The sequence below is a fragment of the Gallinula chloropus genome, assembly GCF_964237585.1.
Source record: "Gallinula chloropus genome assembly, chromosome: 3".
Taxonomy (NCBI): domain Eukaryota; kingdom Metazoa; phylum Chordata; class Aves; order Gruiformes; family Rallidae; genus Gallinula; species Gallinula chloropus.
In genome coordinates, this window is record NC_140087.1 from 97,836,292 (window position 1) to 97,907,684 (window position 71,393).

The 71,393-nt window shown below is 44.7% G+C and overlaps 1 protein-coding gene across 1 annotated transcript; it reads left to right on the forward strand.

The window, feature by feature from the left end:
* Positions 1-695: 695 nt before the first annotated feature.
* Positions 696-34,268, forward strand: GCLC (glutamate-cysteine ligase catalytic subunit). The gene is made up of 16 exons (XM_084261283.1): positions 696-899; positions 13,980-14,092; positions 15,397-15,579; positions 18,179-18,292; positions 19,046-19,104; positions 19,191-19,327; positions 22,395-22,469; positions 23,432-23,548; positions 24,370-24,508; positions 25,014-25,126; positions 25,781-25,873; positions 26,619-26,723; positions 29,493-29,574; positions 29,669-29,772; positions 29,874-29,994; positions 33,699-34,268. The coding sequence occupies exons 1-16, from the start codon at positions 750-752 to the stop codon at positions 33,902-33,904; spliced, it is 1,911 nt and encodes a 636-aa protein (XP_084117409.1). The 5' UTR covers positions 696-749; the 3' UTR covers positions 33,905-34,268.
* The last annotated feature ends 37,125 nt before the right edge of the window (positions 34,269-71,393 follow it).

Consider the following 71,393-nt stretch of genomic DNA (forward strand, 5'->3'; position numbering starts at 1 on the left):
TGAGGTCTATCTCTCTGGAGCCCCCCTCCACCCACCCAAACCACCTATATGCACCCAGTTTGTACTTTTCTGGAGGGGTATAAGTACACGCCAGCTCTCAGTCCGCTGTCCGCGTTCTAGGACCTTTATCTAGGCGCTTTCAGTCGCGCTTCTGTCACCCGAGGGCCCCCTTCCACCATGAACTCGCTCACACCAGCGAGCGGGGCGCCAGCGGGCGCCCCCTCCTGCCCGGTCGCTCCCAGCGCCGCGCCCCCAGCCCACCCCTCCGCTCCCACATCCGAGGGCGCGGCCAGGGCTGGACTCGGGACCGAGGAGGGCATTTTCCCGCCGCCGCTTCAGCAGGCCTTCCGCAGGAAGGGGAGACGCCGCCTCCCCGCTGTGCTCGCCTCCCGCCGGCAGCCGAGCGAGGCAGCGGCGCTCACACACGCGCGCGCCGGCGGGGGCCGCGCTCTCCCAGCGGTGCTTCCTTCCCCGCCAGATCCCGGCGCCGCGGAGAGGAAGCGGCCGCCACAGGCCGCCCCGCCGCCGGGCAGCGCCTCGGCACACCCCGCTCGGTGAGGAGGAGGAGGAGGAGCCTGCGGGCGGAAAGTGCTGAGTCACGGCCTGACGCGCCGGCGCCGTCACGTGTAGCGGCGGGTCGGCTCCCGCCGCCGCCGCGGCGCACAGCGTATCTAGCGCCGCGCAGGCTCCGCTCTCTTCTCCTCTCTTCTCCTCCCCTTCCCGCCGCCGCCGCTCCGTAGCGGGCCGGCATGGGGCTGCTGTCGCAGGGCTCGCCGCTGAGCTGGGAGGAGACGCGGCGGTACGCGGAGCACGTCCGGAAACACGGCATCCTCCAGTTCCTCCACATCTACCGCGCCCTGTGCGACCGCCACAAGGACGTTCTCAAGTGGGGCGACGAGGTGAGACCACCCACCCCACCCTCCCCCCCCCAGCCGCGGCCTCCACGACCCGGGCGCAGGTGCCGCGGCGGCGCGGACGCAGCGCCTCCCCGGTGCGACCCGGGCCCTGCCCGCCGCCGGGCCCCGCAGCGGGCTCGGCCGCGGTTGTTCGCCGTGAGGGGAAGTTCAGGCTGCCGGCGGGACTGTGTTTCCCACGCCCTCGCTCGCTCCTCGCCTCCGGTGGCGCGGCGCGGCTGCCCCGGTGTTACCTCGCGGGGGGGTGTTTCAAGCGCTGGAACAACTTTTAAGCGGTCCCGGCAGGCAGCCCCTGGGGAGGTGTGTTCCGGGGGGCTTGCCCGGTTCCCGGAGTTGTTTATTTTCTCTGGAGTGAGGCCTAATTAAGCCGCGTGTATGTCTGAGGTGCGGGGTAGGGGCCAGTCCAGGCCCGGAGTGTGTTCCAAGGGACCAGGGGCAGGAGGTGGGCTTGGTAGGCCTCGCACCACATCCCCCCGTGGTCCTGGCTTGCTGCCTCTGGGGAAGGGGACTCGCCGAGCCCCAGAGCCTTGGAGGTGTGCAGTATCCCGCCTTTCAAACGAGGGTGAGGATGGTCGCTCAGGCGGTGACTTGAATTTTGTTACAGGTGCTTTGTGCTGCAGAGCTCTATCTTTATCTGGTCTCATGTGTGTTGCCATGCAAACCCAAGCTGAGCTGTGTCCCAGCCTGACAGCAGTCTGCAAGGAGCAGTCTCCTGTGTTGATCAGTAGGCTTTCCTGAGGGTCCCGGCTCTCTCTGGAGACGGGGAGTAGCTTAGCATGTGCTGCTCGAGAAGCCATCCTTAATCATGAGGATGATGTTTGTCACTTGGAGGTGTCTGTGATGTGGTAGCAGGGAAGTTGAAGAGTGGAGTAGCAAGGGGGCACTGTGGGGACTTGACCGCTGCATCTCCATCCCGTGATCTGTTTCCGTTCTGAACAGCGAAGGCATTTGTGAGAATACTTTGTCCAGGTGGTAACAGTGGCTGTTTACAGATGTTTTTTGACAGAGAAAAATGCTGTTCCCCTTATGCAACTTGAGAGACCTTGTCTCTTAAAATCTGTCATTTTTTTAAAGGGATTGCTGTCACATTTCATGTAAGGCAAGCATCACAGCACAGGAGCTGCTTTCAGAAGGAGTGGGGGCTTGGCAACTAAGACGTGTCTAGTGAAGGGAATGATGCTGCCATCGTGTCTAGTCTGGAGTGCAGGGTTCTGCAGCCAGAGTGGTGTGGACTCAGGAAATCCCTTTAATACACTTATATCTATCCCTATATTATGTCTCTCTGTTCCTACATCTCTTGTATGAGTAGAATTACCCTGACAGAAGAGCCTCACAGACAGTTCTGCATTCAAGAATACAGACTGAGCAGTCTCTCCTTGTTGCTCTGAGGCTTAGTTTGAGGGTTTTCTCATTAATCTTTAAGATGGGGTACTCATTTTTCAATGGGTGTTACGTTTAAGTTGTCCTTGCTTTGTCAGGGTGAGATTTCACAAGTTAGCCAGGCTTGATCTGCTAGCAAGCTGGGTCAGCTTCCCTCTCCTTGCTTCAAGCTGGTGTTTCTTCTGCCTCCCTTGTGTTGTTACAGGTTGCATGAGTTCAAGAAGTTAAACCAGCAGAAAACTCTTCTCCCATTCAGTGTTCTAGGGTGGTTCATTTTCAGCCGTTTCACTGTGAGAGAGATCCAACAAGATCTGCTTAACGTGAGGAAAGTAGCAGGGAGGTGTGGAGGGGCAAGCAAGCAGAGCCATCCCCTGCAGCGCTCGTGGCCAGTGACTGTACGGTGAGAACCGTGCCTCAGGGGCCTTGCTCCTCCTTTGGCTGAGGACCTTACTGAAGAAAGTATTTATGCTTGGTAAATGATGGTGTGCTATGTTTAATGAGATTTGCAATTTGCTATTGTCATGCCCAGTGTGGCAAGAGGTAAAATTTTAAGAGCTGTATGATTACTGCTGTGTTTCTGATCAGCAGATAAAAAGCTGTATTTGAAATGCCTGTGAATGTTCACAGGTCAGGTAACTCAGCCCATCATCTACCTCTGATTTTAGCAAATAGTAGTTAACTCAGGTGTTGCAACTTTATTCTACTGTATTATGCAATTATTTTTTTTTTTTTGACTAACACAACATTTAGGAGTGTGTTAATGTAGCAGATACTTGTTGCCATTTTGCTCCTGCTGTGTAAACAGAAAAACACACCTGTCTATAACTTGTTTCAGCTGTGCTGTAGATAGCGTAATGGGGAAAGCAATTAATTTCTGGTCTGTTTTTCCTCTCAAATACTTAGTTACTAGAAAGTGGTGCCATGTGTAGTTGCAGCTTAGATGAATCAACTGACTAGCTGGACAGTTTTCATCAAAAGCCTTTTGTGTACTTTGACCTTCATATATAAAGTCATAGCCTGATGGTGTTTTATTGTCTTAAAAACCTTTTGAAGATAGAAATCAAGAATGATGATGACAGCCCTCACATAATAGCAGAGATTAAATCATAATAAACAACATTACTTTTGTGTTTGAGAGAAGTTTCTGAGGCTGGGCTTGGCAAAAAATGTAACTTTCTTGTTTTACTTCACTTTTAAGGAATGCTTATGAGGAAGAAACAGCTGTCTTAGTCTTTCAGGACAGATGTGAATGCTTCAAAGATTGTCCCCATCTAGCTGCTGCTATTGTGAAAAAGGAGTCCTGTGTTTACTCATGAGAACCAGCCTTTGCTTTTGGATCGGTTTTCAGCAAGAATCCACTTTGCAGTGTGTGTTGTAAGGCTCACTGTAAGAGCTGTGGGAGTCCTTTGGGGTGCTTGTAACCTCCCTATTCTCCCAGGGAATGAAACTGTGGGGAATCACCACGTGCTTTCTGTTTCTTGGGTGCCAGAGCAGAGTGTTGAGAAGTGCTGATGGAGCAGGATAGTGGCATTTGTTTTGAAAGAAGCGAGGCAGCATCACAACTTGTGCTGCAGGGTAGTGTTCCCTAGTGCTCCCATCCTCCCCTGAGTGAAGAGCTGGAAAAGTCACAACACTGGTTCTGCTACCTCTTGAAAAATCAGCTGTCGTCTTTCTTGCAGAGTTCATAGGGTTTGCTGGCAGCTGTTGCCTCTTTTGAGGGCAGTTCTTTTTTTATTGTTTTTCACAACCATGAAGTCTCTGCAATGGTACAAAAAAAAAACCCTGCAAATGTGAATGTAACAAAGACTAAGACTTGCTTAAAAATCTAAGGTCTCTTTGAACCTGCATTTGTTGGTAAAGGTCCTTTGCCTCTTAATCGTCCTTCTGCCTCATTTTAAACTAACAGTTGGCCTCCCTCTTCATGCCTGGCTTCTCCTGACCGTGGTAAATACAAAACACTGAACTATCTCATTATCCCTCATCAAATCCCTCCTTATTATCCTGCTTTAGTGCCCACAAAAGTTGGTCAACAATTAGATCTGCTGAGGAGACCCTGTTGTGCTAACTGGTCTTGTGGTCTCCTGGTGTTAGCCGGTACTATGCAAGACAATTAGTTGTGCAGCTTGGCTTTGCTGTACCAAAAGAGTTTCAAGGGATTTTGAGGGTATGGCAGAGTTGATTTTGCTGCTTCCCAGCTTTTCTCCCAAAAAGCTATCTCTGTCCCAGCACATTACCAGTATCCTGTGCTGTTCAGTGCCTCTTGTCTGCTGACTGCATTCCTCTAGCTGATGGATGTTGCTTAAATTTCACTTGCAACTTAATGCAGATGCTCAGATCAGACAAGTGGAATGGTGGGCCCTTGACTGGGCTCACTGCTTTGTGCTGAGTGGGCACACAAGCGTGCAAATCCTGGCACTTCATGCATACCTACATACACAGTTGTATTCATACGTGGATGCATACATAAATACTTGATTTACTTTTTCTGTGGTTGGTTTTGATGCGAAATGGGTTGTTGTCCAGGCTGAAAGCCAATGTTGACTTGAAAGAAGCAAGAAGAGTTGGAAAAGGATAACTGGTGGGGACAAAGGGCTAATAAAGAATAATAAGGAAGAGTTGCTTCAGCATATGAAAGAATCCAGAAGGGTGTGCTGGAGGGAGCTCAGCTCAGAAGGAAAAATGTAGAAAGTAAGCATGAGCCAAACATCGTTGTCTTATTTGAAAGTATATGTGAATGAAATGGCAATATGAATTGCCCAGCCTTGTTCAGTGAAATTGGACATAATGACCCTTTTGTTGTGTCTTGTTACTGTCCGTGTCGGGACATGGCACACAATAAGCATCTTCAGCTTTCAGAAAGTTGTTTTCTTCATGGAAACTTGAAGTGAAATTTGGAGGTCTTTAGAACAGATTTGATAATGAATTGGGCAGCATGAAAAATGTGCCACCACACTGCTTGCATGTTGAAATCTTCTTGACTTAGTTATGGTCAGGATTTGTTTTCCCTGTCTGTTATCTCTTTCTCAGTATTTTTTAATCACCTTTTTGTGTTTCTTCCCTACTTTTTATTCATTCCCCTCCATACCCATTAGTTTTTTAATACCTAGTAAATAACTTAAGAACCAAAATGTAACGTTTGCTGCTCAGCACTTTGTTATGTAAGACAGGAAACAGCCCTTCTCAAGTGCTCTGAGAGGCCAGACATTTCTTACCAGGATGTCCCAAAGGTGTTGCTTCTAATTAGAAGATGCGTGACTCTCTTCAAAGCTTGCTGATTTGTCCCAGTGAAAGGCTGAGCTGTGAAGAGAGCTCCTTGTCCTTTTGAATGATTCCTCCCAGGGACCTAGCTATTGCATTCATGTCTTGCTGCAGTTTATAGCCTGGTTGGTTTTGTGTGTTGGTTTTATTTTTCAGGGCAGCAGCAACATGTGAGTGATACAATTGGTGATGTGGCATTGCAGTCTGCAGAACTTAAATAATGGCTAAAATAATGGCTACATCTTTTGGATGTAGCACTTGGAAATGGATTTGGGTTCAGATGCACACAGATTGAGGCTCCTGTTTCTGTCACTCATTTAAAACCAGGAACAAAGTCTAGGGTGTTTTTTTAACAGTGGTGAATCTAGTTCACTAGCTGCATAAATAGGTTCAGCTACTGTCCCTGAAATACTCAGATGAAATTTTGGTCATCTCTTCTCTAAAAGCAGCAGTTAGACTTGGGGAGAGAGACGTGCACCTGTGCACAAATGTTCAAATAGAGATAAGGAAGGACTGTGATAAAAGAAATAGGTTCAGAGGGCCTCACTGTGTACAGGAAAGGGGGCATTCTTTTTTCATTTTACAAGAAGTTTGGCTATCCTATTGGAACAGAAAAGCAGCAGATGTCCTTTAAAGATAATTGCTTTACAAAGTCTAGATATCCTGTGGAACAAAATGCCACATGATAGCTTTGAAGCCAAGATAGACACTTCCACGAGCAACAAGAATAGGTAGTTTATTATGGCTTCTTTAAATTTCACGAGCTGCAACATCTATGTCCCTCTACCCAAACCACTTAGATAATTGCTTAGTGACTCGTGAGGTTTCTTTAACGTTCATCTGAAACTTCCTAACTCGTTTTTTACTGGTGTGTTATAAACAAAAGAGAATCCCAAAAAATAGGTTTGTTTTCCTGAATGGCAATAATAGTTCATCTTTAAAAAAAATAAACCAGCAAAGTCATGATACCACCAATATTATGGTCATCTCACATTCTCCTAATGTTTGCCCAAAGTTTTGCAAAATTGTGGCTTACATCTGAGCTCTTGTCATTTCAAGGCGACTGGTTTTAGTTTCCCCTTCCCCCAGGAAAATTCCCCAAACAGAATGCATTTTTTTTAAATGTCTTTCATGCAGAAATTCCTCACGGTGGCCCCCTGCCAAGTCCAGCATGTGTGGGTGGATCTGAATGGGAGCTGTTTTAATCGATGTGCTCGCCTGCTCCACAGGAGGGGGTGGAAAGCAGCACTGGTGAATGATTTGGTTATCTGTCACGGGTCTGCTTGATCATCCATTCTCTCTGAGCTCTATTTGGCTAAATAAAGGGCTGGTGGCATTGTTTGTTTACGAGTCAGTGTAGTGCTTCCTTGATACACTTTGCAGCTGCACCTGTATTTATCACAGTGGCGTTTCTGGGGCAGGGTCAGAAGGTACGATGTCCCTGTGTCAGCTCACGCTGCTCCACAGCCTTGTGTGTGTATATGCAGCCTGTACAATCACTGCACTAATGCATGCAAACGTAACTGTAAATCTGGACTTGAACAAGAGAGCTGCCCTTGAAGAATCTCCGTGTTTATTCCTTCCCTGGCAGCTTTGGCTGATGCTCACAAAACTACATACTCCGACTGGCTTTAATCCTTGTATCGGGGAAAGGCCTGAACTGAGACACGTCTAAACCCTCCAGCTCACAGTGGGTATGGTGTGTAACCCTCCCCGATGACTGCAGCTCCCTCCTGCTCAGCTCTTCCCTGGCTGAGTGATAAGCGTGGGGTTGTCATGCAGCATCACTGACCTACCTGTGAACTTTGTCGCTGGACATGTCCTGCATCTGACCATGCAGACCTCTGTAGCTTATGATGAGGTGCTTTTGAAAAAGCTGATTTTGCAGTTCATGGAAGCTAGTTTGGAAGGCTCTTTTGCTATTTTTTTTACCCTAAACAAGCTGCAGTTTGTCAGAAATAGTGACCATCCCCAATCCTAGCTTTTAATAGGAGAAGCTTAAATTACCTGCTGGTTCTATATTTCAATAAAGAAACATTCTCTTCGCAGTAAACCTCCTTCTGTGGATGTCAAGTGAATTGCGGTGGTCTTGTCATGGGATGGTTTTCTGTTGTAATTCCTCTTTTGCCACAGGACTTCCTCTTCTTGCTGTGCAGATGCCTTCAGTTAACTGTATGAGAGAGGATGAGGAGTGCAGGAAAGATTTTATTGTTGATGTTGCTTCTTTGTTTGGGTTTTTTTTATTCTTGCTTTCTGATGCATGAGAAAACACAAAAGCTTAGAGCATCTTGTTTCACCATTGAATAAGTGGTCTTTTACTAGCACGTGAAAACATCTAGCCTGTATGGAGTAGAAAATACAGCTGTGCCAAAAAATACTACTTTTCTGGTTTAAATCTAAAAAATAAGTGAATGCCTTAAAGTTGTCTTTGCTGCAGAAACCTAAAATTGACGTTTTCCCAGTCATCTGGTTTTTTAATAGCATTAACAGGTGTTTCATAGTACAGCATATAAAGAAGAGACACTTTGTTCTTCAGTGCACCACATCTTGTTTTTTAGAAGCATGAAATGTTTATAACATCTAGATTTTGGTTTTCAATAACAAGGTTTCTGGGTTTGTGGTATGTGCAGCACAGGACATCCTCAACTCACGTCCTATCATGTGTAGAAGAAAAAAATCTGCAGCCCTGATGTCAGCAAGCAGGAGGAAGAACAGACAGAAGGGAGCACTTAGCTACGGGCTGGCTGTGTTGACTGACGTGGGATCCCCTGCATCCTCTTTGCTTTCTTTACCTATGGTCATCGTTGATAAGCAAAACAAGGAATAGCTTGTCAGTCTGATATAAAACATCAGCTGTGTTTTGGTGTTAGACTTGGTTTCTGCAGGTGGGTTTTGTATAGCACTGGAGGAGATGCTTTTTTGGATCAGCCGCTTCCAATCTGTTTGATCAAAATGAAGCATTTTGGCAAATAGCACTTGTATCTTGGGTTTGCTGCTTGTGACAGATTTTTGATATTATTTCTGTGGCAGAGAACATTGCTGGTGCTTTTGAGAGCATGGAAGAGCTCTGCCCCGTGTCAGCGTTTGGTTTGGGGGCTTGCTGGCTAGAAAAAGGGTAACCAGCCTCTGTCACACTTCCAGACTTTTCTCCAGAATCTGCTCCCTTGGGACTTAGGCTCGCCTTTGTGGGTCAGCAAACCTTTCATTAAAGATGTTAACAGTTGGTAATTACTGTGGCTCCATGTTTTATCACAGCAGTGGTGAGAGAATAGCAGCATTAAAAAAAATACCTTGAGTATTATGCTGTACATCCATCAGAAGTATGTGCACCTACAGAAATCTGCTTTTTCCATCTTAACACTGAAAACTCGTGGCAGAAGTTTTAATGAACAGTCAGATAATTAAAACTTTGTTCTCTTGTAGGCTCATTTTAATAGTATGTGGTGTTTTAATAATGGATTAACTGACCAATAAACTCATGGAGGGCTACACTTTTTTTCTCATAATGGAGCTTAATAGCTAGTGAAATGAGTGTTGTTTCTTTGATGCTCTTCAGAAGAAAGTTTTACTTCATTATATTTTCTAATTTACACGTAAGTGAGGCACACTGCATGAAAATATTTATATTAAACGTTGTAGTGGCTTTTGGTAACAGTAAACAAAAGCTGCAAGGCCTCATTGGGTGTTCAGGAAAATTTCCAATTTCTCTTAAAGCTCTAGGCTTGAGGGAAGGTACGTATGAGGAGATGGCTAACAATTGCTCCAAGTATATGTGGCAGTAGTTGCCTGGTAGAAGGAGAAAGAAATCATCAATGATAAGATGTTCCTTGAGGAACTGTGATGGTCCATGAGTCACCTGTGATCAAGTCTTTTTTTTAGAATCACAGAATGCTCTGGGTTGGAAGGGACCTTAAAGATCATCCAGTTCCAAGCCCCTGCCATGGGCAGTGACACTGTCCACTAGACCAGGTTGCCCAAATCCCCATCCAACCTGGTCCTGACACTGCCAGGGAGGGGGCAGCCACAGCTGAGATGGATGATCAGGACAGTGGTAAAAGGTGAAAGCGGGGATCTGTTTTCCAAAAGAAAAGAGTGTACAGGCTTGCATTGTTTTCCTCTCAAAAAAGCTTCTCTTTAGATCACTGTTCTTATACTATTTTCCTCTATTCTGTAACTTTCTCAGTACCTTATTTGTGAGCTTACCAAAGTCCAGACTGTATGTGTACCTGTGTTTTCATATGCAGAAAAGCCTTCTGCCAACACTTTGAACTTTAAAAGGATTTTAATATTGACTCTGGAGCAGAGGCTTTGTGCTCAACTATTAGGTAGGTTTTATTCACAATGTACTTAGCATGATAGTGTTTAAATTTAATGGCGAAGAAATTTCCTACAGTGAGGGTGGTGAGTCACTGGCACAAGCTGGCCAGAGAAGTTGTGGTTGCCCCATCCCATGGCGGGGGAGTTGGAACTAGGTGATCTTTGAAGTCCCTTCCAACACAAACCATTCTGTAATTGCATGTAATTATGTGTATGGGAGGGGGTTTTGATGGTGGAAAGCAGACCACTACCTAGACATGTATTTGGACAGGGATACCATGCGGGACATGCAGCAACCTCAGTACTCCTTGCTCCTTAGAATTGCTACTAAAGAGTCACTTGACTGATATTTCTTCCTTTAAGTAGTGTGCTTTATGCAGAAATAATAGATGTAATTATGGTCAAACAGCTCTGGCATTCAAACACAATTTCAGGCATGTTTACTCATTTCCAGAAAACAATCATCTTTCGGGTTGCCACTGGGCAAATCCAGTGCAACTGTGTGCCTTCATGTAGGGAGAGTGGTTTGGCTTCTCCTGGGTTAAGCATCTCAAGCTCTCACTTGTGGTCCTGTTTACAGGAGCAACATCAAAGAATTTTCAAAAACCTGAAATTTCTTTGTAGCCAACTGTGAGAAGTAATTGTGACAAGTGAAGTAACCTGTTCTGGGTGCTGTCCTGCTCGCAAGCTGACAGTAGGTGCTCCTTCCCTGAAAGATATGGTGGTAGGGCAGAGTACTCTGTAGATACAATGGGTTCTAAATCAGTAACTGAGAGGAAGGCAGCTGGTAAAGAGTAGTTTTTGTTGGCTCATGGGTAGATCTGTTATGCTCCTACTACTTGCTTTAACCAAAAATTTATTCACTTTTTAAATGCATTTGATTTTGAATTATTTTTTTAGGATTGCTCTCTGTGTGCGTGCACGTGCATGTGTGGATTTACAGCTTTTGCTTTTCAACCTTACTGGCCAAGCTACTGTTCCTTGTCCTGGTAAGGGCTGCAGCACTTCTTCCACCAGCCAATGCCTGTCTGGCGTGCAGAGGTTTGTCCACTGAAGCAGTGCTGAGCGTGCCTGTCTGCTGAAAGGAGCTGGGAGGCCACCTCTTGTCCTCAGCATGTGCTCAGCCAGAGAATAGAGATGTGTTGTAGCATTTGCTGCAGGGTGACAGCACTTGCTGGGCACGCAGGTCCAAAGCAGCCACCTTTCTTACCATGGTAGGGTGTGCTTTTCTAGCTGGCTCCCAGCAAGCTGCTTGTCAGCCATCTGTAGCAGTAATTTGACCTGATGTGTATTTTGCTGCTTGATTGGAAGCCTAGTTAAAATTAGAGAGAAAGGGAATTCTTCTAAAGAGCTTGGCAAAAGTGATGAATTATGAGTGTTGGGTGAAGCCCCACATATTTGGGTTTTGAACTCTTGAAGCTCTGCCAGGCATACTTGGCTGCAATTCTCTGAACTTTATTGTGGGTAGAAAATATGTGAGAAGTCTGTGAATGACGAGCTGAAGTCAAATGTAAAAATGTGTGAACTCTGACTTGATTTCTCTCTTTCTAGCTGTAAGCTAAATCGTTCGATGAGTTTAAAGTAAATTCTTTAAGGATGCCCATTCAGCCAGTCCCCTTGTTGGCAAGATAATCTGTGGGTTGCTTGGAATTGTTGGCAGCTATCTGAAGGCTTTTGCTTTTCTCATCAGAACTAAAGGCAGATATTTTGTGTGTTAAGACAGCTTTGAAGATTTAGTCAGCATTTCTGTAGTAGTTGTTTCTAAAGCTAGATCAGTAAATATGATATAGTCACTAATACAGTTGGGTTATTTCTTTGGGTTTGCCTTCTCACCTTAATGTTTCTTCATGCTTATGGCTTGCCTTCTTTTATGGAGCTTGTAATACAGTTTGTAGAGGAGTGCAGGGTTTACACCACCAGCTCTTTGCAGTTACATTTGAGAGGGGTTTTTAAGACAGGAGGCTAATGACAGTAACGTATTCATGTAACGGACAAATGTTCAGCTTTGGGGTCTCTGGACAGCAGCTGCAGTTCCTTTGCCCCCTCTGCTGCTGCCAGCTCACATGGGTGGTGTGGTGGGAGGCCAGGCCTGTGGTGGGCTTGATGCCCACTCACATGTCTGTCTGTATGACTGAGAACTGTGCACTTGGGTACCTCTGCTAGGTTAGGCTGGGTCTGAATGGGGATGATGCTTTTCCTAAGCAGGAGGATATGGTAGGAAGCAGGAAGGTGTGAGAGAAATCCCTTTGTATTGCCACTAATTCATAGGTCAAGTGTCACTGAAGAGACTAGATAACAAGCATATCAGTGCTGGAATGTGTTCTGGTTGACTATATATTCTGTAGTTATCTCAACTAGACTATTGTGGCACAATGCACACAGACCACAAACTACGCCACACAAAGAAGTGCTGCCTTGCACAGAAACTAGGAATATTTTTTTTCTTCAGGGGTTTAAAATTTGATCTTAAAAAAATATAGAAAGCATGGATAATAGCTGAATGAGTCTGTAGAATTAGAAATGCTTTCAGATAATGCTGCTTGTGATTTAATTGCAAATCCCAACAGAGGATTATATTTGTTGTCATAGTAGCTAGCAGTAACTTCCACAAACACTGAAGCAACAAAGAACTGCAGCCCACAAATCTACTTAAAGTGTGCTGGAAAACAAGTTTTCCATGTTTTGGCAAGTTGCTTTCCTATACAAGTCAGATTTCGTACAAAACAGAAGCTGCCATGAGTTGTTATGCTGCAGCTTTAACATCAGCATCTTGTGTGACTCTGAACTCCTGGGGCTGGAGCAGTGGTGTTTGGTAAGTACCAGTGGATGTGTTCCTAAGCCGTGTCAGAAAACAAATATGATGAGCACAGTGCAAAACCTCTGACAAGTTCTAGCGGTGGAACTGCAGTCCCTCCTGACTGCTGTCAGCTACAGGTTGATGTTTGCATTAGCTGAGCTGTCCAAGTCTCAAGGCAGCAATTTGAGAGCCTCCAGCAAAAGCTGCTGCGTATCGCCGCTGGTCCAGCTGGGGCCAGTTGCCAAAGCCAGTACCCTTGTGATGCATTTCCAGGTATGACTTCTGCTTTTACATGGTAGGCAGCACATTGCACTTGGGGGTGGTTTTGTCTTTCTCACTTCCCAGACCTGCCGAATAGGTGTCAGGAAATAGATTGTTTCAGTAGGTATGGAAGGGCTGTAAGATCCAGTTAGGAGCTGTTTGGTTGCCATACTGGGTAGTGCTCTAACAGTCTTTACCGGAGCTTTGATAGCAAGTATGCATAGAGATTAGAAAGTTTAATGTGAGGGTGTTCCAGGTTTGGCTGCTTTCAGATAACCTCTGTTAGGGAAACAGTATTCAGCAGCACTGGGGCACAGCTCTGATGTCAACTAGTGGCTTGTTGAATTGAATGTGGGTTGCATGCTGGAGTAGGGAGGGATGGGATGAGGAGGCAGAGATCAAGGGACAAAGTATGCCTCTGGGCAGGAGTGGAAGAAAAGGTGGCTCAGTCAAGGAGGAGTGGAACCCCCCACACTGTGCCAATTGCTGGAGTGTGTTAATAGCAGGGCTGGTGCCGTCTGTAAAAGCCATGGGCTTTCCATGGTGCTAATGAAGGGAATCTTAAGTAGCTCCAACCTGTGATGGATGTAGATGTGTCTTGTTTGTAGAATGACTCCTGGGTTGGTAGTTTTTTGTCAGCAGCAGATACTGCAGCTCATGGGTTGACAGATATTTGTGGGTAATAGCTTGCATGGGGTTTTAATTTTTTTTTTTGTCTGAAAAATAATGTGGGGTCAAACACAGATTCAGGAATCTCTTTCGTGAAATAACCACAACTAGAAATGGAGGCAAAAAAATTTCCAAGGCAGATTTCAAGGAATTTCAGTTCTTTATTGAGGATGAAATATGCCTGCAGCCATCACCTCCAGTATTGTTTATCATGTTCACAGTCAGTGATGGGTTTTACGTTTCTGTGGAGGTAAGCCTCACCTCAGTCTGACGTTGCTCTGCCCCCCTTTTTTTTTCACTTGATGTTTAGAATTATGCACTGGCCTGTTTGTGTGTGAACAAAGTCTTACCATTTAATTGTTTGGTTTGTTTTCATTTACAAGGTGGAATATATGTTAGTAAAATTTGACCATGAAAATAAGAAAGTGCGCTTGGTGCTCTGCGGTGAAGAGATCCTTCAAACGCTGCAGGACAAGGGGGAGAAGGTAAACCCCAAGTAAGTAGCTGTTTCCTGTTTCTATTTCTTTTTTTCCTCTCCTGTTACAATACTATACGAAGTTTTGTAGACCCGGCTTAACTTTCAAGTCGGCTGTTGGTAAAACTGCAAGCCACAGACACTGATGGTTTCAGATAAATCTGGGGTACAGGAAGTGAAATACTTGAAACTCACTTGCAGGCAGACTGTGTACCTTGGGCGTTACGCCTTGAAAAAAAGGAGAATGTGAGCCCACAGAAGTTGCAGTTTGGGTGTTGTGTCTTGCTCTGGTTTTGTGTCTGTGTGTAAACAGTAATCACTTAGTAGACCTTCCCAGCCCCATATAAAGCCTTTGTGTGCACTTGCCCTTGTATCCCTGACTATGGGAGCCAGTGAGATCTGCATAGAGAAGCCTGTTTGCAGGAGCACTGTCCCATGTTTGGCAGAATTAAGAAGGTGGATGTAAGGATAGCAAGACAGTTCTTCCCTGTCCTCTCCTGTGGAGTTTTCAGGACTAATTAGATCATATCCCTATTTCAGCTAGCCAGAGAACTGTGAATTACCTTCTAACTGATGGCAGCAGAGAAATGAGACCAGAGACAGTGAAGTTTTGGCTGAAGAGAGTCAAAAGCAGGTCACAGCTTACAGGAGGGTAGATAAATTCTGCTGCAGGCTTTTGTGCCCTGGGCCTACCTGCTTCTTTTCAGGTGCCTTAACCTTGTCATCCAGTAAGGCTTCCCTGTCTGTCATCCATTTGCTTTTTAGGCTCAAAACCTCTACTGCCAGGAGAGCAGTAGGGCAGATGCGATTCTGTCTCTGGTAGCGAGCACTCCATGGAGATGGCCTGGCTTCACAAGGGGATGGGAAGAGGTTACTTTTTGGGGGTGACTAGGTACCTTCAAACATGATTTTATTTCTTAATGTGATCAGATTGTGAAACAGGACCAGGTATTTGCAGGCAGTGGAGAGAAGAAATTGAGCATAGCTTTTACTTTGTCTTGTACTGCTGAAGCAGTTGGATGTTGTGCATTTTCCAGTTTCAGTTAAAACCTCAAGAAGCAAAGCTTGAGACAGATGCTAAAGGTGATTGAAATTTGACATGGGTAAATCCTACTTACTGCACTGTACACCACTTCCTACTGCCAAACGGTGCCTTAACTGATCTTCATTGCCTCCTGGTGGTGAGGAACATTGTGTTATTCTATCGCATCATCAAATTTAGGAGATTTTTCTTGCCCATTGCATTCCTTTCTGAAATTCTCACAAATAATTTCTCTTTTTTGAAGTTGCAGAAGTATTTAAACGCAGCTGCTCTTTTATTACAGCCACCCGACACTCTGGCGACCCGAATATGGAAGCTATATGATTGAAGGGACACCTGGGCAGCCGTACGGGGGAACAATGTCTGAGTTCAACACTGTGCAAGACAACATGAGGAAAAGACGGCAAGAGGCTGCTTCTGTGCTCAAGGAAAATGAGGCTGTTTGCACTGTGACATCATTTCCAAGGTGAGGTGGTTGTCAGTGTGCATGGCATTCCCTTTGAATGCTTTTTCTCCTTATTGTACATAGGTAATCTGTGCAGTGAAACTGAGGAAAATATGATTCAATTAAAGTACTTTGACTTAACATTTTGGTCCTGTTTCCTAAAACTTATATTGTGGTGGGACAAACAAATGACCATTTCTTACATTTTTAGGTTACTTCTAATACAAAAATCATCACAGATTAGGAGAGAATATCTGACTATTTGTGACGTAGTGTTGTCTACAGAGTAGTCTGCCATCTTGTATTGATAGGGCAAATTATATGTAAAAGGTTTCTTTTTACCTGTTTCACAACCCTTGACCTCTATAAATAGCAGTTTTGTAGAATGTGGCTAACCTGATCTATTTTTTAACACTACCTCTTCATTAAAGCACATGCAAACTTCTTTTGGTGGCTTGGCACACGCAGTAGAACTTGAACATGATTGTCCTTAAAAATGAAGTCTTAAAACTTCTATATTACTGTACTTAATGTAGAAAGGAGAGCATCTCTCCCAGGTTCGTAACACCCTTACAAAGGGAAGATTTCTCCTTTTTATTGTTGTAAATTGATTCTTGAATAAATGAAATTCAGGATGTACTTCATTACCTAGGAGAAACTCTACTTTGTGCCCTTCCTTTCAAACATAACTCTAGGCAGGGATTTATGTTCATTCTAACTAACATGGTCAGTCAAATGAATGAAGACAAGTTTATGCTTAAAAAAGTAAAAAACCCTGAACAAAACCCACACCAAAAACTTGCTTTGCTGTAAAAGAGAAGCAGCTGCCTGTTTCCTGTACAATACAGAATGCAACAGCCCTAAATTCTTGCTGAGGGCAGGAATGGTACAAAATGTCTTAGAAGCAAAGTTCAGGTACCAAAGTGCCTGCATTATGCCCCACAAATGCTATCTAAAGAACACTCTTGTTGACAAAATACACTTCCTTGTAATGGGAGTTAGACTAGATATCTCTAAAGTAACAAGAGCTTATTTGAATTCCAGTGGTTAAGTAGCTCGCTGTCTGTTACAGAAGTGAGATTTCTTTTTAACCCTGCAACCTTACAAACATTTATGTTATCTAATAAGTTTTGTATACAACCATTTCACACCCAAACTTGCAAGGAAGAAAGGGAGAAGTGTTCATTGCTTTGTAGGTACAGATAAATACTTTTATATTGCCATAGGAGCAATACGTTGAACTTTAGTGAAAGACAGTGAATAATAAAATGTAACTTGCTTATTACACATGGATAATTCCAAACATAGTTTTATCCTTCAGAAATTGGTATCCCTAAACTATGTAGTCATGTATTTCTGCCTTTTGCTGTCTTGACATTCAAATACCTGTTGGTTTGACTGGAGTCTTGCTAATGTATGTTTCTGAGGTTTTATGGGTTTGGGGTTTTATGCTATGTTCTCTCCACAATAACATATATACAGTCCTGTGTGTGCCTGTGCATGTACAGTGTATGTGTCTGTAACTTAAAAATCTGCATCTGAAAAGACAAAAAAATCCTCTGAAGAGTGCTGGCAGAAAAAAGGTGAAGAAGAAGGTTTATTCAATTTAAAATACCAGTTAAAAATTCACAAACCTGAAAATCCTTAAATATTAAAAAATAGTAGCTTAGTGAGTATCTCTGATTTTTAAGTATTTGAATCATTGCTACTGGACCAGAAAGCTGTTTTCTTTATTGATGACTGGAGTGATGCAGTTTACAGTGTTATGCTTAAATGCTGAAGTTGGGTTTACATGTTGTAGCACACTTGGTATATTTAAACCAGGAAGAAGAAACCAGTAGTGAAATATGTATTGAGCTTAAATAAGATTTCCAGAAACGTGAATGCTTCCTGGTAGTTTTGAATAGTACAGAGTTGGTTGGGTACATCTCTTTAACAGGGTGGATTGCTGGGAGCAGAGCTGGATAAATTTTGAGCAGCCAGCATTAACTTGTAGCCTCTAGAGAAGCTGTTTTAAGTCACAGAATGTAACTGCTTGTCGCTGTTCACCATAGAATCTTTTTGGTTGGAGAAGACTTAAGGTAATCAACTCCAACCTCTAACCCATGCCCATCAGCATCACATCTACACGTTTCTTAAATACCTCCAGGGATGATGAGTCACCCACTTCCCTGGGCAGCCTGTTCCAGTGCTTGACAGCCCTTTCAGTGAAGAAATTTTTCATAATATCCAATCTAATGACAGGTGTTAATACACTGAAACATGTCTGTAGTCTGCATAATACTGTGAAGTTTCCTGCTTCAGCCGCTGAAAAGGCCCATGTTTACAGTCTAATGGTAAAGTAGTGTTTTGAAAAAAAGTCTGATTTAACCACCACAGAAGCTGGTTGTTGGTAGGTGTGTGACCTTTTAACAGCATCTGGTTTAAGACCTCTTTCTAGCAATGCCACAAGCTTAGCAGTCTTGAAAACTGCTTCAGAAATACTTACACCAGATGGAGATTTTTAAAAAAACTTGCTTTAATTTCTTTGTTTACTAGAATCCTATTCTTTGATCATCTGACCATTTTAAAAGTCACAGTGTATTTTCCATTACAGTTTGGATCTCTTTGTGTTAAATAGGTTAGGGTGTCCTGGGTTTACGCTGCCAGAATGTAAGCCAACGCCAGTAGAAGGAGGAGCTTCAAAATCCCTCTTTTTTCCAGATGAAGCCATCAATAAACATCCTAGGTTTAGGTAAGAGTATTTGGGGAGTGGGAATGAGAAGTTGAATGTTATCTTTTTTTTCTGCCTAAACATCATAGGCATGCCTGCAATGTCTTTACATCACTGGAATAGAGCGCTGTGCAGCTAGTTGCTGCAGGTACCCCAAGGACTTGCACAGCAATGGTTGCAATGCCCTGTATTTTCTGTCAATGTGACTTAAGAAAGCCAACTGTTAGGTTCAAGTAGCTTCATACAGTAGTTCGCACCATTACGGGGCAAAGAGTGTTGATTATGCTACTGCAAAGTTGCTTCCAGTTTGCAGTCCCGTGGCTAATCCAGCTCTTGCTCAGGTATGTCACACCAGCTGATCAGTGCACTCGGTAACTTGCCCTAGTTACACTGAAGTGTAGCATGGTGTCCAATTACTTGTACAGTGTGAGAGAGGTTTTCCTTGTACGGTGAAACTTCAGAGAATGAGTATCATTCTGTCTAAAGCTAAGCATGTCTTTTCACGCTACCTTCTTCAGGTCAGTAGCCTTTTACTCATGTCTGTTAGTGTAGTACTGTGAGATCCATCAAAATAAAATAAGACTGGCTTTACTGAGGGAAAAAATCAGTGTTGTGTCTCTTACAGTCTTAAACTGGAAAAAGTAGTGTTCTGAAGGAAAATAAATAGAAAATTGTCATTCTGAAACTCCCAAACATGACTGAGAAACTAACTGCAAAAACTTTTGCATAAAGGGGAACTTTTCAGGTCTTTCAGCAAACTTGTTTTTGTTGTAGTACACTGACCAGAAACATTCGTCACCGAAGAGGAGAGAAGGTTGTGATAAACGTACCAAGTGAGTAAATCCAGTCTGTCATCATCTTCAAAACAACTGTGCAGTCTGATGCTCTGGGTTACTGAGTACCTGCATTTTCCACACAGTCTTCAAAGATAAGAACACGCCATCGCCATTCATCGAAGCGTTTCCTAATGATGACGGAGAAGCAGCAAAGGCAGCTAAGCCAGACTATATATACATGGATGCGATGGGGTTTGGAATGGGAAACTGTTGTCTTCAGGTAAAACGAGTCTGCTTTCAAGGTGTTACTGCATGTTGTCTTCCCTAAATGCTTCCCCTTCCCATCCACCCCAGACTTGCCTTGGGTCTAATTTCTCTAGCTTAATTCTACTGATTAATTTTCAGAGTGGCAAAATGGGGAATAAACGAGCAAATTTAATCTTATACCTGGCAGGTAGTATTAAAATCTAGGTTTTTTGCTTGCGTTATCTTTATTTTCTCTTAATATTCATATGTAATTGTGTGCCTTGCTGAAAGATTTGCCACCACCTTCTGGAACTCCAGCACTTTTCAGGTGTGAAAGAACCTCCTCCACTGTGATGGTCTTTCAGGCATGACCAGAGGACACTGTGGGAGTAGAAACTGAGCTGTCTTGTAGGAATGTGTGGGGTGGTTATTTTGGGGTTTGTTCCTCTTTCCCATTCTTAGAACAGCAAAAGCAAGGAGTGACAAGAAGTCACTGGAGTAACTTTAAAAATAAGTAGCTTTCTCCTTCTGTGTAGTTTTATTTTATTTACAAACAGCATCTAAAAAACCTGTATAAAATTTCTCAATCTTAAATATTTTTAGCTCTATGCCAAGAATTCATCTTCTCACTGCTTGTACTGTGAACCTAACAGATCCTAAGGATTTGTTGGGAGATATTTTTGGCTCTTTTTTTTCCCCTGTTAATTCACAACCACTTTTTGTTGTTTCCATTCATCTGAGTTACTATATTACAGTATCCTTCGTGTAAATCCAAGTGCTATACATTGAGAATGCTTTGATCCTTTCAAATCTGTGTGCTTTAAATGTTTCTCTATCACAGTAACCTGATGCCATACCTAGGAGTGATGTATTTGACTGTTGATAAAATCTGCCTGTTGCCACTGCAGTCTCCAGAGCAGAGCTAGGAGGAGGCTAGTGTTAAGTCTTTAGAGGATTAAAGGAAACTCTCCAAGCTCTTGTTTAACAGCCGTGCCAGAAATAATCCCATTCAAAACACTTCCCTTTGAGAAATTACAAAAGGTGAATAAATAAAACGTTCTTGGCGGTAGCTAAATAGGATTTCTTGTCACTAAGGTTAAACTAAGGAGAATCTGATGTAGTAGTAAAGTGTATTTAATGGTGTGTGTTTTCACAAGGTGGTTAGTTTGGTACGGTCTATTTTGTACCATCTCTCTTTTTATTTAAAGCTAGTAAGACACATACATCCTTACCATTCTGTCATTGGATGAATGTGTTTAAAAATTACTAAATTTTTACGGAATACCATTTTACTACTCTTGTAATCAGTGGTCAAATTTAGTAGCTTTGTTGTCATCAAAGAGGGAATGAAAACAAGGCTGTTGTGTGCTATGAGTAGCTGTTTGTGTATCAGCTTATAAATCTTTGATAAGCAACCAGAAGAAAATGTATTCCCCACCGATTTTCTGTAAGGTAGCTTGCAGTATGCATACCTCCTTTGGGTTGGGGTGTTTTTTTAACCTCTCACTAAGCACCAAGCTACAGCTTGGTTCGATGTATTTCTAAGGTTAAGAATAATGTCTCGATGAGCTCGACTGGGTCAGCCTGTGATAGTGATGGGGCAAGGCAAACTTGTGCTCCTGCCCCTTTGGAGGCTTCCTGTCCCTGTAGCCACTGAGCCCTGTGCTCGTGGCCACTGTTTTCTGCAGCCCTCCTCCAGAGAACACAGCCATGCCCTTTGCATCTGTCCTGGGATATCTGGCTAAAAACCAGGTAGAATCCCAGATTTATTGTGATTTGGAATAAATTTATAAGGCAGATGTGTCTGTGTTGGGTGAAAGAGCGTAGGTATCCTGCCTGTCCATATCCCACACCCTAAGGCAGGTTCCTTTTGCTGGAAGTCCAGAATCAGTGATGAGAAGTTGTACTTGGCTGCTTCTCTGCAAGAGAATGAAATGGTCTTGTCTTTTCAAAGTGTGGGTTTATTGTTGGGTTTTGGGGGGTTGTTTTGTTTTTCTGATAGCAGAGGTTTTGGGGCTTTGGGTTTGGTTTTTTTTTTGTGGGCATTCTGGATATTTTGGGGGGGGGGGGTTTAAGGTTACTTGGGGTTGGGCTTCAGTGGTAGATTGAGAAGAACTTGTATGTTTTATGGGACTCCTAATCTGTGGAAGGGGCAACTGGCTAGTGTTCTTCAAGACAGTGAACAGTGATGGTGATTTAGAGCTGAAGCCTGTTGTAGGATGTTGTGGCAGTGGTACAGGAGTACACTCCCATCTAAGTTATCCTCTGATCTATGAATGTGTAAACTGCAAAGGAGAAAGGGGTTTTAATCTCTTTAGTGTCTCTTAACAATTTTGAGGTGATTGATCCTCCTCTGCATTTTTAAAATACATAAAATGTCTGTTTGGTAAGTCTAGAGGGTAAGGTCTGCTACAAGAAACGTATCTTGTGCTCGATGCTGTTCTGAGCAAATTTCACCAAAAGTTACAAAGAGCTTACATTTTCTGGTGGCCTGCGGGGGCAGGGCTTCCACATTAACAACAGCTTTTGCAAATAACATTTCTCTTGTATCTCTTACTGTGTCCTGGTCTTTGGTACAGTTAAAACTGAAAAAAATAAACATCTTTTCAGAATCAAACAAAGGCGCCTTGAAATGTTCTTTAAAAGGGGATTAGCTGTCACACAAAACAAATGTTAAGTCTACAGTAGTTTCTGACTGTTGTTCTAGGTAAATAGGCTCCTGGCTTGTTTCCTGAAGGTACATTACCAACCCATGTGCATTGTAGCTGTTAACTCTGTTTTCTTTTGATTGTGTCAAGTGTTTGTATGTTTAGTCTCACAGATGAAGCTGTGATGTCTGAAATCCTTTCATGAACATGGAAACGGTGTGGAGAGAAACTTGTGATATAAATGTTGTTAATAGATGGGGCAAAAGTTTGTCCAAGATTCAGGGAGTGGAGGGGAGAACCTCCCCCAAAAAACCACTCTTAAAACCAACCAAAAAAACCCCTTAATCCTTGGTATTTGAATAATGTTATTATATAATTGATTCTAAGTCTAGGACAACTGTGCTTGCCCTATGATTAGAGAAGTTGTGATGGCAGTTGTATTTCTTCCAACAGGTGACATTCCAGGCTTGCAGCATATCTGAAGCAAGGTATCTCTATGATCAACTAGCCACCATCTGTCCCATTGTAGTAAGTAATAGACTTCTGTTGTGTCAGTTCTCTGTTGTGCAAAAGCAACTACCTGGGGGAAAAAAAAAACCCAACCAACTAAAAAAAACCCACCTTGAATGAGAAAGAACCCTTGAATGCTACTGACAAATCTGGTACTCTGGGGGAAGTGTCAGTCTCCTGCTATGCTGTCATGTGAGCAGTGTGATTTATTTAATGTCCAAATGACACCACAAAACAGGACATGTCCATTTCTTTGTTCTTTGCATAAACAAGGCTTGTTGAATATTTCTTGAAATCTGTTTGGGGAAGTTTTTCATGAAAAGAAGACAAGCTTGCTCCTTAAAAGAACTTTTTAATTCTTTAACCCTGGTGTTACAGAGGGTTTCAGCTGAAGTTGTCTGAATCTGTCCCTTTTGTAAGCATGTGGTTGTGTACAGGTGTTTATAACAAATGTTATAAAAATAAATATTGGTCAGGTCTAGGTGGTGAGGTATGTTCCAGCTGTGTTGCAAAGGTGCTTGGCCAAACAAAAATAAATGAAATAAAACGACTGCCAGGTGAACTTTGGGAGTTCAGGAGTGTGCAAGCAGAATACTTGCTGCTTTATCACAAAGTTGTTTCTGCCTGTATCATCTTTATGTTGTTCAAATGCTGATTTGTAGAGGTAATAACTTAGGAGTGTCAGATGCCACTTCAGCAATACTAGCCCTTCATCTGGGCACTTCCTGGAGATTGCAGTTGAGAAATTTGTATGGGTGCTGAGTGTACTTTACATCAAGTATATAGAATCACAATGGTTAGGACTGGAAGGGACCCTAAAGATCAAGTTCCAACACCCTGCCAAGGGCAGGGACACTCTCCACTAGACCAGTAACTTCAGTTACTTCTGAACCAGCAAGTTTCCCTTTCCAGTGGAGTTGTATTTTGATTTTGGTTCCTTGCCTTGGCTCTTGTTTTCATATTGTGCCATTTTGTTTTAGATGGCGTTGAGTGCTGCATCTCCATTCTACAGAGGCTACGTGTCTGATATTGACTGTCGCTGGGGAGTAATCTCTGCGTCTGTAGATGATCGAACGCGAGAGGAGAGGGGGCTGGAGGTAAGTAATGTTAGGTAGTGGGTGTCTGGGTTTTGTTAGGCAAAAAGCTAAATCTCCTTCAGTATCAAATCATTCTTCTACTCATCAGAATTACTAACAAGGGAATGTGGCAGTCTTTTTGGTAAATACAGGAGGGACGGTGTAAACGTTTGCCTTGCTTCTACACTTTATGTTAGCAAATACATATTTTTAGTTAGGTGTGGAATCTCATTAGAATTCCACTCACTCCTCCACAGCGTGCTGAAAAGGTCCCCCTGTGATGAAATTTTCCAATCTGTGCTTGAGCAAAAGAGCAACAATTTATTTGGATTAAATTAGCAGGTGCTGCTGTGTAATCCAGCAGTATAAACTAGAACTGTATGGAAAAAGCCAGTTGTTAGAACTTGAATTGAAGAAATTTCTCGAAGTACAAATTGGTATTCAAGGTGCTTAACAAAAGTAACGAAAACATAATTTTTAAAAGCATCTCTACAGCATGCATGTATTGGTGTATATGTTGCTATAGGTGTAATAATGCTTTCCAGGTACTTGGAGTAATGGTGTATTACATAAGGAAAATGTTTCCACTCTCAAGAGAGCTCAAATCAATGTGTGATGATTTTTTTTTTTGCTCAGATACACACATCTGCAAAGAAAATAGTCATAATACCAGGATCACTTTCTATTAAGCCTATTTAAGACTTGTGCTTTGAATAATTATAATGAAGGCTGTAGGATTTATTAAACAGGATAGTAATTCTCACTTAAGCATCATTGGTGAGAAAAACTTAGGGTAACATTGTTAACAAGCTGTTAAAATATTGTATTCTTAAATTATATAGCCACTGAAGAACAACCGTTATAGAATCAGTAAATCCAGATATGATTCCATAGACAGTTACCTATCTGAATATGGTGAGAAATACAATGACATCGATTTGACAATAGACAAAGAGATCTATGAGCACCTAATAAAGGAAGGTAAGTGTTTGCTTCATTACAAGCAGGTTAAAAGAATTACGCTTGCAGTGTGTAGGGATATCTTATGGTTTTGTTCTTGTTTGTTTCAATCATTTTGCCTCCTTCAGAGTGACTCCTACTCAGGAAGTATCTGTGTAAAGTGCTTTTTAAGAGGTTTTTTTTTTTTATTATTTTAAAGTATTTGTCATGGAAACTCTCCCTGATTCCAGCTTGAGAAGCTCACTGTTTTCTGCATTAATGTTTTATCTTTGTGGAAAGAGAACTGCTTTATGAAACATGGCATAGAGGTGCACCAGAAAACAGGAAGAATGGCAGCCATGCAAATACTCAGCTGCCATTTCCAACCAAGAACCTTTTTGTTCCTTCCTTCCCAAAGTCCTCATTTAAACAGGATGTGGTGGGTTGAGGTAGCATTGCAGAGGTGGATGTTTTCAGTCTTGTAATACAAATTATTTCCAATCACTTAGCTATGTCTGAATTGTTTTTTTGAATTTTCATTTTGTAGGTATTGACCATCTTTTGGCACAGCATATTGCACACTTATTCATTCGAGACCCATTGACTTTGTTTGAGGAGAAAATACATCTAGATGATGCAAATGAATCCGACCATTTTGAGGTTGTGTCTGATTTAAAGGAATTTAATAAATATATACATAAATGTGCATATTCTTTATATAGTACTGCATAATTAGAGGATGACCTAAGAAATTTTTTTCTGTTTTTTTCACTTCAGGTAGTTCTTTAGCATATGACTTTGCAGGTATAAGCACATTTATCTCTTTGCTTCATCATTCGCTTAGGAGGAGGTAGTGGCTTATATTTAAATGCAATAAAATATAAAGAGCCCAAACTATAGCCATGTAAATAGGTGTTATGAAGAATTGTATTTTTATGGCTTCCTAAAAACTGTTTTGCATTATGTATATGTATAAATGTGGCTCTTAAACAGCCTTATGAAGTAATAGCTATGGCAATATTAGGTATTTTTAGTTTGGGATGCATCAACCCCTCATAAAAAGTCAGCTAAATCTCAGCCCCCTAGTATCCTATACAAACTAAATCCTCCAACAAAAGAGTGTAAGAAGGTGTTAACACATTTGCTCCTTGGGTAGGTAGATACTATGGTTTGTACAAAGTAATGTCACTTAGTTTGGAAGCACTTCTCTAGCTTGATAGGCTGTTCCAGGATTATGGTTATCTGCTTACTTTTGATTATGTTTTAGACTGATGAGTGTCTTGATTGTGACAGATGATTTCTTGTGCTTTGCAGAATATTCAGTCTACAAACTGGCAGACGATGAGGTTTAAGCCTCCTCCTCCAAACTCAGATATTGGGTGGAGAGTTGAATTCAGACCTATGGAGGTAAGGAAGGCATCAGTATGCACAAAGCCATGTTTCCTTCTAAGTGGAAAAGTACCAGGCATTCTGCCATCCATTATCAGTCCCTTACTACTTATGCTGTGTTTTCTCCCCTCTGAATTGCTAGACGGGAGTGAAGTGGACAGCAGTGTTTAATCGGACATGGGCTGTGGGAATGCAACTGACAGGAGAATCCACTGCAGCACAGCAAAGCATGCTAATGGATTTGGGGTGATGGGGAAAGGAATTAGGCTTGTATTAAAGCAACAGTAAACAAAGCCCCATTTAGCTTCCAGGGGACTGTGCTTCTCTAGTACTTTCCTGGTACTGAACAATTCCTCTGTCACTTCCTTTGTTTTTCACAAGTGCTTTTATTTTATAGTTGTCCATTTCTGAGCTCTCTGAATTTAATCCCTTTAAAGTGGAATTTTAAAAGCTGTTATACATTTGTAATTACACAGAGAGCCTGAAGGTGCAGGTTATTAGATAGTATTTTGAAACACAAGCGTGTGTTGGCATTGCATTAAAGGATAGAACTCGTTAAAATGTGTACATGCACTGTGCATTTGAAGTCACTGCTGATGATTCCAACTCGTACATCACCATCTCTGCTGGTAGAGTGTGTGTGAATACAAGCACCAACATGAATGTTCAAGTCAAACTGTTTTAAACTTTCCCAGATATTTATCTACTTCCATGAGCGTGTTCCCACTAAAGTAATTTGATTTTTTAATCCTTTCATGGCTAGGTCCAGTTAACAGACTTTGAAAACTCTGCATATGTTGTGTTCGTGGTATTGTTAACCAGAGTGATTCTGTCATATAAACTGGATTTTCTCATTCCTTTGTCCAAGGTAGGTGTGAAAGATCAGCTCTAATTAGCTCTGCAATGTATTTGCATCACCTGATTTTTTTTTTTTTCAAGCTAGGAACTAATATTTATACACTTGGAGAACAGTGACTTTTATGTTTCAGTCAGTTTGCATCCGTACCAGTACTTTGAATCAATTTCAGCTCTACACTATTAAACAAATATTTTACTGCTGTCTGATGGAATTAAGCTCTATGGACAAATGCTGTGGTAATTTCTGTGGTGTCTAACGGTACCTGACTACTGCAGAAATGTCACAAAATTGGTTTGAGATTGGGCCATCTCAAATCACCGTTCCACCAGTGAATTTGTGTGAGGAAAATAACCTGTAGAGCTCAAAATAAAAGCTTACATAGACACTTATTTTAACGTGGCTGTTGTTAGTATCTCCTGTTCTTAGTCCCTGTTTTGTTTGTATTTGTTGGAGAGAGACAGGAGGAGTTCAGTGTGCTAAATGTTGCACAGTGTTTGAGTGAAAATAAATACTGATGATTCTGGTCACAACCGTGACATGTTTAGACAGCCCAGACGTGCAAAATGTGCTTTTTCCTTTCTCTTGCCCTCAATTGCTGAACTGCTTTGGATGAAAACTCTCCTTGCATATCTTCCTGAGGCATCTGACTAGAAAATTTCTTTTTTAATGGTCTTTTTGACAGGCTGTATAATAGAAAATATTACCAGTGCTGGCTACAGTGTAGCAGTAGTATCCTGCTGCTTTTCATAGAATCATAGAATTGTAGGGGTTGGAAGGGACCTCAAGAGATCATCGGGTCCAACCCCCCTGCCAAAGCAGCTCCCTAGGACATATCACTCAGATAGGCGTCCAGATGGGTCTTGAATGTCTCCAGAGAAGAAGACTCCACCTCCTCCCTGGGCAGCCTGTCCCAGGGCTCTGTCACCCTCACTGGGAAAAAGTTCTTCCGCGTGTTGCTGCGGAACTTCCTGTGCTCCAACTTGCAGCCATTGCCCCTTGTCCTGTCCCCACAGACCACTGAAAAGGGGCTGGCCAATTCCCCCTGCATCCCATACTTAAGATATTTATAAACATTAATAAGGTTCCCCCTTAGTCTTCTCTAGGCTGAACAGTCCCAGCTCACTCAGCCTTTCCTCATAGGGGAGATGCTCCAGGCCCTTACTCATCTTTGTAGCCCTTCTCTGGACTCTCTCCAGGAGATCCCTGTCTTTTTTACACCAGGGAGCCCAGAACTGGACACAATACTCCAGGTGGGGCCTGACCAGGGCAGAGTAGAGAGGGAGGATCACCTCCTTTGACCTGCTGGCCACACTCCTCCTGATGCACCCCAGGATCCCATTGGCTCTCTTAGCCACCAGGGCACACTGCTGGCTCATGGCCAACCTGTCATCCACCAGGACCCCCAGGTCCTTCTCCACCAACCAGCAGGTCATCCCCCAGCCTGTACAGATACAAGCGGTTATTCCTTACCAGGTGCAAGACTTTACACTTGCTTTTGTTGAACCTCAATCGCTTTCTTTGTGCTTTTGATTAAAGTGGAGAAAAATACTGAAGTTTTAACTTAACTGTAATCATACCATACAGTTTTTAAGAGGAATTCTCTTCTGATGCCAGGGAGTTCAGATTTTGTAAATCATGTGGCAACTTAGCACTTAGAGTACATAATTATCTTGTTATTTGGAATGTCTCAAAAGCACAAAAAAGATGTGAAAAAAGAGACTGGGTGCTAAAAGAATTTGAACAGAGTTGGGGAACTGGGTGGGGGATAAAATTGCTTGAGCAATTTGGCAGGTAATGCAACAAAGAATTGCACAACCATTGGTAAGCCTGCCTCTTTCAAGTAAAATAATACGGGTTTATGGGGCTAATCTCACACTAATCTTTGCTGTCTGAGTGCGGTTGTCAACTAGGACTGGAGCTCTTTTAAACATTCAAAACAGCCTGTTGTGTAAATAGGTTTCATAATGGAAAATGAACCACAACAGATTTTTGAGAACAAAGCTTTGAAAGGTAAGAAGTGAAGATTGCATTGCCCTTATTTAAAGGTCAGACAAAGAAATTCAGCAAATTGTCTTTGGAAGAGACATACAGTAAAGCTGATATCTGAAAGCCACGTGATGTTAGTTCCCTGACCAAAAAACTTTGACAAAATCTTTAATCCAGAAAGATAGAGCAATGCTGATGTCATTTGCAGAGCATGTGAGCAGTGCTTTATGGTTTGTAGACAGAGAAGCCTGCGGTTTACAAATTAGTACTAGCAGTCTAAGTTACCTAACTATCTAACGTGTTTGAGTATGGAATAGATATGATTCCTGTACAAAGTTATTGGAATTCTGTTTCAGGAAGCTTAATGCATTGATAACAAAATCATTAAAGTCTTTAGCAAAGTGAATAGAATTAGCAAGTGAGGAAAAGGGCAATGTTCTCCTGTACTCATTTGAATACATTTAAATAGGCAAAGTAGTATGCCAGATGGGATGCAACCTGTTAAACTTGGCTCTTCCTGTGTTTTCATCCAAACTTAGAATGTGCTACTCTGATGTTGTAACATAATACTATTACCTGTTCTGCTGGAAACCTAATTTCACCGAGTATCATCTCTTTGTGGTTTTGCTAAGGACCTCTGAAGAATGAAACAAGCTTATCTCCACAGCTTAGCCTTGTGTGATGCAATAGTAAGAAACAGTAGATGTTTCAGATAATGAGACCAAAATGTGAGAGTTTTGGAGAATCCTAATTTCCTAAAACATCACAAATCTGATATACTTCTTTTGACAGGTGGATGAAAACATGAAGATGGCCCAGAAAAGAGATGCAGTCCGGCAGGGAATGTTTTACTTTAGAAAAGATATTTGCAAAGGTACCTGCAAGAAATCTGAGTAACACTGTTGTGGATGTTTAGTGCATCTCCTGCCTTCTAACTGTTTCTTCCTTTCCTTTTGTCACCCATGAAGGTGGAAACGCTGTTGTGGATGGATGTGGCTCTGCACAGAACGGGACAGGCACTGATGCAGAAGAGTACACTTTAATGAGCATTGATACAATTATCAATGGGAAGGTCATAGCCTCTTCTACCTGGAACACACCACCTTCCCCTCCACTGCACCCTCCCGGAAATCAGATCGAATGTGTTTATGCTGACTCTGTTCTCTTACACAGGAAGGAGTCTTTCCTGGTTTGATCCCAATTTTGAATTCCTATCTTGAAAACATGGAAGTGGATGTGGACACAAGGTGCACCATCCTGAACTACCTGAAGCTAATAAAAAAGAGAGCATCTGGTATGTTTGATGCTTTTGGACACTGGTTTCCTTGGCATTTTTCTACTTAAATATTAATTGGGCTGTTCTCTAGTTTTGAGCTGGGTAAAGCTGGTGGCAGCTGTGTCTGGTTAAGTGTTGAATCATAGGAGTAAATGACTGGAATGTCTTCTCTGACTTAAATCTGGTCCTGTCGAACTCCAATTACAAAAGTTTAGTCCATTTTAGAGCTTAAATTAGGGGTAATTGATGCAGTTATACTATCCCCTATGCTGTAATTATATCTCCAAACTGAGATTTCTCTTTTCAGTGTTACTTGCTGCTGCTTTTGCCAGTGCATTGTCCACTTTAGTATCCGTGCAAACTGCTACAATCTCCTTTCCTTGATACTTCAGCATTGTAAGGGTATGTGTGGCTGTTTCTGATAGCCTGGTGTTACTGACATGACTCCAGAGTGTGCTGCTGCAGAACGTTCATAAGTCTGTAATTCTGGAATGCTAGAGCATGGGCCCTAGTCTTTAGTTTTTAGTAAGAAAGCCCTTCTGTAAGCAGCAAAACTCTGTCAAGGCAGAACAAACCAGGCTCTTTGCCCATCTTCCTCATGTTGCAGTGTTTTTGAGGACAGGCAGTATAATGAGTTTTTATCCTCCTCTTTAAAATGCAGCAGTGTAGTCAGTCAAAGATGAAGGCTAAACTCAGAGCTGAGCATGTAGCACAGTCTGCAGCAGCTTTATAATGTCTGTGTGCAAATCCCAACTTCCTATAAATTTACCTAGACAGTTTAATTTTAGCCTTATAAGTCAAGACATCTTTTTGTTCTCAAATATATTCATTGGTTTTAAATAAAAATGTTGCATTCCTTTTTTAATTCTTGAAAATTGCTGTACAAGTCTCTAGGTAAAAACCTTTGTAAAGCTGAGATGGAAATCAGGACTCTTTCCCACCTGGTAATTCAGTAGTTCAGAATGGTAACAAGTTTTAATGAATTACAGCTTTTGCAGTAAGTGGCCTTTCCTAAGGCTGCTTGTTTGCAGGAGGCTTCTGTCCTTCAGGTAGCATAGACAGGGATTTGATGCTTGGCTTAACTTAAGGAGAGAAGAGAAACTGGCAGGAAGAAAACATCTGAAGCACATTGGCCCTGAAAATAGCAATGCTTTCAAAATATTCCCTAGTTTGTTGTTGGGCTTTTTGCCTTCATAAGAATGCGACTGAAAACCCAAGCAGCGCGTAAGTCCTATAGAGGTTTTCTTCTAAGAGCTTGGCCCTCTGGCAGGTGTTCCCCTTCCAAAGAACAGCTTTGCTACCTGGTGCAAAGTCGCAGGCATTGCAAAAGTCAGCTCATGTATTTGTACAGACCTAAAAGGTATGAGTGAGAGTGAGGTAGATAGGTAGGTAGTCTAGAGCTTGTATCTTAATACTGAGCTGAAATGATTTTTAAACAATGCTTTCTAAGAACTAAAATTCACAAAATAAACATTAGGCATTGTGTTACTGTGCCATGTTTCTCAATTGTGAGCTTTGGATTATTCCAGTTTACTCTCAGTCTTAAATTGAATGTTCTTGAGCTGCAGGCTGCTTGAGACAAGCCTGCAAAGTGTCACCATTTTTCAGATTTCTTTCCTCAAATGGTGAACAGAGCACTGATGAAAGTTAACCACTGGCACTTCAGCCAGCCTGGCTTTAACCTTGCTCTGACATAGTTCAGATGAACTGTGCTTCAGTCGTATCTTTTCTTACCGCACAGCTAGGTGTTGCCCTCCTGGTCTCCGTCTAGCCGCTGTGTGACTGCCACCACTCAGCGAGACTACAGGTTTGCTAGGCAGGCAGCAACTGCTGACCACCACTGGATATTAATGAAAGCGGTGTTAAGACAGCAGCATCAAGTGATCTTTGTCCTGGTGTGCTCTCCCAGGTCCTGGCTGTTGCAGCATAGGTGCTTTCTCAGCCAAAAGTGGTGCAGTAATCACGGTGCTTGGTGACTGTTCACAAACACAATTTCCACGATCGTTGCTTTGCCCTTCTTAAAGCATGATCCCCATACAGTAAGAAACGCCATGAGTGTATTAATGCTCTTTGAAAAAGTTAATTCCTGTGGTTTTGCATGTTTAAATGCTCTTCTTGGTTATTTCACGGTATGCTTTCCAGTTCCCGCGTTGGTAGGATAGTGTCTCTCTGCTCACTTCTCATCAACATTCATGATTCTGCAAACTTCTCAAGTATATCCTTGCTTCCAAACTTGCAATTCCCTTTGTCTTGTCTCTGCTAGCTTGGAAGCTGTCCCTCACCTTCTGTCAGTCTGTGGTACCTCTTCCCCTTTATCCCTGTGTTCTCTCAGAGCTGCAGGCTGGGTTCGGGTGAAGGTGCTGCAGGTTCACATGGGTGCAAACATGGGGAGAGCTCAGGCTGCCTGACCACTGGGTGTCTGTGGGGTGTGAGCTGGACTGCACTCGCATCAGCCTGCTGCAGCCCCTACTCCAAAAGCATGTCTGTGCTCCACTCATCTCCCAGGCACCCTGCTTCTTGCTGGTTTGAGAGAGTTTCTGTCAGGTTTTTAGTGCCCCTTGGCACTTGGTTTTTAGCACTGCTTGGGTATTTTTTTCTGCCTCCTTTTTATATGAAGTGTAAACTCTGGCCTCATTTCTTTAAAATGTGATCTCTGGTTTTGGAGGGACACTTTTATTTCCTTTTTATTCTGCTTTTCTTTCCTGTGCTTTTCGCCATTTTTCTGATGTGTGTTTGTATGCCTCTGCTCAGAGCCACTGATAGGATAACTTCAAACAGTCCCGGATGCTTTTAACTTTTGTTCCTCCTTGCTTTCCCGAACTTGATTCATCTTCTTTTTATAATATTCCGAAGCCAAGGATTTCTATAGTGGAAGCCCTTGACTCTTTTCACTCTTACAAGGATGCTGTGAGGTTTCAGTAGCAGTGAGTTTTGTTAGACTCTTCAAGCATCCCATCAGCCTACCTTAGCATCTTGCTGTCAGAGTTGCCTTCAACTTGTACTAGTTGACACTAGCTCGCAAGAGCTGCCTTCAGGAGCTTATGCTCTGGTGCCTAGCTGACCTTCAGCTCCTACTTTATAGTAGGCATGGAGGTCTCCTGCAAGTAGTGTGTGTGCCATTTGATGACTCAGTATAGAAGTGTCAGGGAGACCCTTAGGCACTTGCTGACTGCCCTATGGTCAGCTGTACCCTGTGTAGCGAAGCAGAGGCACTCTGTACAAGCCAGGGGTTGGTGTAATCAAGAACCTGCCTAATTTTGCTAGGGGAGCTGCCAGAGGGAGAACGTAGTAGAGTAAGTCAAAGCAGCTCAGTTGGATGGATTCACTACAAAATTATTTTACACGTACACAGTTAGACAATCTGCCAGAGATGAACCAACAGACAACTCTATAAGTGATGATAGAGGTGTTTAAGACTTCTTGCTATACAGTCTGTTGGTAACACCCGTTCCAGTAGCTACTTCTCCCTGCACTGTCTCGTTGCAATATCTGAAAGTTGGAAGGCTGCACCAGATGCATGGGTTTTAGCTGAGATATCTCCAGTAGCCTTAACAATGCTTCCTGTGAAGCCATACTTAAAAAACAAATGCACCTATGGGAATGTGTTTGTCATAAAAAGCATGGACTGTCCATTCATTGTGTATGTAATGCATGGAACCTCAGGAATCGTACTGCTAAATTAGGTGCATAAACTCTGAAATGTGCTGTCCCCTTCCCCACAGGAGAACTAATGACGGTGGCTCGATGGATGAGAGAATTTATCGCACAGCATCCAGACTACAAGCAAGACAGCGTGATAACGGATGAAATTAATTACAGCCTTATTTGGAAATGCAACCAAATCGCACAAGGCCAGGCAGAGTGTCCTGAACTGTTGGGGGTAGGATTTAATAAGAAACAAAGTGGAAGCAAAACCGACTCTTTGTAATGAATGAATGTTTCTGAAATAAGAGAAAGTTTAAGCCTTTGAGCAAAGCACTAGCAAAGATACTGTGAATCTGGTACAGTTTCATGGTGTGAAGACCAAAACAGGGATACTGCACTATAAAGTGGGCCAATTTGCCTAAATATTCATTTAAGGCATCCTAAAATGGGCATATTCTTATTGTTAAGGTTTATACAATATACGTGTAAATAATATAATATTTTTATGATTAACATCAATGTATTTTAATAACATTGTATCTAAAGTTATTGTGAATTAGCCTGTAACTTTTTTATGCTTATTCTAGAAAGAAAAAAATTGTGCTGAACAGCTTTGTAAATGTAATGGTACTTGTACATTATATGCATTCCAGTTACTGAATGTTTACTGTACTTTTTTTTTAACCTGGAATGTGCTTATTGTGTAAGAAAAAAAAAATCTTCTAGACCTACCTGAATCACAGATACTACTTCCTTCCATTTCATTTACAAATTATGTAAGAACAGATAAATGCATGTGCATCCTATTTGTTAATCTTGACAGCAGTTTCTCAGTTGCCCTAAGACCCGCATCCACTCATAAAACTCTGAGGAACAGATCCATCTTTATTCAGATGATGCAGGTTTGCCTGTCTACAGGTGCACTGGTTAGGTTTGTTTTGTTTTTTTTTTTCCCTCTGAAGTAAATTTTTAACACTACTGCATTTGATTTAACAAAAAAAAGTGGTAACACTGGAGAGGTGGTGAAAGAGAGGAGGAGGTGAGAGCTGAACATAAAGCTGTCCTTGGAAAGGAACCGGAGACCCCCAATTCTGGATGTCAGCACTTCTCAACTGCTGTTTCTTCCATGATGTTGCTGTTCCTACAGTTGACGCTGACTGCAGCAGGAAGCCAGACACTGGTCTGTTCTTCCTAAAGGTTGAGTTTCTCATTTGCCATCCATCATTATACATATTTTTGTCAGCATGTTTCTTTCCTATACGGTACTTGGGTAGATAGCTGAGGTACCTGCGTAGCTGTAGGTATGGACAACTTTCTCCCCTCTAGAGAATAGTTGCAAAGAAATCGTGGAATGCACTAATCCTGTGAATTGGGAGCCAGTGCTGGGAGTGACTGTAAAGTATTTAAAGTTCAGCCATTGCAACTGTAAATAAAGCAAACTTAAGGGGCCTTTTTGATTTAGCTTCTTAACTAACTTCTAGAAGTGAATTGCATTATATGGGTAGGTTACACAGCGCTTAATGCAATATATAAATTCTGAAGGTGTAATGATTTTTATTTTTTTTCTAAGAACTAATGGGGAAACTGCAGTGGACAGGTGCACTAAGAAGAACTGTTTATGCACTGACATTAGACGTTCTGTGTTCACAGGTGTGCTTTAGGGAATAAAAAATGCTTTTTTTTTTTGCAGTGGTGAATTTGTTTTAATCAAGATGTAGGCATTTAGTTTCTGTAATAAGGAAATAAAATAAAATTTGCAGTACATTTTGGTCACTTGCATGACTTGGACTAATGTTTTGAGATTCAAAAAAAGCTGTGCATTTGGCAAGTACAGCTGATCTTACCCAGGCCCGCATTGTTCACAGTGAAATTCCTCAGGCCTAAAGGCAAATTGTCTTTTTCCTGCAACAGAAATGTCTTAGTGATGGTAGTATCTGCTTGCACAGCAGCAGCTGCTATGCTTGGAAGACCCTTAAGAAAAGCTGAAACACCTTCCTGCCCCTACTGCATCAGCATATACGTCCTTTTTCCCCTTTAACCTTAAATCACCCTTCTGGATTGTAGTAGGTCGCTACTGTCTTGTCATCATGCCTGAAGCTGTAGTTGTAACCTTCACTCATGAGTTCTCACGTGCTCGTTTTCAGAAAGGATGAGAAAGATCAAGTGCAAAGCTGCTGCTTGTTTGTTGAGGTGTCCGTTGCGGTATCTAAGCAGCTTATGTTCCTTAGATGAAGAGTTTTGGTACGTGCTCCAGCCAGTTCTCAATGGTGTGACGTGGTGAACCCTCTCACAGGATGAACCGGACTTGCCGCAGGGAAGGGCAAGCTTGCTATTAGTTTTGAACATACCTCAAGGGTGCCTATGGTATCTGCCTTGCACTTACTCCAAGGTGGAGAACCAAAAATCCCTGGCCAAGCCTCAAGCTCTGGCTGATCTTTTGCAGACAGCATGAGAAATGCCGTTGGGTGATGAATTGAGGCCTTTTGGTCCTGCAGTCATGAAGGGCTTTCATGAAAATAGTGACCTTTCCAACAGCTACCTGAGCAAAGGGAGGGGAGGAGCACCAAGCACCTGAGGTGAAACTGATTCCTTGCCTGAAGGCCTTAGTAACACATCAGTCACAGCCCTTCCTGTGTTGGCCCCAGTTCAACCCCAGTAACTTGCCTCATGCCTTCCCCTCTGTTTTCAGCTAAAAGTTCCTGTTGTGATTATTACTACAAACTATAGTCTGATGCATGGTTTTCTCCTGAGTCAGAAACTACTTCAGTTACAAGTGTCTCATTCCTGGATTATTTTAGCTATGCCTTTTATCATGGCCTGAATTTTCAAAACATGGTTCCTCTTGTGAGCACACGGAGCAGTGAAAGCAGTTTGCCTTTCTGGGAGTGGTGCAGCAAGAGCTTCTTCGCACAGTCCTTTGGGCCTGGCAAAAACAAACTGACTTGTGTGAAACAAGCACCGTGCAGAAGCTGCATTGAAAAATGACATCTTTTGTTTGCAGTCATTTTTAATTAATATTTTTGGTGGATTACATTCCATGTGCTGACATAGTTTTGCAGCAAATTTGAGAAAGACCTGTCATGTGGGAAGCAGTGATGGCTGAAGTTATTTTAGCAGTTATTTGGATGGTGGGAGCTGGGATTCAGCAGGAAAGAATTGCTGCATACCTTTCCAAGAGCCAGACCCTTCCTTCTCACTGTCTCCTAAGGATAAACAGAGCAATCTGAACCACAGAATAATTTGGCTTGGAAGGGACCTCAAAGGTCATCTAGTTCCAACCCCCATCCTCCCCCCGCCATGGACAGTGACACCTTCCACTAGACCACAGAATCACAAGGTTGGAAAAGACCTTTGAAGATCATCAAGTCCAACCATTCCCATCCTAAGCTAAACCGTATCCTTAAGTACCTCATCTACCCTTTTTTTGAACACATCCAGTGAAGGTGACTCAACCACCTCCCTAGGCAGCCTGTTCCAGCCCCTGACAACTCTTTCAGTAAAAAAACTTTTTTCTAATGTCCAATCTAAACCTGCCCTGGCACAGCTTCATGCCATTTCCCCTTGTCCCATCTCCTGTCCCCTGGCTGAAGACACCATCGCCCACCTCTCTACAACCTCCCTTCAGGTAGTTGTAGGTGGTGATAAGGTCTCCCCCCTCAGCCTCCTCTTCTCCAAGCTAAACAGCCCCAGCTCCCTCAGCTGCTCCTCATAGGATTTTCCCTCCAGCCCTTTCACCAGCCTGGTTGCCCTTCTCTGCACTCACTCAAGGACCTCAATGTCCTTCTCATGGTGAGGAGCCCAGAACTGGACACAGTACTCGAGGTGTGGCCTCACCAATGCCGAGTACAGGGGCACAATCACTTCCCTAGACATACTGGCCACACTGGTTTTGATACAAGCCAAGATGCCATTGGCCTTCTTGGCCGCCTGGGCACACTGCTGGCTCATATTCAGCCTGCAGTCAACCAACACTCCCAGGTCCTTTTCTGCCTGACAGCTCTCCAGCCAGTCTCCCCCAGGCCTGTAGCGCTGCATGGGGTTGTTATGTCCCATGTGCAGCACTCTACACTTGGCCCCGTTAAACTTCAACCCGTTGGTCTCAGCCCATTGGTCCAGTCTGTTCAGATCCCTCTGAAGAGCCTCCTCAGTCAGATCAACACTTCCTCCCAGTATAGTGTCATCTGCAAACCTACTGAGGGAGCATTCAATCCCTTCATCCAGGTCATTGATAAAGATGTTGAACAAGACTGGACCCAGGCCTGAGCCCTGGGGGATGCCACTCGTGACCGGCCTCCAGTTGGATTTGGTTCCATTCACCAGCACCCTTTGGGCCCGGCCATCCAGCCAGTTTTTAGCCCAGCTGCGGGTCCACCTGTCAAGGCCAGTGGCAGCCAGTTTCTCAGTCAGAATGCTGTGAGAAACCGTGTCAAAGGCTTTACTGAAGTCCAGGTAGACAACATCCACAGCCTTCCCCTTGTCCATTAAGTGGGTCACCTAGACATAGAAGGTGATCAGCTTAGTTTGACAGGATCTACCTTTTGTAAACCCATGTTGACTAGGCCTGATCCCCTGGCCATCATGCATGTGCTGCATGATAGCTCCCAAGATGACCCCCTCCATGATCTTCCCCGGGACTAAGGTCAGACTGACAGGCCTGTTGTTCCCCAGATCCTCCTTCCTCCTGCATCCAGCCTGGCCTTGAACACTGCCAGGGAAGGGGCAGCCACAGTTTCTCTAGGCAACCTGTGCCAGGGCCTCACCGCCCTCATAGGGAAGAATTTCTTCCTAATACCTAATCAAAGTCTGCCCTCTTTCAGCTTAAACCCATTACCCCCTATCCTATCACTACATGCCCTTGCAAGGAGTCCCTCTCCAGCTTTCCTGTAGGCCCCTTCAAGTACTAGAAGGCTGCTGTAAGGTTTCCCTGGAGCCTTCTCTTCTCCAGGCTGAACAATTCGAACTGTCCCAGCCTGTCTTCACAGGACAGGTGCTCCAGCCCTCTGATCACCTTTGTGGTCCTGATTCTATGATACTTTGCCAGAGCCACCAGCCAAGTTACAAGCATTTCCAGTGCAACTGTCAGGGAAAATCCTGCTGCCTGCACCGCTCACCCTCCACACTGCAAGAGCTTAGAGGTGGGAGTCAGTGATGGCATCTGTGTAATTGTCTGTAAATACTGGCTACAGATTGAAAAACTGGGTGACATGCTACAGCTTATGTTAAGCAAGAAATGACCATAACATCTTTTCTAACTCTAGGTTTGAGAGAAATCTATCAGTCTATTAATTAGGCCCTTGAATTTAGTTACATGCCTCAAAGATATTCTGAAAACTACCAGTTACACAGAACTGAAGGGAAAGCTGTAGTCATGCTGGCAGTGAGAAGGTAAAAATTCCCCCAGTGAAGCAACGTCAGGGTAAACCCAGAGACATGTTGTGCTCAAAAATCACAGATGAAAGTGTTGGTGCATGATGGCTCCTCATCAATGACTTCCAAGAGTTTGTGTTCTGGCTGGAAAAATACTGGTTTATAAAATATTTAAGCAACAACAACTGTTGTTACTCTGGAGAAAGTCCAAGCTCCTATTAAATGCAATTAGATCAAAAGCAAGCAGATTTTTATGAGAATGACAGTACAGATTTTGATGAAAACATCTTAAAGACTGTCTTGCTACCTGACTACAGCCATCCTGTGTGGAAGCAAGGAGCTGCTGTGTGTACGTGGCTCTAGCAGGTCGTGTTCAGAAGACGCTGGGGGCAGCAGAGCAGAAACATAAAGGAGTGAAGCCTGTACCCCTTGAATCTCTGAAATGTCCCACTTTGTCCCCACTCTGATTTGTGCTGGGGAAGCAGCTGTGCCAAGATGACCCCAAGCTCCCCAACAATGTTGGGTTAGGTTTGTTTTTTCCCTTTGACCATTTACTAGGTTGGACTATGCGCCTTCCCATCTGTTCGCATCCATGCTCGCACAGGCAGTGCTGGACATCAATCTGTGCCAGCTTACTCACAGCACAGGCATTCAGAGGGCCAAGAACTTGCCATGATTTTTTTGGCGGTGTAAGGGGCTGGGACTCCTTACCCTGAGACTGTCACACAGCTGCCTAATGAAAAACAGGAAAGCCTTCCAGAAAGAAAAAAAAAAAAAAAAAAAAAAAAACCTAAAAAAACAACCTCTCCACAGAGCGGAATCAAGGCTCAGCATCACTAGCATTTCACACCCTTCACCCCACCCTGCCTGTTCCTGTGTATTACTCATCCCTCTGGCATCTGCTAAAGTGTCTCTGATTTTAAATAGCAATAGGACAGAGGATGGCTGGGGATGTTACTAGAGGGAGGCCAGGCCAGCAGCCGGCTCTCCAAAGCCCCCCTGATTTTGGTGAGCAGATGTGGCTGCGATGTACTTCGTGTCTCAGACACAAACCAGACTACTGAGCAAAACTTCTTCTGTTTGTAGTTCCTCAGCCTGGCTGCGTGACCTGGAGCAATGCAGTATAAATCACCCTGATGCGATCCCTGCGCTACGACAGCGCTGACATTGTCAGCAAAGCACTGGGAGTGGAAAACCAGCCGGGGCCCTTGCCGGGATGTGCTCTTGGCGTGGGAAGCAATGAGGTTGGGAAAAAAAGTTCGCTGCTAAGCCCAGGGCCAGCCCTAGGTGGCCTCCTAAGTTAAGAGGCAACGCGGCGAGCCGGAGAGAGAAAATAACTGCTCGCTGGGGAAGAAAAAGGAGCCGGAGCCACAAGGGTATTTCAGGTCCAAATCCTCAGTGGATTTTGGCCCAAGTGCCCACTCATGGGTTTAGCCACAGGCCATGCAACCGGCGCAAACCTCTTGTGTCCCAGGCACTGCTCGGGCAGGTCAGAAGAGCAGCTACGGTGAGTTTGCAGCCCTCACCTGCTGCTTTCTGCGGAGGGGAGCTGAGGCTGGTGGTGGGGCTGCCAGGGGTGTGGGCGGACACCCCACCCTGGCCAGATGTGCTGTGTAAATAGTCTGTGAGCACCACAGGCTGGGGGTGTGGGTGTGATTTTAAAGGGTACATGGTAGCACAGGCTGGAAAACAGGCCAGGCTGCCCCTTTCAGGCATTGAACCCAGCTGCACAGCTGCGCTGCTGAGAGCAGAACTGCCACTGTCTGAATTAAAATGTGAAACATCCAAATACTTTTGGACATGGCATAACCTGAAGAGCACTGTCAGATGGACAGGAAGGATCCCCTTTCAAATGCAGTGCAGTCTTGCTCTTAAAATGCTCACTTCTGGACAGCAAACTTTAATCACTGTTTTTAAAAAACTGTCTGAGCCTCCTCAGCGAATGGCACAAAGTAACGTAATTTGGATTTTTGTCTTTTCCCCTTAATTTACAGCAAAGCCTGACTGGCACAAGTCCCACTGCTCCAGCTGGGTGAGGGGTGGGGCCATTTCCAGAGGCCCGTGTGAAAAGCAGAGCTGCAGAAGGGGCCATCCACGTGTTCCTGGAAACTCAGAATGAGTTTCCCCTTCCCACTCATCCCAGAACACGTGGTGTCCTTGGTACCTCCCCATTCCCACGCAGGCCATGAGGATCTGAAGGTGTGGTGTGGCTATGAGGGGAGGGCACATCCCCACAGCTCACTTCAGTTCTACCATCTCTGAGCCCTGCTTCCAGCAACGCAGCGTATTTGGCTTTGCTGGGAGCTGATAAAATGCGATGCCTGCCCTGAATGCAAACCCAGTACTAGGACAAGATGTTATTTCTCATCCTACTTCGGAAAAGCAAAATGCATGCAACAGAATGGAAACTTGGAAGGTTCAAACTGTGCAACAAGAGTATCCAGGCAAAAGTTCTGCTGGATGCTGTGTTTCTCACTGGTTACTGTCTGTGCTCATGTGGCTTCACAAAGCTTTGGAATGGTTATCAAGATACACCAGGTGCAAGCTGTTCTCTGGGGGGAGAGGAAGGCTTCCTTCAGGACCATGCTATCTGAGGAGGGGGCAGTCTGCCAGAGGCATTGCCAGTCAGAACCTCAGCACAGCTCTCTTCTGTTTCCAGCTCTGCTTACCTCCTGAAAGGGAGGTTTTCTCTCTCTTTTATCCTACTGCAGCCAGCAGAGTTTGGTGATGTAGAAACTGTGGTGCCAGACATGTGTGGTGTTGCAGTAGCTTGCTACAGAACCAATGAGATCCATGCATTTTAACAGACAGCGGTTGAGACACTAGCTGGTCTAGTACAGCCCGTGAGATGATGTGGAGTAGTGAGTCTGATGCTCTAATTGCAATTAAAGTGCACAGCATTCTGACTGATTTTATCATCAAACCACTCTGTCTTTACGTTTCCCTGGCTGTGCCCAGAGTTTGAGGGCGATGACATAGTGACAGCTTCACAACACCCATTTCCTATCTTTTATCACAAACAAATGCAGAGTGTGTGTAAATCTGATCTGTGCTGGCGACTTCCTTGCAAACAACTTTTGCTGGTGGAGCCCACTGGCAGTGAGGACTCATAATCAGTCAGATTTTGTTTATCTGATACCTACTGTGGGAAGACATCAGTAGGTTGTGCCCTGGGACACCACAGCCTGCATGTGCCTCCAGGGAACACTACAGATAGTGCTGAAACCATTCGTGCTGTGTCTTTCTGGCATGCCTCCAGTTGGTGATTAGCTGCTATGACAGGCCCTACAAAGGAGCTGGTGATCTAGCTTTCAAAAGTTCGTTTGACAGGGTAGAAAACCTTGACAGAACACAAAGTTCTCAGTTTTGTGGCCAGCTTGATGAATTCTGTCTGGATAGGACTGAGGAAAAAAATCTGAATTCCCCAGCAAATCCCAGCCACCATGTCCCAGCGGTCCCATGAGTTCTGCCCTCTTCAGGAAGTAATGCTGAACCTAGTCAAGAGGAACTGCAAAGTGGAGGGGAACTGAGAGCAGGGAGATGCTGAAGAGCTTCAGTTTGGCCAGGCTCAGCTTATGTGGCAGATAAGATTTCGGTGTGGGCAGAGGAAAGCAGACCTGGCATAAAGAGTGAGCTGTGAACTGTCTGCAAGGAGACAGGCAAATGAAATTCTGCTTTTCTCCTGACAGAAGAGAACAAACAGCAGAAAAGGAGACCCACAGGCCATGCAAGAGAGGTGAGGGGATGAGGGGAACCCACCAAAGGCAACCTGATAAAGCAATGATAGTCAAGAGGGAACCCAAGAGTGGGTGGAACAGGAGAAAGCCAGAGAAGATTAGAGAGCAGCAAGAGGGTGGCAGTGTCTGTGGAGCCTTATGGTCCAAGAGACATATGGCTGGCATATCATTTGGGGTGGAAAGCCTTTTTGTTTGAAAAATTTTATCTTAAAAAGAAAATAATTAAATTAAAAAAAAAAAAAGCTCCTCTAATTTTGAGCCACTCCTTGCAACATAGACATCCTCAAATGATTGCCAAGGAATGCTTTCATATTCTTACCTCGTTAGCTCTGGCACGCGGAGAGGCAAGAAGGAACTCCTCTGCATCTGGCTACCGTGGAACCGGTTTTGGATGTGCAAGGGGTAACTCTTTTCCTGAAATCTTAGCAATTCCTTCTTCCTGAGAGAAGCTGGAGTTTCTGCCCTCTGCTCCTTTCCATGTGGGGGATAGGAACTGAAAAGGAACTAAGCATTCCTGGGGTAAAATGGTAAGTTTACAGGGAGACCAGGCTGCTGGCCATGCTTCAGTCAAAACGTCATGGCACTCCTCAGAAAGTGGAAGGTCAGATCCTCTGCTGCCTCACAGGGCTCAGATACACATGATCTCCACACAGCATACCTAAACCACCTAATTAATGTATTTTCTAGGGGGACCCTGGAAAGGGGGGAAATCCTTCATCCTCCTTATTGGACTTTGCTACCACTGAGAAGACATTTTTAAACCTTTGTATAAATCTGCAATGTGTTGACATCTTCATTACTGTGCACCGTTCTTCCTGTCTAATCTCAAAAATAATAAAACAGAGAAAGAGATGGCCAAGGCCAAAGGGCATTTTCAGAAAGATTGGTCTTTTGTAACAAGAGAGACAAAGAAAGTTAGAATTTGTTCTCTTGGAAAACAGGCATCTGGGGAGGGATGGGGGTGTAACATGAAAGGGGTACATCAAATCACACCAAATAAATTGTGGAACTGATGAAGGTGTTATGGAGGCCAAGATATGGAACAGGTGATTAGCCAAATTAATGGAAAATATGTACCTACAGTAGCTAGCTAGTGTCATCATCATCACTGTCATTACTTTTGTTATTATCTGCTTTAATATTCAGCATTCTGGTTGGTGTGGTCTGAATGCCATCTCTGTCCAAGGAAATCCCCAAGCAACAAGCTTCTGGCATGTGAGAAGTATGTCAGGGAAGGATCATTTTGTACCAGCTGTTTCTCATGTTCTTTCCCTAAGCACTCACATCTGCCAAGGAGAAAACATTAGCCTTCTGGCCTGAGTTATGTTCTTACACAATTCAGTGTTAACTGAGAAGAGGCAGAGGAGAAAGGATGGGCTGCAGCCTAGCAGGCAGGCATTCAGATGAAAGTCCTGGCTTTTGGGAGCTGGATCAGTGTTCAAGCAGTCACTAGCAGAGTACAAAATAAAAGAATATGGACCACTCAGACCTCTGCCTTAGCAGGTACATTCCAAATTACCGGGCCTAGACATGTCCTCCTCTGGTGGGAGCCGTGACCATGCCTATGACTCCTCCTGTGGGGTGGTTGTTAGTGATGTGAACATTCTGTGGCTGAATTAAAGTCTTCAGCTTTCTGGGAGAGCCCTCCAAACACATTTGTATTGCATGAAAAACAACTAGACTGGCTGCAGCCATGTTGCTGTGTTCCTTGACAGAAGGGTGAAGTTCACACAGCCCTCACAGCAGAAGAGGTAGGTGCTTTGTCTCCTGAGAGGACACAGGGCTACCTCTAACAACCAATGCTAAGCAAGATGGAAGGAAAAACCTCAGTGTTTCCTATTGACTTTGCCAAACAGCAGCATTTCTAACTGATTTGCTTCATGCTCCTGCTCTACATGAACCCAGTCATCATCTCCCTAACTATGCAAGTAATGCATTAACCTATAGTTGTTTTTTTCTCATGCCCCAACTACCTTCCCAATCAGGTCTTACAATCTCAGCAAGGAGAACAGCCCACATCTAGGGAAACATTGTTCTAACAGTCTGTTAACATTAACTAGCCCCTTTGATGGAAGTAGGGGTTCCTTTGAACTACAGACACACATAGCACTATCCATGAGGTAGAAAAAAGAGTTTGGTGTTCATAGAGAGTCCTAGGAAAGCAAACAGTTCTGGCTGGCCATATATGTGCAGAAAACCTATGGTTAGCTTATTCCCCACACAGACCCAGCCCAAGCTGGCCAGCACTCTGTCAGCATGGCCCAAGAGTTACACAGGCAGGCAGGATGCAGCCGTGCTGCTCAGATGGAAGAGTTTTCCTGTATGGACACGAGCTGTGTTGGTTTCACAGTGAGTCAGCCCCCTTGGACTGTTTCATTTGCTAGTACAGATGTAGCATATGTACCTCCCACCAACTTCCACTGCTGAGAACAGGCTGTATCTATAAATACTCTTTTGAGTATCTCCAATGATGGAGACTCCACAATCTGCCCAGGCAATTTGAGATAGTGTTTGACCATCCTCATAGTAAAAATGTTTTCTTATTTCAGCAGGCACCACTGAGAAGAGGGTCTGCCTTCTTCATACCCTCCCATCAGGTATTTATATACGCTGAAAGATGCCCCTGAGCTTTCTCTTCTCCAGTCTGAACAGTCTGATCTCTCTCCTCCTCATATGACAGTTGTTCCTGTCTCTTAATCATCTCTCTGACGCTTCGTGGAACTCCTCCAGTTGAAGTTCACACTTTTATTGTACAGAGAGCCCAGAACTTGACACAGCACTCTAGGTGTGGCCTCACCAGTGCCGAGCAGAGGGGAAAGTCACCATCCTCGACCTGATGTCAATGCTTTGCCTAATGCAGCCAGGATACCATTAGCCTTCTTTGCCTTAAGGGAGAATTGCTGGCTCATGGTCAGCTTGTCCATCAGGACACCCAGGAACTTCTGCAAAGCTGCTTTCCAGCTGCCTGTCCCCCAGCCTGTACTGGGCCATGGAGTTACTCCTCCCCAGGTGCAGGACTTTGTATTATTTATTTACCGAGCTTCATGAAAATCTTCTTTGTTCATTTCTCTAGCCTGACCAGGTCCCTCTGAATGGCAGCCCATCCATGTGGTGCATCACCCACTTCTCTGAGTTTTATATCATATGGAAACTTGCTGAGGGAGCACTCTGTCCCATCATCCAAGTTATGAATGAAGGCATTAAGTAATATTTGCCTTGGTACCAACGTCTGGGTACACCACTAGTGACTGGCCTCCAAATAGACTTTGTGCCATAAATTGCAACCCTTTGAACCTGGCAATTCAACCAGTTTCCAGACCAGCTCACTGTCCACTTACCGTACTTGACTATGCAGATGTTATAGAAGACACTCTGAAAGCGTGGCTAATGTTGAGATTAAAAACATCCCCTCATCCACCAAGCCATCTCATCATAGAAGACTCTCAAGTTGGCTAAGCACAATTTCCCCTTCATAAATCTATGCTGACTACTCCACTTTGATCACGTGAGGTTTCTTCCAGTTATGTGAAGCAGACCCCATCTACTACTTCTTCCCAGTACAGTGATCTTTGCAACATAACCGATGCTGGTCTGTCCACTGGTGCAAAACAAATGCTCATTCAGCTTTGTAAGCGTTTTATAATCTAATCCAATGCTCAATGACTGAGTTGTGGCAGAGACACACACGAACACAGAGAGAAAAAGAGCAGAGGATGTTTTGGTGCAGAAGGTGATGTTGCTTTTTTGGATTGGGCAGTCAGAACACTGCTGTGTGTGACAGAGCACTGTAGGTCTGCTTTGAATATCTCAGAATAAAATGTTTTAAGGCAAAGCAGAAAGGGATCTTCTCCAAGCAGAAATTTTCTTGCAGCCTGAATACTGCACCAGGAAGTTTCTGCATGATAAAAGGAGTGTGTTCTGATGTTCAGAAGGTGGGTGCTGTGGGTGTTCCTTGTCTCCCTGCTCCTCTGTTTCTGGGAGTACCCAGGACACATGCAGAAACCTGGCACCTTTGGGAAGCTGCAGGTTTGCAAGCAGTTCATATCTTTTACCTCTGGGACCAACCTGCAGCCAGTGGTAAAGCCGCAGCTGGTAGCAGATCTTCCTTCCTCTGCAGGCCTGAGATGGAAAGAGTGGGGAGAAGAGAGAGAGATGGGGAAGCACAGAGGGGAGCGGAACGGACGGAAGACAAAGGAGTTTTAATGGGAGTTCTTACACTGCCTCGAATTTGTACTCATGAATGTTTTGCAGGGCCTTTACCTGTGTCAGATAGCAGGTATTCACATCAACAATTTGGCTTTAGCTGTTTCAGAACAGAGCATATCTCCTGATTTGTCCACCTTGTGACGATTTGCCACCTTGATGACGCCCTCATATCCTTCCTCCTAAATCCTCCCACTGCTACTTGCTTTCAGCTTCCAACTTGGTGCCTTGGCCTTCGATCATTTTCAGTGCTTAGAGAAACTTTCCTGGTCTTTTAAGCACAACTTCTACCAGGCATATGGCATTTGTCTGAAAAAGATAGCACCTGAAAAGAGAGACCCGTTACCTGTGAAGACTGTGGAGAGCGATGCCAACCATTGCCTGATGGCAAAACATGTCCAGAGCATTTTATATCGAAGAGGCAAGCAGCCAAATGTTTGTTTCTCTCACCTGTGTTGCTAGAGATGGGGACTTCCAGCACTGAGGTTACTTCAGTGTTACACCGACAGTAAGTGACAGCAGAAAGTCATCCTGCAGGAAGGTTTTACAACTGGAATGGATAAACAGCTTATCTTTTGTCGTCCTTATCTGCTCCTTATTCACTGGTAATGTTATATAGCCTACACTGCAGTCAGGGTTTGTTTAAACATATGAAAGTGATATCCTTAGAGTCCTTTGCAAATACACTGAATTTATTTTTTGGGGAAAAAAATATTTGTTTAACATTTTTATAAGAGGAAGGCAGAGCAGGAGTGGAGCATGCTTGCCAGCTCCCCAGTCCTTTCCACTACAGCAGACAGTAGCATCAAAAGGGTAGAGACAGAAAGATGTTTCTGAGGAGCATTTTCCCCTTTTTGAAAGTTGCATTTGAATTGTGCATTTTATAGAAATGGGGAAAGTAACGTGGAAGACACAAAAAGCTTATTTTTGGTAAAAGCTTCATTCTTTACACAATCCAGAAGGCATGGTAGGTGACTTTGCTGCTTTTAGACTCTGTACTTAATAGTCAGTTTTGCAGGAGATGTAAGAGAATGGTATATCATTTCAAATTAGGGCAACAGAAGATGGTGGTTATTGCCCCGCTGACACATGTACTCCCATACATCTTTCTGGCAAGGTAAAATAGCCTGCAGAGGATCCACATTTTAAACCCTTTTCTCTCTGCCAGAGGACACAAAAGCAAAATTAGGTCACAAGTTTTAACTTATTCTCATCCTTTAGCAGTTAAGATTAGCTAACAGTTCAATATTTTAAGGTGAAAACTATTCATTTGTTCTGTTTTCTTAGCAAAACCAGAATAATCTCTTAGGCAATGTAGATTTCACGTGGACTCTGGAAGAATGAGTAAGAAATCAAGCAAATGAGCACACAGACATTAGTACTCATTCTCTTCCAGTAAAGCCCTCCACGACGCATGGAGATACCTTTGTAGCTATCATTGTGCATTTGACTCTGGCTGCCTGGCAAGGAACATTGTGCAAGCACATCCTTGGTCGCATTGTTAAAAATCACAAGATCAGCTTAGGAATATTTCAATGTTAATAATACCTGGTGCTTATCCAACAGGCTTACTCAGTGACCTTGGAGCAAATGCCGAGCTCGCAGCTGAGCTAGGAAAGGGGGACACACAGCTTTTGGGAGAAGTGCAAGCGCACTCTGGCCATGTAGTGGAGGGGCCTGGCTGTTTGCCAAGGTTGAGGAACAGTTTGCTGACAAAGATGGGAAGTGCTGATGCCATTTTCTCCCAGCAAAGCATTAAAACTGTTTCTCCCTGCTACAGATGACACCATTTTCAAAAGAAAACAAAGGGTATTTGTTCTTATGGGTTAAAACCCATGCAGTTTACTTTATATATAGCAGGAATAAATCTAATTATTTTTTCTTCTTTTCATGGTTTTATTTGGGTTTATGGCCATTCATGTTCAATTGTTTTCCCTTGTGTTTCCAAAGGTTTGGGTTTTATTTTTTTTAAAGCAGTTGTTCCTTTCTAACTGGATGGCAGCAAAACTAAATCAGCTTCCACGTGTTTAGAAACAAAGGAACAATGAAACATTCAGCCAAGCTTGCCTCAACAGATTTATTTTTTTAAAAACATTTCCAGGGCAATTTGCAACAGGAAAACTGAGGGCGAGCTCAGAGGATTTGGGAGGAGGAGCTCAGCATAGCAACTGTGACTCGCCTTGGAGATTAGGGGGGCTGATCCTCCCTTCACTCAAACTCCTGGAAGTCGTGCAACTGCCCAAGCCAAGCTGGAAGAAGAATTTGATCTGTTTTCTTGCAAGGATGTGCTGAGGGTAAATTACTGTGATTAATGAGGTGATGTGTGTCTACTGAAGTGCTGTAACTGGGCCCGTGAAGGCCAGCTCCAGGTTTCTCAGTAGTGTAAGCAAAATCTGAGTGAGCAGCCACTCTCTTTACGGTCCTGCAAAGAGGCGGAAGAGCAAGGTGTGAGGATTTTGGGAGTGAGCGCAGCCAAGGCAGGCAGCTCAGGGCTCCCCTGGCTTGCTCCCGCAGGCAGCCGCCCGCCCGGCCTGGTCGGAGCATTGGCGAGTCCTGCCTTGTCTTCTCAGCCTGCGGCAGCTGTGAAAGAAGACTTGTTATTTAAATCCCTGCAGCTAACAGGTTTTACATGATCATCCCACGGGCTGACAGCAAACAGTCAGGTAATGGAGGCCAGCGGTCACCCGGGAAACTGTCAAGGCATTCATGTCCAATGGCCTGCACATGCACTTCCTTAAATACTAGGTGGCAGTTATATGCAGGGGTCTCTTCTGACTTGAAACACACGGCTCCTTAAAAGGCTGGGGACATATGTTGGACCTTGCGAGCAATTTCTAGTTGTGTGGTCTGAAACCATTGCAAAATTATTAACCACCTTGCTGCTCTAAGACACAAAATGATAGAGGCAGAGGGAGGAGGACATCTCCTACACCCCGTCGGTCAGGAGCTGCAATCCCAACATGGCAAGATCATGTCTCCCTAGCAGCTCAGGCCAGAACATGTAGAAAGATATCGAATTTGGTTCAAACTGTTGAAGGTAATTATTTCAGCAGGTATAACGCAATCAAGTGGGCTGGAAAAGATCCGAGGTGCTTATTAGCATGCTACAAAAAAGTCACCAGTGATCAGTAATAACGAGGGTTATTTGATTAGCTGCTGCTGGGCTCTGGGTGGAGGGCACTGCATTTCCTGCCATGCTCAGCATGTCTCTCACTGTTTGCCCTTTGCACTGTGACCAGCCGGAGAGCTGAGCAGGAGCAGTGACAATCCCTGGCATCTTTTGCTTCTGGTCTTTTGCCTTTTTTTGGGAAGAGGAGGATTCAGGTGCTTGGTGAAGCTGGGGAGACAGTTTGCCTTCAGCTGTCTGGATTGCTGTTGCCAGTAAATGTTTCCAAGAAAGCTAAGCCTACAGCTGCTACTGCTGTTTTAAAACAGGGTATTTATGGTTCTGGGTTTTGCCAGTGTACTTCAAAAAGAGAAAGTTAAAATAGATTTGATATGAATGGTTGTATTCTTTACAGTTTTGCAGCTTAGTTAGCCTGTTCAAAATGTCATCTTCTTTGCCAGGCACTATTTCCTTGTTACCATCTCTTCAGACCTTATCTGTTTTCTTTCTGCTTCCCTCCTATGTCCTTCAGATAACTTCCCTTTGTTTTCTTTCCAGTGTTCTGCATCATTTCCACCAGCTTTCAGTTTTACTTTCTGAGCTTCCTTTTCTATTCTTTTTTTTTCAGCTAGCTAAAATGAACAGCCAGCACCATAAATTTGAGTGGTACAATATAATGTAAAAGGCAGGGAGGCACAGGAAGGAAGTACATATTTTTAGAAGAAAAAGAGGATGTTCTGAAAGTACCTGCAGAGACAGGCTAGCAATGTTAGTGATGGTGCTGAAAAAATTGTGTATGCAATGGATGAATGCTTTTATGATCTGGATTTATCTGAGGGATGAGTCCTGGCCTGATGGAGGAAATTTGGTCCTGACCACAGGGATCAGTCTGTTCTTAACTTAAGATGACAACATGACCACCCAAATTTAGTGTGAAGAAAGAGACTTCTGTGTTCCTCTGGTGAGCACGGTGCAAACACCACTGTGCTGGGCTGTAAGGTTGCACTCAACAGCCGTGGTTAGAAAAGTACAGACTGACAACTTGGAGGAGACATTAGTCAGTGGGACGGCCATTGGGGGCAGAAAGGTTCATGTTACTAACACAAAATTGCCCTTCAAATAGGTGAGACCAACAGATTAGATACTAGGCAAGGATGGAGGCATTTTGGGTCACAGACTTCTGGTTAGCTCCTGTCCATTCAGCCTCAGCTCCGTAGCCTCCCCAAGAGGTAAGAGCGAGTCTTATGTTGATGTTGTGCCAGGGTACATCCTCAGGTGTGGCATCAAGACAGCCCTGTCTAGAATTGGCTGCTAGAATTTAAATAATTAAATTTAATTTTCCATAAAGATCTGGACTGTTTAAGCACAAGAGGAGACCTATAGCTCTCCACCCAACTAAAGCTCCTCCTAATCACACAGAATCACAGAATGTTAGGAGATGGAAGGGATTTCAAAAGATCATCTAGTCCAACCCCCCGCCAGAACAGGATCACCTAGACTAAATGGAACTCATCCAAGTGGGTTTTGAATGTCTCCAGAGAAGGAGACTCCACAACCTCTCTGGGCAGCCTGTTCCAGTGCTCTGTCACCCTCACAGTGAAAAAGTTCCTCCTTATATTCACATGGAACTTCCTCTGCTCCAGCTTGTACCTATTGCCCCTTGTCCTACCTTTGGCCATCACTAAGAAGAGTCTGGCTGCATCCTCCTGACTCTCACCCTTTAAATATTTATAAACATTAATAAGGTCACCCCTCAGTCTCCTCCAAGCTAAAGAAACTCAGCTCCCTCAGCGTCTCAGTGACCCTGCACTGGACTCTTTCAAGGAGTTCTATGTCCTTCTTGAACTGAGGGGCCCAGAACTGGACACAATATTCCAGGTGCAGTCTCACCAGGGCAGAGTTGTGGGGTGAAGGACCTATCTTGACCTCCTAGCCACACCCCTTCTAATACACCCCAGGATGCCATTGCCCTTCTTAGCCATGAGGGCACATTGCTGGCCCATGGCCATCCTGCTGCCCACCAGGACCCCCAGGTCCCTCTCACCTGCGCCGCTCTCCAACAGGCCAGTCCCCAACCTGTACTGGTACCTGGGGTTGTTCTTCCCCAGATGCAAGACCCTACACTTGCTTTTGTTAAGTCTCATGTTAAATCTGTAACGATGCCTACTGCACAAATACTGTCCTCAGCAGAGGGGTGAGCACTGAACAATGCTGATTCATTTCCTTCCTTAAGGTGCGTGATTTGCAGCAGAAGCCTCCTAAGATACTCCTTTCCACTCCTTATTTTCCTTTGCAAAAGCTGTGGTCAGGACCTCACCCTTCCCGTTCATTCTGGGAACACCTGCTCCCTTCCCATGTCCTGCCTCTGCTGTGCACCCCAGAGGGATGTCTGGTACCTGATACCGCTTACCCTGGGGCAGGGCAGGGCACATTTGCACCTCAGCTAAGGCTAAAGCAATGTCAAGAAGGCATGACACAAATAATTGGTCCCTACAGGTCTGATGTAATTTACACCTGGGACATTATCAGCACCTCTCCAGGTGCTCCCTGGAGAGGAGGGGTGGACTTGAACCAAGCCAAGCCCAGCTTGTCCCTGGATTAAACCAAAACCTCTTGGCCTCCTTGGCAAAAAAGACATGCCTTGAAGTACCTCAGGGAGTGTCCCGCAACAGCACATCCTGAGGCAAGAGGCCAAGAGGCAGCGCTGACTAAGACCATGGAAAACAAAACATGAGCTTCCTGGCAAGGGCTGGGCCAAATTCCCGCACTTGGGAGGCCGCGGCCGCCCTGCGAGTGGGCACCGGGATGGGAGCGCTGCGGTTCGGCTGGTGAGCACCGGCTTGTGCAGCCAGGCTGACCCTGCACGCCAGCCATCATACCTGGTACCAGCCATTTCACCCCCCTACTTAATGGTTTTTACAGAATGCAGAAGTGGTGTCCAGTAGATAAAACTGGACTGAATACAGAACTTGGGGGGTTTTTTCCCTTCACGAGAGATGTTTTTTTAGATAAAAATTGCATTTAAAAGTGGAACATGATAAATACAGGGGTTTTAATAGCTTTTACCCCAAGTGATGTAATTAGTCATGATCCAAGAATGGTTTGCCACATGAAATCTGACTTTTAGTTGTTGTCTAAATCAATGCAAGACTCATTCCTTCTGCTGTTAAAATCAATGGCAATTTATGTTTAAGAAGCAACTGGGCTGTGGTTCTGCAAAAATGTAAACCGGATCTTTCCCTGCTCGCTCTTAAAAAAGAAACCCAGCAAACCCAAACCATGTTAAGTTTCCCTCTCTTCTAAATATATCTCTCTGCAGAGGTCTAAAAAAATATTTCCCTCTTTTGACTGAAATGTTTCCTTTATATCAAATTACCCATAGGGCTGGATCTGCGGTGTTTCAGTGACCATACGTGAATTTCCCAGAGTACACAGCTTTCAGGAAGGTGATGGGTTTTCGTCGCTTTGTGACTTTGGGGGGTCCATCCTAAAAAGCCTCAGGGACATTCCTGAGCCCCTGAGAAGCAGAGCCATTGCTCCCACCACTAGTGGACATGCCACAATTTGCAGGGGCCAGTTACGACACTAATTTGCTCTAAGGCTTCACTGACAAATAGAAAGAAATGATTGAATCGAGAGAGGTCTACTCAATCCATGCTATTGTAGAGCTGCTTTATTTCAGTTCCAGCTGTATGAGATCTGACAGCGTGGTTTTCTCTGTCCTTGCAAATTCAGCTAAGAAAGAGGAGCTTATGCAGGGAAATAAAACTTGGCCAGAGGGGGTGAAGAATACAGAAGAATGAAATCATAAAATGTGTTACATCTCTGTTTTAAAGAGATCACAAGCAATTTAAGCAGAGAAAGGAGTCAATATATTTCAAAAGCCTGTTGGAAACGGGAGGTGGAAATGAGAGGTCCAGTCCCAGGTACCTTCTAGAAAAGCAGATGATCAGCAGGAACAATTTGCAGTAATCACGTAGCACCCACACCTGCATCCACGGTGACAACTGATGCTGTAGTTCCATGGTCTCAATCCAGTGCAAGTGCTCACTCAACCAGCAAGAGGTGGTCCTGTCTTCCCCCTGTTCTCAGCAATCATTCCCATCCTTTCCCTCATACCCACACCAATGTTCATGCCACCTGTCAGAGCCTAATGCTCTCTGAACAGCTGCTTTTTGACATCCCTTATGAGCAGGGTTTAAAGTTTTATTACTAAATTACTTATTTGAAGGTATTTGACATTACACAGGACTTTGCTTTAGCAGACTGATACAGCAATACACTGAAATCACAACATGAGCATAATGTGGCAATTGCACTACACAACGGAATCACAATACACAAATCCCATTACCATTCTCTCACCATCAGTAAAAGAAGTAGGTGGGTTGAAGTCAGCTGAAGGCCACTGTCCTCTGCACTGTTAATTTTGCTGCTGCTTTGATTTTTATATTCCATGTTGGGCTGAGACATATATACACTTGCCCCATGCTGGTCTGGCTGGCTCGGGAAGATAATTTCTAAGGTTATTTTAGGGATGCCAATCACACAAGCGGTGGGTACTGCTAACTGATACAGAGGTCTGTCTACCTACAACAAAGGCTGTGGGCCCCTTGGTGTTGAGATAAGTTCAGCTGCTTTTTACAACAGCTTTGGTCACTTCCTACATTCTTTCCTGTGCTTCATGACCACACCATCCTTTCCAAACTCCTCTGAGGCTTTTTGCACTGCAGGGGTTCATTGATTGACCACATAGCCATATGGACCACACCTATTCATCTAATTAAGCATACTAGAAAATGTGACCAGGCACTGGTGCTTAAATAAGAAGAGCAATGCCTCCTGGCCCTCTCCCAGCCAAGTTCCCGGACATGATCCAAAGGTTAGCACTCTCAAACGAGAAGCTAGATGTGAGATTAGGTGTGGGAAGTTGTGCTGTGATCATGAATTAGGGATGCATATTTTATCAAGCTAATGTTATGCACATAACTCATTTGGGGAGCATAAGCTTCCCCTGTTGATAATACAAACGATATAGTGCAGAGTATAATGGTGCAGTAAGAAATGCTGATTAATTTATGTATTAAACACAGGAACTAGTCTATGGTGCTAATATACACAGAGCAAAGTTTAAAGCCTTTCAGTGCCTGTGTGGCCCATCCTGCAACCCCTGGGGACAGTCACCCTTTAAAGCCCAGGTGCTGGGTATACCAGGCCGCCTCGTCAGAGCGATGCTCCAGATGAAATCAGATGACTGCGGCTTTTGAGTAGGCCTGGCAGGGCCTAGGGTTGAGGGAAGGGCAAGGGAAAGGCAAGCACTGTATCCTGAAATAAATAGTGGGATCCAAGCATAACAAAACTATCTGTTGGAAGCAGGATGGGTGGTTAATAATCCTGCCCCAGGTCATGGACCATGGGAGCTCCTCGCTGATGGGGCAGGCCCTCACGGCAGCAGGCACAGCACAAACACGGCTGACGAAGAGACGCGCCACGTCAGCTCGCCGCGGCGTTCAGGCACTCGCAGGGCCAGCACACATTACTGCCTCAGTGTCACAAACCAGCCACCTATTATTAACTGAGACCCACTTTCCTGCTTTCCTTTAAAAAGACTCCTCTCCACTATCAAAAGAGGGAGTTAGGCTCAGTTAGTCTGCAATTCTGAACTTAATGAGCTTCACACTGTTGCCGTTATTAGACAAGCCTTTACCGTGTGGGAGGAAGCCGAAAGCCTGCCAAGAGTTAGGAGACAAATAAGAAACTATGTGAAGAATGGGGATTTCTGATGAGAGCCTCTGATGATAAATCCCCTGCTACTAGGCTCGTGAGAACAGGGCCAGAAGTCTCAGCTCCGAGCTGCCTTTCCTCTGCCGTCAGCGCTCTCACTGCAGGGTTGGAGCAAAAATATGATAGCTACAAAAAGCGACATGATCAATGATCCATACAAGGGATGTAACAAGGCAACTACCTTGTCAAAATGATATGAGGAGAAGCAATTATAGCAAAAAGCAAATACGCCTTGGCAATGCAGGTTTTTTTTTCCTCTCTCATAAAAGTAGGTTGAAGAACCCAAGATACATTGAAGATGACAGTTTATTGAATTTGGCAGCAGTTCAAAGCTAGAACCTCTTGTCCATGCTGTGCAGAGCTCACACCCACTATCTGCAAGAGGTAAGGGACAAGGAGTGCGGAATAGAAGAGTGCACTGATTATTCTTCCCGACTTTCAGAGGATGCTCTATGCAGCCCCTGACACAGAAAACAAATATATTCAGTGAGAAACTGCTGTAATAAAATAATAAAACCCTGACACTTAGGGTTGGCAGGTGGCATAAAGGAATTATTTTTAAAACTACACTCCAAAGGATTTATTTTTAAAACTACACTCCGTTGACCCTCTAAAGTTTCCCTGGTTTGTAATACAAAGACAAGAAGAGGTGTTTACAAAGACCATCCATGCATATTAAGTCCACACAAAACGCTCCACTGAAGTGAAAGGTGAGGAGGGTGTGAGGATGCTGCCTATGCTGGAGTTAAGCTTCAAAGTGGTTTTTCTCAGTGACAACTGTATCCAGAATTTAGCGCATTTCAGCAAGAAGTAGGAGCTCAGACAATTTTTAACTTGTCTAATTATAGCATGTTGGTAGCGATACTATAATTATGAGAACAGAAGCACTCTCATATATATGCCTAGAAGAGCTTCTGGTGCCAAGGAGAGCTGTTAGAGACGATAAGTGTCCCCAGTCTACACTGAGCTAATTTAGTTCTTGTTAAAATATATGGAAGGGCTCAGACACCAAAGTGGTCCCTGCAGCTGAACAAGTCCCTGTGCAGGGGCAGTAGCTAAAAGCTCTCAGTCCCCAGGAAAAGCAAAGCGTGCTAGCTTTGATCGGAAGAGATTTAGGCTGATGCACTTCATTTCTCATTTCCAACGGGATATATAAGAGCACAAGCAATTCTGTGATCGAAGTGATGTGGTAATTCATTTATCAGCAGTAACTTGATGTTTCTGAGTTCCAGCTGGTTTGTCCCGCCAGAGAGAAGCCATCCCAGAGAGGAAAGGGCCTGGAGAAATCCCACAGCAGCTGTTCCCATGTGGAGGCTGGAGGCAGAACTGCAACTGTGCCGAAGTTTTTGGTCCTTACCATATTTTAATGAAATACATGATGCCAAGGGGCCCTTAAGACAGGAACTTTACAAGGCTGATGTGAGCTGAAGACTCAGAAAGTCTGGGATCAGTTAGATAAAGTGAAAGAGACCTTAGGATACTTAATATCCTTATTTTAATAGACTACCTGAAATGCAAGAGAAAGAAACTCCTGTGAGTCTTCACCTGTGCCACATTGCAGGAGACAAAAACACAAGCTATTTGCCTTGCACTAGAGCACAGAGCACAAAAAAGCCACTTCTGGTTTCTGTTTGAAAACACATCATCTGAGGTTGGATAAATGTTGTTACCGCCTTCAATTTAAAAATACTTCAGTGCATAAAATCACGCCAGCTACTAGTCCAACCACACTAACAAGAATGCTGAATTCCTCTAAGTTTGCTTAGATATAAACTTGGTATTTAAAGTTATCAAACCATAACAATGCACCTATTAGACCTCGATACAGCCAAACCAGAAAGGGCGATCAAGTTCAGAAACAGAATCTTTTATCACAAAAATCACTGAATAGATTAACCTTAAATGCACGAGACAACACTGTACCAGGACTTAAGAGGAACCAGCCTCATTTAAAGCAGAGTTAGAAGAAATAAGGACAAACAAAAAAACAGGGACTGTGTCTGGTAATTCTGATATTTTTTTATAAAAGTGGCTACTCACAGGTGTAGATGCACTACCCTTCTACTTAGGGAAGCAATCAGCACAGCCCACAACACCTCATCAGCACACTGCAGCTAACTAAGATGGATATTGATGTGAGATACTAGTACATTGTTTCTGGTGATAGTGCAATCATGCCATCCTCCCACTGCCTTTTAAACAAACCTATAAATACTAGAAGCCCTAATAATTGGTAGTGAGATTCTTCAAGCACCGAAGTGAATATTTGTGTCAAAGGACTAGAAACAAAGATTGCAGCAGGCAAACAAATGGTTTTTAGCAGCTTGGAAATGTTATGAATGCAAAAAGCTATGTGAGCAGGAAGATGGAATTAAAGTCATAGACCAAAGTCTGTAACAGAGGTGCAGGAGAAATGTTAGATATCATCAAAATAGGTAAAAGGCTTAATGAAAAAAACATAAAAGCCAGGACTGTAGCTCAGATGCATTTTCCCAGGGAAAACCAAACTACTTTTCATCTCACAAGAAACAAGCTTGCACTAAAATACTCCCCATGCGAAACCTGACCTAGACCAGTGGCTATATCCCTGACTAGAGGTTATTCCCAATATCTGGGTGTTGCTGATACCTCACAGCTGGAGAACCCAGCCAGGGTGCCCTCACAGTTCGAGGTCAGCAGAAGGGCTGAAAACATCAACAGCAGACACTGGTTCATGTGGCTCACTTTTCAGCTGCACATCTTCAGAGGGCCCTCTGAAGATGGTCAGTGAGGTGAAAACCCTAAAACACCAGTATACTGAATACTTAACTTGGTGTTTTTCTCTAATTGCCTGTAAATTACATTGCCAGCCTTCCTCCTTCCCAGGCTGTACAAATGGAGGTCACAAGAATGCTGCAAAGACATGTCCTGCCTTCGCAGGTGAGAGCTGAAACACCCTTTAGAAGTAGGAAAGAGTATCTGAACACTTTGTATTGGGCAAAAAAGTTACTCTAGCCTTATGATGTGGGTTGAGCGAGCAACAGAGACAGCACATTGGATTTGCAGTGAGCAGATCTCCTGGGGAGGAAGATGGGCAGGGGAGATGCGTGCTGAGGCTTTAGTGCCTTGCAGCCAGGAAGGGAGGCTTCAGGCAGATCTGCACAGACAGCGATCCCGCAGTAAAACAGACTATTAAGATGGCATGCCATAGTTTTAGCTCAGGACAAACATCCAGGTATAATGGCTCTCTCAAAATGCGGAAAAGATCTTATGTGAACACTTAAGACTGAAGGAGGAAAGGAACTATAGCAGAATCTGAGAGCTCTGTGGGGAAACAGCCTCCTCCAAAACATGACTGCAGCTAATGACTTAATAACCATGCTGCCTACTCAGGTAAGAGTTGGTGCCACAAAGTTCAGCAACAAGGCAATTTGAATGTATTCAGTACTCAAAAAATTCCAACAGGGAGTGACAACCGTTCAGATTCATGCACATGTTTTCAGATAAACCAGAGCATTTACAAAAACACTTTCCCTCATTTCTTCTTTTGCATTAAGACAGCGTGATCTACTGTTTGGCTCCAAGCAACAGGATTATCTCACTTTACACTGGCTGTGATTAAGGAGAAAGGGATGGGAGCATGACACATGAAGAGAGATTGCAAATGCTGCCCTTAACTGCTTCTCCAAACCAGAACACCTAATACTTTTAATGGCAATACAGTGTTGAGCTCCTACCAGCTCCATTATACTGAGTAATGTGACAGGTCCAAACCCCAGCCCCACTAGTTTTGAGGTAAAGCAGAAAATCGGTGACAGGTTGCACTGGGCAATGATGGGTTTATGATGATGTTTTGGAAGATCGAAGGTTGTTTTGAAGGATTAGATGTTGTAATCCATACAGTAAGTCAACAAAAAGGCACCATAAAAGGAACAAGCAAGGAGCAGGTATTCAATTACTAATGCAAAAAAATACAGTTTATACTTTATTCACCCGACTGTGATTACCATTAGCTCTTATAAAATCACTCCACAGCAGCAGAAGATGCTTTTCCCCTTGAGAAGCTTGTAATCTTAACTGTAGACATGCCCAAATTGTGAAGGGAATACCCAAAAGCAGGCAGGGAAAGAGTGGGGCTGGACTCCAGGGGCTCTCTGGGGCTGCAGCAGAACCAACAGTACAGAGGAGTACAAGGACGAGATCCAGCCAAGGTCCTTGCATCTGGGTGAGGCCATCCTTACATCCTGCTCCCTCCCTTGCACCCTGCAGTGTCAGCCAGAATCCTGTATGGGCTAAGGCGGGTCGTGCCTTACCAAAGATGGGGTTTGCCCTGCAAAGAGAGGCATGGTTTGAGCACAGGGCTGTAAACAAGATGCTCCCCTTTGCTGCTTCTTCCATAGACACTGACAAAGAGGAGGCTGGCTGAGGAGGACCCATGGGCATGACCCATTTGGCTTAGCTGAGTATCTGTGCCTCTGCGTTAAGTGACCACTTTACCCATGCCCATTTTGAAACTATCTGCTCCTTTATCACTTGTTCATTACAAACACCTTTTAATTCTCCTTGTGTGACCAGTTAGCCACCGCAGCAGCTGCTGCTCACAGCTGTCCAGTGGTGCCATAGGGGCAAACCAGCCAGGATACAGTGGCAAGACTCCCAGGGCTTGTTATTTTCTCTGCTCAGGGCAACCAAAGCTTTAGCAGCCAATTGACAACATCAAATGAAAATGCACATATCCCAAGTAACTAAGCATCATGGACTAGAGCTGGCTTCAATCAAATTTTCTGTCTGAGATGAGGAGCAGGGTGGGGAAAAGCATACTAGCACCAATGGCAGAGAAAACTTCCTAGTTATTTGACCTGAATTCTGTTTGGCAAAAACCAAAGTGTATTTTGTTGTCATGGGACACCATCTGTTCTGCCTCTGGGGTAAACCTGGCTCTTAAAATACACTACAAGTTTGGTGAGCTGGTGCAGGCCTTCGGTCTTAGAAAGTAATCATTTGCCTACAGCACTGCACACTGCAGGGAGATGCAAGAAGAGGAAGAGGAAATGTAGAAAAGTAACCACTGTTAATGAAAACCGTGTGAAATTGGATTAGAAACATAGCTAGGGCCAAAAACCTGCCTCCGCTCTGGTTTGTGATCGTTTTGCCCTTGAGGGCAGAGAGCAAAAAGCACCCTCAAAAGTTAACAAGTTTGTAACATGATCATACCTCAGAACAGAGATTCAGTGTGTTCACCCCAGTTTTGTGTTGGCATCCCAACCTAGCAGCTTCATCCAGCCATTTGTTTCTGATACCTGCCAAGTCTGAAACTGGGAAGAAAACCTTGGTTGGAAGCTTTTTCTATGAACATCACGTACTTAAAAGTTATACAAAGTTGTACGAACAGCATGAAGCATTTGTGGCTTGCACAGCAGAAGAAAACACTGTATTCAGAAGAAAAAGTTGCTGAAATTTCAAGGCTGATTCTTTAGTCCAGCATTTGATTTAAAGAGAACAGTAATCACATCCCACTTATCTTGCTGATAAGGAATATGGTGCTGCCACTGCCAGCCTGGAGGGATGCCAAGGCAAACCCAGGAAGAACTGAAAATTCCTGTTAAGACAACTGATTATTTATTCTAAGCAATATTTTCATTTATTTATGGAAAAACTGGATTCATTTGTATCTAATCAAAACAAGGGCCTATTCATTACAGCGTGTGTATGAATTTGGTAGCTCATCCACCCAAAAGAAGACCATTCAGGCTCATTTCACTCCAGTGCACATTTCCGTGCTTCATCCAAGCTAATTTCAAACACCACGTTGATGGACCTCCTCTTCCATCTCTCCAGTGCAGCCCTCCACTTTCAGTTGTTCCACCTGTTCTCCTCCTACCCATACTCTCCACCATTAACAACTACTTAAGCTCTTCTCTTTGCTTACCACTGATTTAGTGAGGATATCTATATCTGATGAGGCTTCTTGACATCTCTGCTCTTGCTACCTAGGCTGGGCCACTTAGAACTTGCCTTTCTGCCTCTTCCCTCTAGAAAAGCAGGATGACAATAGTCATGAGACACAGGTAAAATGAAGGCATAACTTATTTTAAACCTGTCTAAATCCTTACTAGTGTTTCATTGGCCCTTCTCTGAAGTCCAGCCTCGTTGATCCCACTCTGATAACGAGGTCTCTGAAGCCTAGTCCTGAGCAAATGTATCAGAAACAACTTCATCAGAGCTCAGCAGAGAGGCCAATGGCGACGTCTTCGCTCCTGCCAAACTTGCAGATGCTCTGAGAGGACGGGTACAATGCTGGGACTTGGTACATCTGCCACCCAGAATGACACCAGCAGCGCCCTCCCTTCACTGAATGCCAAATGTTTAGTGCCAAAACATTTGGCGTTGTTTGCTCAGTTCTCCCAAGTGGCTAATTCTGAAATTACATTTCCCACGCCCTCACTTTGCCCTTGGCCTCTGACTGATAACAGCATGAGCACTTCCGAGAGGCCAGGAGAGGGAAGAACCAGCGGCTCAGCAGGCAGGCAGGGAGTCTCACTCCAGAGCCAGCCTGGCAAAGCTTAAGTCCTCCTGTCAGTTTCATCCTTTCCCCCATCCACAGCCGTACCCCCTGCTTCTGGTGCCAGCTACTAGACACCCCAGGCATGCAGAGCAAGACGATCAAGCGCCATGGCAGAGGGAGCAGGAGCAGGCATGCGCCGGCCTCCGGTGGGCTTGGGGCAGACTCCTCTGGCTGCTGGCACTATGCAGGCAGCAGCACATCCCTCACCTGCAAGGGGTAACGCTTGCTTCCCAGCTATCACCTGCCTCTCTGCCTACACTCCCCACACCCGGCTCCATCCTTTTTTGCATGTGAAGTTGAAAACGGTTCTTGTTTTTTCATGTTTAAGCCACCAGGTTGAGTCTTAATTATTTAAGCATCTTCCAGATTTAGAAAGCTGTTTGTGCTGTGCAAGTAGCACTTGGTGCAATCATCTCTCATCAATAAACCAAGGAAACAAATGTGTACACCCGTTGGGAAGCAACTTTATTTAAAGCACATTGAAAAAGTCAAGTTCAGATCTGCATTTTGAAACTCAATGCCGGCGACATTTCAATGAGCTCAGGACATTTTAGCTTAAATGAAAAAAAATGGGGGTTTTGCCTTTTCTATTAATTTATTTACATATCAAGATTGCCTGGCTCCCCTCAAACGGGAAGGGATGTTTTGGAAACAACCACAATGCAAATGTGGGCAAAGAGACATCAGAAGGGAGTTCTTCGCTGGAGAGTTGTGCTGGCTTTAGCTGTGGAGGGGTTTCAAAGCGTTAAAGCACATGGGTGAGGACAGCTGTGAGCATTCACACCTCACCAAGAACTGCTACAGAGCCCCAAACCACACACAAAGAAATCAGGCTTGGGTTTGCTCTTGCAAAGAGAAAGGGAAATGGAAACTTGGGCTTTAAAACAAAAAGAAGAAAGAAGAAGAAGAAGAAGAAAAAACCCAAACCAAAAAGCATCATGGTTAACGCCTTATTATGATAAGAAATAAGATTAAACTAAAAACTGTGGCATAGCCTCTATGTCTACTGTAGAGGGAGATTCCTTTCTTGTCACAGTAGGAGCTTAAGGAAGATAATTACTGATCCCACTGGGCAAACACACCGCGCTGTCGCGCTGCGTGTTAGCAGCCCAGCATCACCTCTGGGGACCTGTTGCACACTGAACTTCACCCAGGTTGGGTGAGGTTGCAACAGACTGCTCCAGCTGAATGACCATGGACCTAGGACCAGCACATTACTACCCAGGAGAAGCTGCTGGCCATTGGGTTATCACAGCTGGCCTCGATGGCTCCACGTGTGTGGCTGCCTTCAACAGCCACAAAGGAAGCTTTCCAAAACTGCTAACTGCTCGATATTTGATCTTGAATAAAAGCCATGCAAATCGCTGCTCGACTCCTCTCCTTTGCAACACAAAGCTGCTCTTAATTTATGTAACATTTTCATTTAATTAGCGAAGAGATGGAACAAACTCGGGGGGGGGGGGAGGGGGGAGAGTGGGGGAAGAGAAGAAATTTAAAGGTCATCTTCCAGCATGAGGGAGTACAGGAGAGAGGGACAGAAACAAACTGCTTTCTCCCTCTTGACCATACTTAACTCCAAGGGACCCTTGCTATTGTCCCATTAGGACCTCATGGACGTAAGGAAGCCCCTGGAGCAGGTAGAGGGGACTTTTCCTCCATGGAGCACCCCAGACATTGGAGAGGAGCCAGTGAGGATGCTTTGAGATTCCTTCCTCGGACATCTGACACTGTGGGGATGGGCTCTGTAAATGCATCTAAATTACACAGCAGACACAGGGGGTTTATTATATGACTAAGTTAAACCCTATGTATTTCCTGCACCCAGAGCTTATATTAAAAATGCTACAAAGTTAAAGAGCCATTACTCAAAATCCAGGAAAAAGATCAACTGTGTTTGCCTGTGACCTTCGTTTAGGCTTGTGGCACATCTCATTAGGATGGTCTTTAATTACAAGATCCCATATTGTTTTTCACCGGGGCCTCCTGCTTCCATCACCTGGGCTGGGAAACCCTCACTTCAGGAGGAGCCGCCCGGGGTTTTGTTTAATCTCCAGGACGGGACACAGGCACTCAACCTGTTGGATGCGGCCCAAGCCCTCGGCCCATGCCAGTGGGCTGATGTGCGGCCATTGGGCAACAGCAAGGGCCAGTGCCCCACCCCGCTCCCGAACCTTCCCCGGCCGCCGGATTGGTCCTCGGCGGGCGTGACGTCATACCGCCCCCTCCTCCGCCTCCCGTTAGCCCCCCGCACCACTCTTACGTCACAGTCAGCCCACGCCGGCCGGGGGGCGGGGCCTCCCTCCCCGTGCCCGCCCCGGCCCCGCCCTCCCGGCGCCGCAGCGTGACAGAGCCGACCGGTGTCCTCCCGCCCGCCCGTCGCCCCCAGCACCGCCGCCAGGTAGGGTCTTGTTTCCCGGGCGGGAGGAAGGGCAGCGCCGGGACTTCCCGCTCGGCGGCGGGATGCGGCGCGGCCGCCCGGGCCTGGAGGAGAAGGAGGAGGAGGAGGAGGAGGGAGAAGAACGGGGGCGCGTAGCGGTACTGGATGGGGGTCGCGGGGGGCGCCGCTCCGTGGGGCGCGCAACAAGTGCGGCGGCGGCGGGGCGTTCAGGCAGGCTCGGAGAGCGGCGGGGCCGTGGCCGGCAGCGGCGGGCGGGCGGGCGGACGGGCTGGCGGGGGGAGGGAGGGGACGGGGCGGCGGCGGAAGGGCCGGGGTTTTCGCCGAGAGCGTCTTTCACCAGTGCAGTAGTTAGTCAAGAGCATGATGCAATCTCGTATTGCCATGGCTACTGCATCCCCGGGTCGGCGGCGGTGGCTCCTTCCGCCCTGGCGGGGCACAGAGTCGGGAGGAATAACACGGGCAGGAAGGGGGCCACCCCCCTTCCCTCCCCCGCTGCGTTTAGCGGCGGGGAAGCGGCTCTCGGTCCTACGCTGCGTCCCTGGGGAGCTCTGGGATGGCTGAGCGCTGCTACGGGTCCAAACCAAACACCCTGACCCGTTTTTTTTTATCCCCACGCCCTCCCACCCCCCTGGCGTGCGGGTACATGGTGGGTGTGCGTGTGCATGGGACCAGCTCGCTGCGCGCCCGCGGAGCCGCTGGGTGCGGGCAGCCTCACAGCGAGGGGACGGGGTCCGTGGGAGGTCTTGGGCTCGCAAGAGAAGACTTCTTCTCCTTCCCCGAGTCCATCATCTTGCTCGTCGCCCTTGGCCGCGTTGCTGAGTTAGACATGGAGCCGGCGGTGCGGGAATTCCCGGGTCTGTGTGTGGGACGCGCTGAGCCAACGCCGCGGAGATGTGCGGTGCTTCTAAATCGTGCCTGCCCGTCCCAAAGTCTCGCTGTTTAGGGAGCACAGGCGTTAAGAAGTAAGTAGAAAAGGAAGGGTGTGCGATAGAAATGTGTCAGTATGTCATATGTGTACTTTTTAAGACTTTCTTAAAAAACTTCATGACTTCGCTTTCATTTCTCCCACCGCCTGGAAGCCCTGGGGCATCGGCAGCGTTAGAAGCTGGCAGCGCCTGGGGTTATGCGAAGCAGGGTCTTGGGCAGTTTGTTTTCTCCTTCCCTGCCTGCGCTGGCTGCTTTCCTGCCCTCTTTTCTGCCCTCTTCCCCCGCCTCTGCTTCCCAGGGATGCAGCAGCTGAGGATCCGACTGCGCAGAGCTTTCCGGCACCGATCCACGCTCTGAATCTGCAGACAAAAGGCCAGTTTTGCAGACCTGGGCAGGAATAGTAACACCTTGGCTTGCTCAGCAAGAAGGGCTCTTGGCAGATGACAAGAGGCATTTCTCCCTCTGGCAGCTGGGTGCACTGCCTGCTCAGTGTCCCAGCCACAGCTGAACGGCAGTACCCTGTACAGCTGATTTGTATTCTCAGTGTTTCGGGTGATCCCTGGTGCTGTGGGATTCCTGACTGTGGCGAAAAACACAAGCAAAGAGCTCAGCCGGTTGCTATCGATGGGGAGGGAAAACAAGGCAGGGGCACGGCGGCAGTTAGGATGCTTCCGATCAGGAAGTCTCTAAAACCCGCTTTGGTAGATGGAAACACGCCCTGAAGCTGGAACCAGAGGAAGGCTACACAACCCTTCACTGGTGTTTTGGGCCAGGTTGCTTCCAGGGTGAGGTTATCTCTGTGATGGCAGAAGGGAGCATACAAACAGGAGGGGAATCAACTTTTTAAAAGCATAGATAATGGCAGGACAAGGGGGGATGGGCTAAAGCTAAAGGAGGAAGGTTTAGATTAGATGTTAGGGGGAAGTTTTTTACAGAGAGAGTGGTGAGGTGCTGGAACAGGCTGCCCAGAGAGGTGGTGGATGCCCCATCCCAGGAGGTGTTCAAGGCCAGGTTGGATGGGGCCCTGGGCAACCTTGTGTAGATCCAGGCCTGGAGGTTGGTGTCCCTGCCTGTGGCAGGGGGGTTGGAACTCTATGATCCTTGGGGTCCCTTCCAACCCAGACCATTCTGTGATTCTATGGCAGCTCTTCACCAGTACCTGGCAGCTCCGAGGCTGATTGGTGTAAGTTATTGCTGGTGGCTCAAGCAGGGTGGAGAAGTTTGCAGCTGTGAAGTAGGCAAACGGTGTTGATGCATCAGTGTTAAGCCGCTGGCATAGAGAGAGGGGGGTTGTTTATTTTTAATACAATCTACTGAATAACATTGAACAGTTTTGCGATCTAACAGTGACGAATCTCCTCATTCCTTTGGTGCAGTCTCAGGCTGAGATTTTCCTCTGCTGTTAGTAATCTCCATAGCCAGAGATAAATACTGGTGTGGCCTCACCACTGCTAACAGAAGCTGAAGCTGCATCAGGGAGGGTAAGCCTGTGGGCATGCACGATTACCTGATGCGAAAGCTGGAGTATTCATGTGTTTGAGGTGCACTAGGCTTAATCTGTTCCCAGAGTAGCCACGGCATGTACTCTGCCTGGGGGAAGCTGCTCTTGCACGCACAGAGTGAGGGTTTCCCTTGAAAACTTGTGCCTGGAGATGGCTGAGCTCACACGGGTTAGAGAGATCCCTTCCCAGCTTTACATGAACTGAGGAGCAGATGAAAGGGGCCACTGTGCTGAGTTTGCTGAAGTTAAGAGTGCGTTCACCCTCAGAAGACGCTGTTGCCAGCTGACATGGGTCAAGGACACCAAAAAACATGCCAGAATTTTGCTGGGGTTTACGGAATTTCTGAAGAAGATACATATTATATATGTAATGCGTGCTGGAAGCCCCGAGGGACTTCTTTGTGTTTCTTATCTGCAGGTAGCTAATATCTTAAGTGATCTAACTTAAGTCTCCTGTATTTTAGCATGCAGATGCAAACAGAGAGCATCAGTGAAATAAATATGCCTTGGAGCTTTGTCTTGCAGGCTGGGGTAGAGTTTGGCCTTTGGTATGTTTGCCTTGCTGTGCTTTTTAAAAGGCAATTGCACTTTGTGTGGTTTAATATCTTTTACATACCAGCAGCTGATCAAATGAAGTATCTTTGACTTAAAACTTTTGCATATTTGGTACTTAAATAGAGCATCATTAAAGATACTTGGTTTATGAGCTGTCTGACCAGTCTCTGGGTATACTTACTGCAGTATTTTTAGTACATTGATGTTGTCTTTACATTTCTCAGCAAGAATTCCTTTTGTTGCATTCCTTTCCTGTAGTACAGCCAGAGTCAAAATAAAATATTTTGAATTCTCTTGTCTAATCTCTTTTTTTTCTCTCCAGACCTTCATTTTGTGGTGTTTATAGGAGGAATTAACTTAGAGAATATATGATTAATGGGACAAAAAAAAGTAAATTGGAAACCGTGCCATAAATCCATCCTGCCTCTGGGCAGCACCTTTGATTGGTCCTTCTTTTGCAATTTGCTAGGAGCAGATTTTTGGAAATAATGTTTGAAGATGGTAGAACTGACGGTAGTTTGGGATTTCAGGCTGATCTGGTGCTCAAGTCCAGCAGCCACGGGTGGAATGCCTGGCACTGAGAGCAATCCTGAGCTGCTCCTTGGGAACCATATTCCTTGTAGGTGATGTGCAGTTGATAATTGGTTAAATGCCCTCAGCTACTGAGCTGACCTCATTCCTTTACCTTCCTCTTTTTTCTTTTTTCTTTTTTTTTTTTTTTTGGGGGGGGGTGGGGCGTGTGGCAGCAAACATCAAAACATCAAAAGCTTCTCTTTCTGCTGAGCTCAGGAAAAAAACAACCCACCCATACAGAGCAAGGTGGTGGTGCTTACAAGGTTAAAACCCTCATCTTCTGCCTGTCTTCTGGTGGCCTTAGCAGTCCTTGCCCTGTGGTGGTTGAAGCCAGTTTCCCAATTAACACTGTCTCCACCCCATCTGAGGCGCATCTCAGGGACAGAAAGTGTAATTTCATATGGTCCCACGTTAAAACTGCATTGTGCCTCGTGCCTCTGTGTCCTGTTGTCCCCTCTGTCCCTCTTGGAGCGAGCGCTAAAAGGATGTCACTGATGAGCACTCATCCTGGCTCCTGCCTGCTGCTACCCACCAGGCAGGGCAGGAGCAGGGTGGTGGTGTAGGGCAGCAAGGGTGGGCATTTCAGGTCTCACCTTGCCGCTGTCATGGGGAGATGCCTTAGGTATTGCTCTGCGTGTTGCCAGGGGTTCCTGCAGTGATGATAAGAAGCCAGAGTGCCCATGCCATGCTCAGAGTCATCTCCTGGGATGGGATGGGCTGTGCCAGAGAGGTTTCTTCAGACTGGGAAAGCCTTTTGGAGCAAATGGGCTCTTGGTGATGTGGGTAGGTTTTTTATTGCAGGTGTTCTTCTCTGAACAGAGACAGGGATGCTCTTTCACTCTGAGGAGCAGAGCCACAAATATCCCTACCTATTATTTCTTGGTAGTTTTTTACTCCTATGGGTGGCATGCTGTCTTGAGGTGGGTCACAAGGAAACTCTTGCTTTTCAAAGCTACTAAAACTCCACTTAGTATTGGCAGTTCTGCATATAGGAATATAGGTCATGAAGGCATGTATAGGCGATGGAGCTGTTTGCTATAACCTCCCCTGCGTAACTGAACAGCTTGCTCATTTTGTTCTCTGAACCCTCTTTCATTACTGTCTTTCATTGCTGTGTCTGAAATTAGTTGCATAGGGGTGGGATCTATACTGCTCTTAAAGCTAGGAATGCCTCTGGGGCCGTTGGTCTCGGCTCTTTGTGGTGATTCTTCTACTTTCCTGTTTTTACAATGTACACAACGATGTTCTTCCAGGATGTGACATAAAGCTTTTGAAAGCTGTTTGACCGTGGAATAGACTTAAGGAATTAATGCTTACTGCATGCCAGTCCGAGCACACTGACAATAATCCTAGTAATCTGTAGCTCTTTTGTCATATGCAGTATAGTCACTTTGCTGACTTGTTCTGTGTTTCCTAAATGTGCTAAAAATGCAGCAGACTCCTGCCACCCCAACAGTTTCTGCACCCTAGCATTGGAAATGTTTTTTCCTGTAGTTGAAAGATCAGACACCAGGACAAATGAAAGGGATGATCAGTGAATTACATAAAAGTTAGTCTGTTTGAAATCTTGTTTCCAGTTCAGATTGCTTTGCTGTGGCCTTTCCCCAGCCTGTTTAAATTTGCTATTGCAGCAATACGGCTGAGGGGGCATTGCTTAGGCTGATACCCCCGAGGTTCCTAAATGCTGATTGGTAAAGGTGGTTTATATCTGGGTTAACTGAGGGCACCAGAGCCTGTTCCCAGTGTCCGACAGATCAGCAGTTATCTCTGTTCGATAAAGGTATTGCAAACAGTGACCTGGATTGACTTTTTTGATTGACAAATCAAATAAATGCTGCCTCTAATTTTACTATGGAGATAACTGGCAGAGGTGCTTGTGGACTGCGTATGCAGCGGCTTTCCCTCGATCTGTTCAATGAAATCCGTCATCTCATTTATTGCCTTGGTTTCTCTATTTGTGTTTTGGCATTTAGGACACAGTATCTGACAGGGTAAATAAGAGCACAAGAGCAAACTTGCCCAAAGTATGTGGTGGGTAAATGCTTTCCTGTTGTGTTTGATGTGTCGGAGAGTTATTTCATTTCCTCAATGAAATGGTCGCCTGTCGTATGAAGCACAAAGCTTCGTGCATTTAGGAAGCACGATCAGAGTCTAATGAATTCTCTTACCAGGTGTAGAGATTTTACAGATGCACGCTGCTAAGTGTTATTTTTCCAAGAACAAATGAATTGTGCTACTTATGCTGAACTCTGTGCTGCAAATTAAGAGTTGGTCACAGCGTCCCATTGCACCTGGGTATTTTGCATGTCCTTATTAAAGCATTATTAGCTGTAGATGTTATTCTTCATTAATGATAGCTTTGTTGATGACCAATGGCATGCTGAGCAGGTAGAAATACAAAAGCCTTCCACCAGCTTCTGTTTATTCTAAAGCTGTCTGCATTTAGTTGATCTCCATGTCAGCTTCATACCGAGCTTTTTGCTGCCAAGTGAGATGCTTTGGGCAATAACTAAATGCACTAAGTTACACTAACATTTATGAGAGACAAAACTGGCTTGTGCAAAGCTACGACAAACCTGTAAAAGCCTTTTTTCCCCTGTGTTTTCAAATTCTGCACTGATTCTGGATACCTTCATGACCCTACCCTTCGAGACACTGGGTCAGCTATTTGAACAAAGCGACTGTTCCTCTTCTGTTATCGCTTAGAAGCACTCCTCTCCCTCTGTGACCTTGAGAAGACTGTTTCATTTCTTGCTGGCTGTCTTTGCTGTGACTGGAGGGTAATTGCTTTCTTCCTATGTGCAAGTTCAGGCTGTAAAACTTAGACTTGGTTTCGCAAAGGACATGGTCTTGATTTCAAGTAACGCTCCAGCTTTTAAGGAATGTCTGTGCTGATGGATGTGTCTGTTGGTATCGTGGTTCTTAAGGATGTTACCAGTGTTAGACGAAAACTAACAAGTATTAATTTGCAGAATAATGTGGTTTAGCTTATTAAACTGTATACACCTCAAAGTATCTTATGGTTTTAGGCCGTATGTTTAGCTAATTAATTCATAAGCATGTAACTTTGCATTGCT

Excerpts from the sequence above, each read along its gene's own strand:
- GCLC (XM_084261283.1), top strand. The coding sequence starts at position 750 with ATGGGGCTGCTGTCGCAGGGCTCGCCGCTGAGCTGGGAGGAGACGCGG. Across the intron at positions 14,093-15,396 it reads GGGGAGAAGGTAAACCCCAA|CCACCCGACACTCTGGCGAC; the intron begins GTAAGTAGCTGT and ends CTTTTATTACAG. Across the intron at positions 19,328-22,394 it reads TGGGAAACTGTTGTCTTCAG|GTGACATTCCAGGCTTGCAG; the intron begins GTAAAACGAGTC and ends TTCTTCCAACAG.